General features: G+C 49.6%; 4 protein-coding genes across 5 annotated transcripts; all 4 read left to right on the top strand.

The window, feature by feature from the left end:
• Positions 1–12,911: 12,911 nt before the first annotated feature.
• LAG3 (lymphocyte activating 3) lies at positions 12,912–18,887 on the top strand. Its single transcript, XM_058860533.1, has 8 exons — positions 12,912–13,106; positions 13,334–13,505; positions 13,667–13,893; positions 14,143–14,400; positions 14,576–14,869; positions 15,192–15,482; positions 15,749–15,864; positions 18,288–18,887. Exons 1-8 carry the CDS (start codon positions 13,052–13,054, stop codon positions 18,393–18,395), a joined length of 1,521 nt encoding a protein of 506 aa, XP_058716516.1. The 5' UTR covers positions 12,912–13,051; the 3' UTR covers positions 18,396–18,887.
• Positions 18,888–27,519: 8,632 nt separating this feature from the next.
• On the top strand, positions 27,520–39,526 carry LOC131584823 (T-cell surface glycoprotein CD4-like). Its single transcript, XM_058850329.1, has 10 exons — positions 27,520–27,679; positions 33,641–33,769; positions 35,313–35,492; positions 35,577–35,720; positions 35,960–36,232; positions 36,670–37,032; positions 37,150–37,392; positions 37,483–37,601; positions 37,840–37,907; positions 39,118–39,526. The coding sequence occupies exons 2-10, from the start codon at positions 33,709–33,711 to the stop codon at positions 39,131–39,133; spliced, it is 1,467 nt and encodes a 488-aa protein (XP_058706312.1). The 5' UTR covers positions 27,520–27,679; positions 33,641–33,708; the 3' UTR covers positions 39,134–39,526.
• A 7,853-nt stretch (positions 39,527–47,379) lies between these two features.
• GPR162 (G protein-coupled receptor 162) lies at positions 47,380–53,758 on the top strand. The gene is made up of 5 exons (XM_058829215.1): positions 47,380–47,549; positions 49,227–51,001; positions 51,802–51,991; positions 52,552–52,703; positions 52,869–53,758. The coding sequence occupies exons 2-5, from the start codon at positions 50,162–50,164 to the stop codon at positions 53,394–53,396; spliced, it is 1,710 nt and encodes a 569-aa protein (XP_058685198.1). The 5' UTR covers positions 47,380–47,549; positions 49,227–50,161; the 3' UTR covers positions 53,397–53,758.
• Positions 53,759–54,728: 970 nt separating this feature from the next.
• P3H3 (prolyl 3-hydroxylase 3) lies at positions 54,729–65,661 on the top strand. Of its 2 annotated transcripts, none has more exons than XM_058829432.1 (15): positions 54,729–55,186; positions 55,783–55,935; positions 56,423–56,609; positions 56,735–56,866; positions 57,721–57,854; positions 58,139–58,228; positions 58,552–58,604; positions 58,785–58,843; positions 60,009–60,133; positions 60,265–60,360; positions 61,343–61,493; positions 61,662–61,779; positions 64,091–64,166; positions 64,588–64,728; positions 64,979–65,661. In XM_058829432.1, the coding sequence occupies exons 1-15, from the start codon at positions 54,776–54,778 to the stop codon at positions 65,189–65,191; spliced, it is 2,139 nt and encodes a 712-aa protein (XP_058685415.1). In that variant the 5' UTR covers positions 54,729–54,775; the 3' UTR covers positions 65,192–65,661. The 2 variants fall into 2 exon arrangements, with proteins under 2 accessions (XP_058685415.1, XP_058685416.1); XM_058829433.1 differs by having other exon boundaries at positions 54,764–54,871; positions 55,843–55,935.
• The last annotated feature ends 3,186 nt before the right edge of the window (positions 65,662–68,847 follow it).

The following is a 68,847-nucleotide window of genomic DNA, read 5'->3' as shown; positions in this document are numbered from 1 at the left end:
GGCCCAGCAGAGTGATGAGCAAGCCTCCTGAAGGCTGTGCTTGTGAGAGGGGTGCCAAACCTATCGGGACAGCTCTGGCTGCTGCAGGTGACCAACAACACTGCCTTGAGTGAATAAAACCTGATGATGCTTCTGGTTAAGCCGCCTGATGTAGCTCTGGAATCAGCTCTGATGTGACCAAGGGAGTTGGGCTATGGACTGAGATGTACCTTCCCACCTACCAATTTCTGTGATATATGAAGAAATAGAGGCCTGCCCTGGAAAATGTGAGCTGAGTCTGAAGATATTTTGAAGTGCTGAGCCCAGAAATGAATGCTCTTTGTATCGTATAGCTGTCACTTTCTTGTTTCCCCTTGGGCAAATGATCCCCTCTGCCCAGCTTTTTTTGTCTTTCACACCAGCTTTAACTCAATAGATGATACAAGACTGGAATAATCAAAACCATCACATGGGCAGAGTCGTGAACCCTCCTTCAGACCTGGAAAAAGTGAGCCCTCCAGCCACTACTGCTCTGGGAGGAAAACCCTTCTTGCTTCAGGAAAGTCCATAATCACCTTGTTGCATTAGGTTTAAAAACACAGTGAAGACAATTATTTCTCCTCTTCCCCACTGCTCCCCCTGGGATCAGGGGCTTCTTTAGTCCCTTTGGTTAGGAGACACATGGCTCTGCCACTTCCCATATGCCATATGGGAATCTGAAACAACTTGCCTTCCCAGATCCTTAAGAAGCCCGTGTACTCTTCCCTCCCACCTCTCTCCCTTATTTCAAACACAGAGTCAAAGACAGCAGTGCTCACGGCTGCTCCAGTCTGTTTTCTCAGGGAAGGAGTCTGTGTTTACATGTGTGGGCTCAGGCTCAGGACATATTGCAGATGGACAGGACGTCTCATCGGTGGGTGAATTTGGGGTTTGCTTCTATGGAGAGTTGACCCCAGCTGGACCCCAGAGATCCACCAAAGTCTCTCTAATACTCCTCCTCTCAACAGGATGGGGGACAGAAAATACAGTAAAGGCTCATGTCAAGAAAGATTCATGGGTCAAGATAAGGACAGGGGGAGATCATTTACCAATTACTGTCGCAGGCAAAACATATTTGATTTGGGGAAAATTTAATTTAATTTATTAATAATCAGATCAGAACAAGACAATGAGAAAACAAAACCAAATCTTAAAATACCTTCCTCTCACCCCTCCTTTCTTCCTGGGCTCAATTTCACTCCAAATTTTCTCCTCCCCTCCAGCAGTGCAGGGATTTGCAGCCAGTTCATCACAGGTAGCTTCTCACAGAAACCACCCCTGGAGCCTTTCCATGACTAAAACCTTGCCATGCAAACCCAGTACAATTTCCTGGTGAGCTTTTATGGTTTTAGCAAAGCCTGGACAGTCACAGGGATGAGGAGAGACCTAAGGTCTCTAAGTGAGGGTCCCAGCCACAAAACGTGGCTCACGGGCCCAGCATGGTGCCACCAAGCACAGCTTTGCTCTTGTGGGAGGCATTTCCTGTTAGACACAGAGGAAGATGCTGTTCAGGATGCCTGAGTCCCAGCTGGAAGTATCTGTGCACAACTGCAGTTCCTCAGCTGAGCTTCACAGAGCTGGGGCATCAGAGCAGAAGAGCTTCACCTTGTCAGGTGTCCCTGTGCAGGCAGGATATGGCAGCGGGCTCCGTGACTTGCTGCACATCACCCATGGAAGGGGGCAGAAGAGCACACGACTCGTGCTGTGGGTGACACCTGCCTGGTGCTGCTTGTCACCAGGGGGCTGTAGGAGCTGCACATTCTATAGACCTCCAGTGGTTTTTGAAATGACGTTTACTGCTCCCATTCTCTACCATGTATCTTAAAGACTGCATCTCAGAAAGTCCAGGTCAGCTTTTCCCGTGTCCTATCATGGTACAAGACGCTTTATTCTCAGTTCAGTCCCTTAAGTCGCGCAGTGGTGTCATGTCAGCAGGGTGCTTGGCTACATGTCCTGCAATGAAGGATCTTATCCCTAACTCCAAAATGTTACCAGGGCTCCCTACATCCAAGATAGAAGATCCTGCATCCAGTAAAGGATGTTAGATGTAGCAAAAATAGCCAGTTTCCAGAGCCCTGTGATTACCTGTGTCTGCCAATACCTCGCTGGCAGCTCAGGTAGAGTCATGGCTTAGACTTTCCCTAATCTTCCAACAATTCATGCATCATTTTAGGATGCATTCATTAGGCTGCACAATTTGTAATGAAAACTTTAAAAAGCCCCTGGCCTGAAGCATCCTTCGGTAGCTTTTCTGTTGCTGCATATCCAAATGACTTGACAAAAAGGTCTTTGCTGGACAGCACTTCCCAGCTTGAACCTAGGTAAGCTTGTTCATAAGCAAACCAGAAATCCCACTGGAAAACTTACAGCTGGTTGCTGTTTTCTTTTGGGAAGTTTCTTGGTACTTATATTTTTTTTTCCTCTGTCAGATCCAGTTTTGAAAAGAGCTGAAGCTATCCAATATGGCTCCAAAAAACCTCCTGAGCTTCCAGGACAGCAGCATGGTAAATATGGACCCAGATTTGAGCTGGGAATTTGATGTTTCTTCACAAGGTAAATTTCACAGAAGATTCAGTAGGGATGTTTGGAAAAGCCAGCCTTGTAATTCAAATGAGTCAAGAGGTTTTGCTCATAACTAAAGAAAATACAGACTGCTCCAGGGTCTGTGAATCCCTTTCCATAGCTGTGGAAATAAGCATTCTGGTACAGCATTGCTAATGGTGTGCCATGCTGACTCTAGTTTCTCACTGGGAGAATTGCTCACTGTTCTGCTTCAGTTTCTCTATGCTTTAAAGGGCCTTCAGACCAAATCTTGACTTCAGATCAAATCTCCCATCTGTGGCAGCATCCCTATAGGTGTTCCTGGTATCCCCCAGGGCTGATTTTGCTCTTACTTCCAGGTGTGAAAAGCCTACAGATGGGATTCCAGGCTGCAGATGGAAAGGAAGACAGGTGCCATGGAGCTGGGACAGAGTGGTGAGACCCGCAGTGTCCCAGCAGAATACCTTAGTGCTGTACATGTTCTTACCACTGAGGACTCTGGGGTGACCTCCAGCAGGACCAAGTCCTTCTGCCTTAACTCGGGGCACAAAGGCTGAGCCCTCATCTCGGTTTTCCAGACCTCTGCTTGTGCTGAAGAAGAGCAGCCCCCTGGCAGAACAAGCAGCACAGCCAGACATGGGTCAGGCCGGTACCTCTCGGCATGGAGTGTGCACCTTGTGCTGCTTTCCTCGATTCTCTGGGACAGATTTATCTCTGGGAGAGGAGAGGCATGGCTGGGTTCTGTAAGCTCGGCTTTCCAAGGGCCCCCTGGTGGCACCAAACCCGACGCATCCGTGAATACACGGCTGGAAAACCGCGAGCAGACTTCATCCCAGTGTCTCTGTACCCAAAATGCCGGGCACAGGGCAGGCTGTGAGCTGCCTCAGGAATGGCTCTGATCACACCAGCGGTGAACCCGGGGAACTGAGGAGTCCCTGTGTGGTCAGTCACGCTCGGATTGGTCTTGGCTGCGTGTCCAAAGGTTGATTTGAACGCACACAGGTGTCTCTCTGTCTTCCAGAAGACACAGTCCTTTGCCTAGAGAGTCCAAGGCAATCCCAAGGTACCTCTGCTCGAAAGGCATATATGGATTTTGGACCCTTTCCCAGTAGTGTTCCTTCCCTTACTGGATCCCTGAGTATAGCCTTGGAGTTTTACTGTCCCACCCTTAGGAAGTAGGGGCCTGTTTTTCTCACTGTCTACAGCTACAGTTCTACGTGGCAAAAATAGCATTTTAAAAGTTTTCTGTCCCTTCCATCCTCAGCATGGTTTATCATCCACTCAGTCTTGCTCAGGCAGCTATCTGTAGGAACCTGCCATAGAAGTAATTGTAGTTATTCCCTATTCTAATCACACACTCACATTTCCTTGTCCTTCTCCTTTTTAAACCAAAATTTTACTTTGGTCTGTCTTAGAACCCCATGAAGGACCACATTATCAGAAATTGTGCTGGAGACAGTGAATATGTAGCCAAGGGCTGTCATTCCCTGTGGCATTGAGACAGGAAGGCAAGCTTGGAAGAGCGTCTCTTGGATCAGTTTCCTCGTGAGAACAGCTGTGGAGTAAGGTGGAATCCCACCCTCGAGAACCTGGGAAGGTTTCCAGATCATCTTCTGACTCTTGAATGAGTATGCCACTTCACTTTGAGAACTTCTGCTTTTTATATTGACCCCAAACATTTGCTTTTCACAGACCAGGAACTGCTGTTACTCTGGCTTGGTTTATTTTTTTTTCCCTTTTGGATAACTACTCTTGTGCCAGTATGACTGTAGCCTCCTTTTCCATTATTAAGGCTTCTGAACTTTACCTTGGCTCATGACTGGACTATTTTTCCCATATTTCCTCCTCTGCACAAGCTGATCTGGTTTTACAGTTCAGAGAGGGGGCACACAGGGCCCTTGGGGTTACCACTCCTCCAGAGTGACTTTTATTTTGACTTAATAAGTAATACAGAGAAGAAAATTATAGTAATTAAAAAAATCATGAAAATATAGAAACTCCTGTATCTCCTTCAGGGCTGGAACAAATGAGCCTCTCAGCACCTGTAGCTAGGGAAAAAACAGGCAGTCCTTGCCAAACTCAGGGGAAAGTCCCCACACCCACATGCCACTGCCACCTCACTTCATTTGAGTCCAGGAGCTTTTTCCTTCTTTTTCCCTGTGGCTTATGTGCCTCAGCTCAGCAGTCATGCTCATCCACTGGTTCCCTCCACTGGAGTTTTCTTGCAGAGCAAGCCAAGCTGGCTTTTCCTTCTGAGTTGTATAAAGGGCACACATGAACTCTTAGGGAGGCCCTGCAGTCAGGGTTGTGAGTAAGAGAAAAGCCTGGAGAAATCTGAGTAGATGCTGTTTTATTCTTATGATGGTGATGGTCTGGCTCAATTTCCTTAATCCTGCAGAGTCCCATATCCTAGGGCTGAACAAGAGGCTGCCTTCGACCATTTTTCGTGTTAACACTCTGCAGGTGGTGAAGAGGCCACGACAAGAGCTCTTCCCATGTCAGTGTCTCTCTGTGAGAAACCTCCTTTCCAGACAGATTTTGGGGTTCAATTTCGAGCCTCTGGTCATCCCTGTGTTCCTCTGCTGGAGTGGAGAGCCTGCCTCTTGCTCACATCTTCTGCTCATGGGAAAAAGATACCAAAAATGGATTGTGCAAGAGTCAAGGACATCCTAAGCTGCCACTCATACCAGGCCAGCATATCTGAAAGCCAGAGAGGAACTGATCCTCCACAAATAACCCAATCTGTATTTGAACTCATTTATGCTCCTGGCCTCCACATCATCCTCTAACCAGAATTATACCGTCTTTGTGATACGTAAAATGAATTTCCTTTTGTTTGCAGTAAAGTTGCTGCCTGAGCTCACCGCTGTTTTCTTCAGATTAGGTAGAAGAAATCAAACACCTCAAGTTCATTCATTTCAAAGCAAGATCCCCAGGCTCTCAAGTGAGATTTTTTTTTTTTTGTACCACTCTTCTAAATCCTTTTCCATTTTTCCACATCCTTTTTTGAAATATGGACACATTCCAGTAACTTGTGCTGTAAACAGAGGTAACACAATCTGTTCACTCTTTGAGATCCCATTTTATACAGCATGTTATCATCTATCTCCCTCCCTGCAGTCTTGTCTTCCCAGGATACTGTATTCTGTTCTGGAAGTGTGATCCATGTACTTTGTTCCTCAACACAGAACCTTATGTTTGAATTCTAAGTGTGACTTTACCAGGGGTCTTAGGAGGCAGTGGCTTCCCATTAATCTTGCCAAATATATGCACCATGCCAGGAGAGACAGTCACACCTGCAGAGCTCTGAAGACCTCCTAACCATGTTTTGGCATTCCATGGGCATTTGGATGTTGAACAAATCCTGTGGCAGCCTAGCACTGGAAGCTCACATAGTCTGAATTTCTAGGACGCTTTCATCTCATCAGCAAAGGGTCTGAAGTATTTACACAGGACACAAAAGCATTAGCTGCTTTATCTTCTACTCCCTCACACACTGTGCAGCTAAAGAGAGTCCTTTGGTCTTTTGTGGCTTTCAGAGGAGAACCTGGCAGAGAAACCTGTTACAGTGGAGAGAGTGCTGCTCAGCGTGTACTCCTCCTGCAGAATGGGATCTGGTGTCTGCAAACAGAAACTTCTTAGAACCAGGAAAAATTATAAATGGCACCAAAAAAAAAAAAAAAATCAAATCAAGCTTAAACTCATGTTTACTCCATGTTGCCTTAACTGAACCCCAGCTTCTGGCAGAACTTCCTAACATTTAGTTGGCTCTCCATCTTGGGATCCCAGCCCTCATCGTGACACAGGAGACTCCACCCCTCCTTGGAAATTTTAAAGTCCGTTTATAGCTTCAACTCTGGTCCCAGCCTCCTTTGAGGGTGGATAAGGGTCAGCCCTTACACCAGGAAGGCCTGTGGCATGTGCCAGTCATTTTCCAGCATGGTGAGAATGGGGGTACCCCAGAGCCAGCAACGTCTCCTCACAGTGCTAAAGGCAAGAGCACAGCAAGCAGTGATTATCCACAGTTGGAGATGTTCAGGATTCTCCTGGGCCAGGCCCTGAGCAGCCCAGTCTAGTCTGAGAATCATCCTGCTGGGAGCAGAGGGACAGAGTGGAGACCCAGAGGTGCCTTCCCACCTGAATCTTCCCGTGATGCCGTGACAAGTGGTTTTATTTGGTTTTGTGGGGCTTTCTTGCTAGTGGGGCAGTAGAAGATACCTTACAGAAGTACACTGGGTGCTAGCTGCCATGAGGTGCCAAGTGGAGAGGAAATTGAAAAAACAGCTCAGCTGCCAGCACCCTCTGAATTGCAGTCTGGCACACGATCCTGTTAACCCAGCACAGATGCACAGTGTTGCAGAGAGGGGCAATCCCATCCTCCTTTTCATCTCTCCTGCTGCCTCTCTTTTGTCAACACTGATGAGCAGCAGAGAATTGATCCAGCTGAAAACTAAACTATAAAGGAATAAATCCATTTTGATTTACAATGAGCCCTTTCAGTTTAAAAATGCACCATCTCCTTCCCTAGCAATTTTTTGTTCAGAGTGAAGTGGCTGGGGATCACCAAATCAGAGACTTTATTCTCTTCAGGACAATTCTGGAGCACTGCTGTGCTCTTCCTTGCTGTGCCATCACCCACAGCAACCTTCCCTGTGGCTGTACTCTTCTGCAAATGATTTCTCATAGCATTACATGTTCCTTTAGTTACCCTACACTTTTTCATATCTAGCTTTTCCACTGAGAAAGAAACAACATATTTTCTATTTACCAAGTGTTTGCTTGCAGCTTCCAGAGATCCAGTGCACCATGAGACAGTGTCTGGATTTGAAAAGCGAGGTGTCTGCTAATGAAGGCAGGAAGCTCCCTTGAAATGGAAAAATGTTACCCCTTCCTCCTGAATTATTATAATCTTGAAATCAAGGGCCTCTCAGGCAAAGATAGGGGAATAGGAATAACAGCTCTTTACTAGGAAAATTAAAATAAAAATGCAGTAATACAAAAAAACCCCAAAGCACTGGCAGAGTCAGAATACAACCTGACACCCTGTTGCTCAGGGTGTTGGTAGCAGTCTGATTAAATGGTGACTCCCAGAGTGACAGATGTGTTTCTGTTGAAGCACTGATCCTGTAGAAGGGTGTAGTTCTCCTCTGAAGATCCAGTGGTGGTGATGTGGATGGGTCTGGTCTTCCTCTGGGAATCCAGTGAAGAAAGGCTGCCTGTGGTGTTCCCAGTCTCTGATTATATCCAGGTAGGAATGCTTGGCTCCTCCCCCTGGGTGGAGCGTCTCACACTGGGATGATGGAATTTTATCAGCCATGCAGTGAGACTCAATGGCTCATTAACAGAAGATGTCCCCCTGGAGGGAGATAGGTGTGGAAGAGATGAAGAACACTGCCACACTTGGTTTTAACAGATGGTAATAGAATACTTACTTTTGGTTACATCTTGCATTGCAACCCAAGACACACGGGCTCCTGTCCTCCTGCCACGATGCACCATGAACACACAGCACATGGATCAGATCTACTTTTCACAGCTCCTGAAGACACATGCAACTATGCCTAGAGCCAGACCCCTCCATGCCCTGAGCAACAGTATCTGAGACATGACCAAGGTGCTTCTTTTGTGTTGGAGAGACCCATGGTACTGCCCAGAGCAGGACACAGAAAGGATTTGAGCCCCAGGAGCAGACTGCACATCCTCTTGTGGTGATTTTTCTCTGAGGGGATTCTGTATCACCAGTTGAGAGAAATAGCAGCAATGGGGATATGAGCCTGAAATATGTGGATCAAACTTTCTCTCTTGGCATCAGGAGAAATATTATTGCTCCTCCAGATCTGCTGCTGGGTCTTAAGACCAGCAGACACAACCCACATCTGTTCTGGAGGTCCCACAGGCCAAAACATCTCCTGGAAAAGCACAGTCTCCCTGCAAAACTGTGAAGAGACTGCAAACCAAAGAGGCCACACCTAAGAAGGGTTTTTTTTGCAGTCTGCTGGGGGAGTCTGGGTGTCCTGGTTTCACTACATGTCCAGCATCAGCCTCGGAGCCTGTCCTGACACCACCTTGCCACCATGTGTTGAGCTCCTGGGTACCTCTTTGCTCTTGAGAAAACCCACTGCAGCCCTGGGACATTTGGGAGGCTATTGCAAATTTTCCCATTGGATTAAAAGCATGAATGCTGCAATGAGAGATGAGTCAAAGTGTAACCTAGCCTGCTGCATGGATTTTTGTAGTTAATCCACCTCACCCTCTGTGTTGCAAAACACAGGGGCTGTGGCTTCAAAGACATCACTTAACTAGATACTGGCCAAGGTACTGATAAGCCATCACCATCTCCACGGGTAGTTTTGGACGACCAAAGGGGATCCCACAGCCTCCCATCTTTCCTTGCAGGAAGGATCTTTTTAAAGATCTTTTTTAAAAGATCTTTTAAAGATCTTTTAAATAGAACAGTTAAACACTTCTCCACAGCCAATGCTGGCCAGATACAAGTTGCCAGCTGCCAGATATGCCCATGAATGCTGCAGATTCACTTCAGTAATTAAATAACTGGGTTTTTTTTTAGCAAAAATGCAGCCCACAGCTTCAATCAGCACCCCCCAGTGCTGTTCCTGACTTTCTAATTCAGGTTTCTCTGGGATATTTGGCTGTCTGCTGAGGATTGTCATACAAAGGGTGCTTGCCTTTTAGCACTGTAGAAAGAGGCTGCAGATTTGTCCAAAACCTCCCTAAAGCTATGCTTTCCTATAGGTAGGATTCTGGGAAGCAGGCCACCGCTAGACTCTCTTCAGCACCATATCAGAGACCTGTGGTGACTCAGGCATTGCCCATCCAGCAAACTCTCTAAAAAGAACCTTTTCAGAAAAGCCTCCCAGTCAGGCATCCAGTCACTCTTCCTACTCCAAGAACTTTTGCAGGGACACGTTTTGACTTCACCCAGATCTACAGAGTGATGTGGACTTTCTCCTTTCCAGTCCTCTTCTCCTAACTCCTTTATGTGACCCATCACCTCAGGTGAATGGGTCTCTCTGACATGTGGTATACTCTGCCCTTAGGGGGATAATTTGCTGCTTCCAGGCATCACGGAGGGACAGAAAGAAGACTGGAGCAGCCACTTCCTCCCTCAGAAAAGGAAGAACCCACCCTCAATTTCATACACAGAATGCAACTCGGATTGGTGCCTTGGTAGAAGCTACCATGGCCCTCTGTGTGGATAGAGTGGCTTGCATCCCTCTACCCCAGGGGTGCTATTTCAATGTATTTCCCCACTGTGCTTTTCACACAAAGCCTTCCAAGATGTGGGCAGTGCCTCTTTCTGCTTCAGTGTTCTGCTGCCTGACTCTGCTGCAGCAACGCGGTGCTGGCTTGGGAGCCACTACCTCTGCCCCAAGTGCCCAGAGAGGGGCAGCTCCACTCCTTCCCCTCTGCAGCTGACCTTAGATCTCTTTTAGCTCCCTAAGCTTCCCTGTCAGTGCCAGAAGTCTTGCAGTAATCCCAGTGTGATCCCTGGAAACCCTGCTGCCTGTGCAGGTGCCTGTTGAGTACCAACCTGCCCGGCAGCTCTTGCTCACACCACATCCCTGCCAGATTTTCCCTTCTGTTTCCCCAGGTGTGGCTGCTTTTTGTTTACAGTCCCTTGCCACGGAGTTATTAGTTATCTCATATTAGTAAGTAACTTGTTTTTGCTTGCTGTGTTTGCTTTTGTGCAGGGCAAACAGCAATCAGGATGTTTTACATGAGGTCCCTCTCAGGAGCACTCCATCTCAGGAACGCCCAGACCAGCTGATAAGCCAGGCTACAAGCCACGGCGTGGCTTCTTAGATCAACTAGAGTCTGCAAATAAATTCTGGAGCACCTCAGAAAGTCAGCATGAAGCAGAAGAGTGTGACCAGCTTCAGACTTGATGCTGGAAGGACCAAAACGTGGAAGTGGAACGTCTCAGAGAAAAACATGGTATCACAGCAATCTGGAAACACAACAAAAAAATTCCTTCAGCGACACTAACTCAATGACGCTGCAGAATAGTGTTTTCTATTCCTGTTTTTCTTGGTAAGGGTAGTTTGCACCTGTAAGACACTAGAAAAGCGATGTACTAAGGTTTGTGCACAAGGAGTCTGCCGTGGGTGCGCCTGGAACCTGGAAGAAGCTCCTAATGCCTGCCACACGCAAAGGAGCATCTGGTGAGCTGGGCTCCTGTCTCCCTGCCCCTGGCCACTGCCTGTCATTTCCCATGGCTCTGCCAGAGTCCCTGCCAGCCTCTCCACCCAGGGGACCCACACAGGCGCTTCTGAGAAGACGCTGCCGCGCTGATCTTCCTCCGGTCACTGTTATCTCCGCGCCGGGGTCCTGTTCTGGGAGGTGACGAAAATGCCATTCCAGGGAGTCAGCATTTAAAGTGGGTCGTTAGACAGAAACGTCACCGTGTCTTTGCTAAAGATAGCCTGGTGCTGAGTAAAACGGCGCCTCCAAAACCTTCATTTCACAACCTGCTCGCTCAGCATAATAAGCCCACGGCCCCAAATGCCCGGCAGTGCCTGTCATTTTCCCGGGCTGTCCATCAGTCCCTTGGGACCGCTGCTCGGGGGAGCGGCTGCAGGATGGAAGCACATCCTCTCCTTTGCTGGTCCCTACAAGAGACAAGCGTTTCCCAGAGTACACATCCCACTAAGGATGGTTTGGGGGGCGACAGGGGCACAGTGCCAGGGTGCCAAGGCTACGAGTGCAGGCAGGGTTGAAATGGAGGTGGAGAGCAGCGAGCTCGGTGTGTCCCCCAAAATAAGGCAGGAGAAGGGCAGCAGAGGGTGCTGGACTGTGGAGTTGTATGTGCCTCCCCACCACAGTTCCATCTCTCTCTCTCTCTGTCTCTCTCTCTCTGTCTCTCTGTCTCTGTCTCTGTCTCTGTCTCTTCTTCACCCACACACTCACACCATTCTTGTGCTGCTGATTCAAGGGAAAGAAAGGTTGATGTTTTCTGCTTGAGCTGGTCACCACAAACTGTTTTTCTTCAAAAGGAGGAAAAAACACCTCCTGACAACTGTCACAAGTTCTCCCCCATCTTCTCTTGTTTCTTCCTCTCTCATGCAATCCCCTGGGCTGTGTCACACAAGGGGGCACGAAGGGCCACTACAGAGCAGTCCCTCAGGGGCATGGAGGCACACACAAAGTTGCATCTGTACATCAGTCCCACTACCCAGGAAGCTCAAAAGCCACGTGGGATGAAAGACCTGAGAGCTGTCCCTACAACAGAGGTCTGCTGAAGGGAAGCATAGCACTGGCTTTCATCCTCCACCTTCACCACACAGCTGAGGAAGATTAGAGAGCAAGAAAGAATTCCTTCTACAGTCAAGAAGTGGCCACTATGAGTCACCTTCCTTCCCTCAGCCTCAGAAAAAGCCCAAGCCCTTGGTGGGTGAGCCACTGAGGGGCTTGGGTGTCTTCATGACACCTGTCACGAAGGGCTGATAAGTCCAAAGGAGTCAGAGCCAGTGGGTTGCTGGAAACTGTGAACCACAACAGTGGGGGTTCTCTGAGACAAGAAGGGGCCCCAGGATGAGGCACATGGATGGAAATGTATTGTCCTGTGCAAAGGTCAGCAGCTGCATGGGGGCTAGGACATGAGCTCGATTGTGTTCCCCCCAGAGCTGCTGGAGCAGGAGGGGTCTTTCCTCAGAGTGCCACAGAGTGCCACAGCATGCAGCCCCTCTTTGCAGTGCTTGTTTTTTCTCTCTGGATGCTCCCCTTGGTCTCCTTGGACCACCTCAGCTGTGTCCCATACCAGCCCTGGACTCTAGATTGATGAGTCACATGTGTCCTGGTTGGATCTTTGCATAGACCCTTTCCTCATGCTGCCTGTGAACTGACCAATGAGAAAAAGCCAAGAAATCAGCACATTTGAAAGACTAAAGAAGGAAAAAAAATATAATAATAATAATAATAAAAAAAAAAAAAGAACAGCAGAAAAAAAGACCAATGTGTTCTCAAAAGCCCTGAAAGAATTAGAGAGAATCTGTAAGAGACGGGAAGATCAAACCAAAAAAGGTAAGAGATGAAAGAAAAACATGAAGGGTACTTGCTGGGAAGTGTCTTCTACACTTTTTCCACTGGCTATATAGAAGCGATACTTGTGAGAAAAACAACAGCGACCCAAAGAATTTCCACTAAAAGATGCTTAGAGCAGTGTCTCTGGTCCCTCCCTCCTCTGCCCTCACGTGCCTCAGGCTTGTACTGGTTTCTTGGTCGTGACGCATCTTCTTAGTGATATGAGGAAATTTGCTGCCCACTTGCAATATAAAGGCATTTAGGGAAATGCTTTGATCAGAGAGAGAGAGAGAGAGAATGACAGCAAGCATATCCCACTGACCCCTCTGTGCTCACCCACCTCCTCTAACAAGATTCTTTGCCCATGCCTCATTTTTGCTGATCTCTTCAAGCTTTGGACCTCATTAAGCACAGACCTGAGTGAGAAGCAGCCCCTCTCCTGGATGCCACCATGAGACTGGTGTCCCTGGTGCTGTTCCTCACCTTCACTCTGATGCCTTTCACTGGTAAGAGGGGCTGAACGTATGGGGAGGGCAGAGTAGCTCAGCAATCTGAGTCTAGGTGTTACTTGATCCCTGGAAAGGCTGGAAGGGAGATTTTCTGTCCTTACAACTCCACAGAAGGTGGCCAGATATGCTGTATTCTAACCCACCCTGGCAAAGATGGCATCCCCACCTCAGAGTGGGATAACACTGAATCCCACTCTTTGCTCAACTCTCCATCCTTGTTACAGCTTGCCACATCCTACCGGGATTATCAGAGGGAAGAAGCAGGGAGCAGAAGGTGTGGGTCAGAGAGGGGAGTTCGGCCGTGCTGCCATGCCACTTGAGCCCCAGAAAGATGAGGGAGAGCTCCAAGCAGCTGCCTGACAAGATATCTGTGCTGTGGAAACGGCATGGGGGAAGGTATGCCAGGGCCAAAAGAGATATGAGTCCTTCTGGGGGAATTGCGGAGGTTGGAGGCCCTTTGAGCCCTTTTCCTCCTTCCCCATAGTCCCTCCTTCCTGCCCCCTCCCTCAATCTCACGTTTGCCTCTGGCATGAGCTGCTCACTTGTCCTGCTTCCAGTGTGCACCAGGAGCCGCACGTGGTGCTGGAAGTTGGCTACTCGGGCCTCCAGAAGACAGCACTGCTCATGAAGCCCCGGGTGTCCCTCCAGGACCCCGCCTTACGCAATGGCAATTTCTCCCTGCGGATCGTCCCCGTCCGGAGCGAGGATGTTGGGCTGTATGAGGCACAGGTGAAATATAAGACAGAAGTCCACAGCTGCCACGTGGAGCTGGGGGTGATCACAGGTAGGAGAGGATGGAAAACCTGCAGAATGTTGATTTTAGGAGCGGGGGGGGTTGTAAAGGTGGGATAGGGCGGGGATGCTGTGTTTGACAGGTGAGAGTACAGGCAGCGCCCTCTGGAAAGTGCATATTCCTGCTGTCTGCCCTCAGCTCTGAAGGGACAAGGTTAGGACAGTGCAGGCACAAAGGGCTGGTTTGGTAGCTCCCCTATGACCTTAGCTCACCCCCCAACCCAAAACCTTCTTTTTGCAGTAACCCTCATTCCACCCAGTCTTGTGATGGAAAATGAGCTGCTCTTGATGAGCTGCAACTCCAGCCACCAGGCCAGCCTTGTGGAGACTTGCTGGTTCCAAAGCGAGCACCCAGGCCGCACCTCCAGGACCTTCTGCTCCTTGCCCGGGACTCTCTCCATCCTCCATCCAGCCATGAGTGATGCGGGCTCCTGGCGCTGCCAGCTTCGGTACTCTGATAAGGAGATCGTTTCTGCCACATTCAACCTGCAAATTCTAGGTGAGCTCAACCTCTGATACCCCAGCACCCCCAGGCTGATCCCTTTGATGTGACTGACTAACCCCAGTGGCCCCAGCTTCCCAGTTTCCGCCTTGTCCTCTCTTCCCAGGTCTGTCACCTCTCTGAGGAGCTCTCTCCAGGCACCACCTCATGTTGTCTTCTTTCCCTGGCTCAGGTTTTGATGGCCCAGCCAGCCCTGTGGTCTACGCAGCAGCTGGCTCTGCAGCCAATCTACCGTGCAGCCTGAGCTACCTTCCCAGTGCCTTTGGGATGAGTGTGGTGGCAGCCCAGTGGAGCCACCTTGCAGGAGGACATCAGCAAGACTGGGGCATCTCCCAGAATCTGAGCAGCAGAAGCTTCCCCCTGCATCTCCCTGTGGTGGGGCCAGGCGATGCAGGGCAGTACCGCTGCACTGTCTCTGTGGGACACAGGACAATCAGCAGGGATGTCACCTTGGCCGTGGTTACAGGTGAGAGGAGAGCCTGGGAGGTGCTTCACCCCTCCAGGGTCCCTCAGTGCAGATAAACCTCCCTACCTGTCAGTGCAATGGTCATGGGCTCCCACCCCAAGGCAGGAAACAAGATCTCTGTTCGGGGCATTGCACTGCACCGGACTCTGCGGGAATCAGGGGTTTTCCTGGGTGACTTGATTATTCCTCTTAAGAATGAGAAAGACAAAAAAAAAAAAATTTAGAGGAAGTAGTAGAGGTGCAATAGAAGAAGGATGGATGAGGGAGAGATGTGGACATGCCTGTAGTCCTTCCTGAGGTTACTTTTTTCCCTTTGCCACAGTGACTCCAAGCATCCAAGGACCTGTTTCTGAGGGGAATCATTTGCTGCTCATCTGCCGCCTCACTCACTCCCAGGGACATGAACATTTCCAGTGGAAGCACCTTGACCCAGCCCCCACTAAGAGCAAGCTGGCTGTGGCTACTTCCCATAACTTGGAGGGCCACAGTTCCAGGATGGGACCTACCTTGGAAATACCCCAAGTGTCACAAAAGGACACAGGCACCTGGGAATGCAGTGTGTATGGCCCAGAAGGCAGACTGGGAGCAGTGGAGTATGACCTGCAGATCACAGGTACTGTCCCCCATGGGTCTGCAAACAACCTCTTCTTCTCACCCTACTTAGCTCTCTGGTGCCCTTCCCTCTCTCAGCCTCATCCTGTCCTTCTCCCCTTGGATCCCATCTTCTTCTCATCCTCTCTTAGCTTTCACCAGTTCCTCATGCTGCTCCTTCCAGTTCCCTGTACTATTTCCTATTTTGCCTGTTGTTGTGCAGTCCCACCTTTTCCCTGGTGCAAAATCAACCATCCCTTCCCTCCTAACTGTGGTTCCTCCTCACAGGTGCCCAGGTCTCCAGCGCTCCCTCTATCTTAAGTGGGCAGATTACTTTTGGGCTCACACTCACCATCTTCTTCCTGCTTGCCGTTTGTGTTGTGGCTCTGGCCCTGCAAAAAAGGGTAGGTGTCCATCACCCCATTCCTGTTATTTTTTCCTGCGTATCCACCCTAATTTGACCTTTATTTCTTTGACCTTATTGCTCCAGAGACAGCAGGGAAAGGTCCTGGGGACACAGTGGCCAGAGGAGGTATGGGGCTGGAGCAACCTGCTGACAGTGTCATGGACACACAGGGACAGCTGTACCCTGGGCATTGGCAGGTCTGGCTAACCATGGCATTCCTCTGGGGACAGGTCAGACACATCAGAGAAGGAAGAAAACCTCCTAAGGGACAATCACAGCCCGGCTTTGAAAAGCTTCATGTTTATTCCCACAGAGATCAAGCCATGCAGTAGCAGAGGAGGGCTAATTTCCAGGCTTTTGTAGATGTCCCCTCTCTCATTCCTTAGCTGGATGCTTTAATATAACCATCTCCTGTTCTGTATCAGTGCCTGCTGGTGCCCAGACACTGATATTGATGTGGGGCTGTTGTTTCTGGCTCAGCCCTCACACCTCAGTGCTCAGCTTCTGGCAACTTAATGCCCTTCGTTTGCTCAGCTTGTTCCAGTATCTTGTCCTCTGAAAACTCTACCTCGTACCTTGCCTTTTTGATTCCCAAGACCAGGCCAGGACTAATCCTTCCCCAGCACATCACTGGAGAAAACTGTGCAAACAAGTCAGACCGTTTCTCTGCAGTTCTCATATTATTGCTCTGCAAATTAATAACATGGCAAAATCATCCTTCAGGGTTTCCTTTTGCAGACAAGGGACACCTTTTGGGGGTAGCTGTGATAAAGCTGCCTCCTACTTAGCCTTACAGAAAGGGCCCACAACAACAATTCTAGTGGGGAACGGGCTGGGCAATCAGAGCAAGGTAAGTTTGGAAGAGCTTACCCTGGTGAAAGAGCTGGGAGCCTTGAAACTGCCTTGAGCTGAAGACGAGGGATGTGACAAAATTGATGAAAAGTCTTAGCAAGTCCCAGTGGCTGGAGACTGAAGGCTGGCAGCATCACAAAAGAAGCAAGGTGGAAATTTTTTAAAAAACCACTGTGGGTAGTGCAAGCGCAGCTCGTGACAGGTTCTTTGTCATCCATCCTTAATCAGCACTGATGGTAAAGGATAATATGAGGCAGAAATCTACAATTTCCGTGTGACTCTCTGAAGTGTGCAAGTCCAGGGCAAGGCGATCAGAACCAACCTTTCTGGCCCAAAACCTTGGACTGGAACCCCTTGAGTGCACCTGTAAAGCCTCAGCTAGCAGGAAATAGGACACCTGGATGTCCAGCTGTTTGCTTAAACAGCTCTCATCCCACCAGGATATTCACCGCCCCAAAGCATTTGCATGTGCCCCCATGGCCCTGCTGTGCTGAGCAAGCCAGGCTCCCGTGGTCCTCTATCCATGGGTGTTCCTCCACCGGCTCTGGATGGCCCTGCTTTAGCAGGAGGGTTGGACTGGATCATCTCCAAAGCTCCTTCCAACCCCAGCCACCCTCTGATTCTGTGATTCACACCCTTCTCTGCACAGACTCCCCGCTGGGCTCGTCCTCCGCCAGAGTGCAGATGAGGTGCCTCGGGCAGAGATATCAGCTCTTCTCTGGTTCTCTCCCTCTCTCTGCTGGCATCCTCTGAGATTGCATTTGCTGTTCCTGCACTGGTTGGGAACTGGATGCTCCCCGCGGTGTATCACGCACACCCGATGGGCTGTAGCCCACACATTAGGAATTCCTATTCCAACTCCCTGCTCCTATCAATGTCTGATCAGTAATGTTGCATTTCATTGATCCTGTCATTCAGGTTAATGCTCCCTTCTCCTAAAATAGCTGTGTCTTGCATGATATTCTCATCCTCTTTCTTCCAAATGAGGCTCCTCAACTTTATCAGCTGCCTAACTCATTAGCACTTTCACACTTTCTGTGCCAATAATGACTGGTCTTTGAAGACTTGTGCTTTTCATTTCCCTTCAGCCTGGCAGAAACCTGTCAGCAAGACCCCAGTCCCTTCCTCTTAGCCGAGATCACACCTACCATGCTATTCTCTAACTAATCTCATCCTTCTTGCTGTGCTGTCTGTGTGCAACCCTATACTGCTATCAGGAGCTCTGAGATCTGCCTCTTTTTCTCTCTCTAGAAAGTCACTTGTGATGGTGGTTCTGCCTTTAATCTGTTCTTACCTCATTTTGCACAAGCCTTCATGCTTTTATTACCTCTCTCCGAAGAGGTGGTGTAAAATCTGACATACCATCAAACCTGACATTGCCCAGATCAGAGATCTTTGCTCTCCCTTAGGCATGTCCTGTCTTTGCTATCCTTTATGCCCATGACACCACGGAGGGTCGTGTTGAGCCAGCCCTCCCCAGAAGAAGTTGCATGTTGGCAGGGAGAAGCCCAGGCTCGTGCCGTTCAGTCTCTCTCCCGTGTCTGATGTAGCCTCTTGTTTCCCTCGCAGGCACGGGCTCCTGCCTTCCCAGCACTGGAAGGGATGTTTGCAGTCAATGTGCCCTGGAAGCCCATGGAGGAAAACCAGAAAGGGAAGATGCAGCAAACGGAGTGCTGATGGAAGCAGGGATATTGGGGCCAGTCTGCGTGGGAGGATGAAACTCTGTGTGCCACGCAGAGAGAGATGGGCACCATGCAGACCTCTCAGGAGGGTCTAGGGATGGCATGAGCACTGCAGGGGACCTTGGGAGCTCTGTACCTGCAGAGGGGCTGGAAGCTGCAGCCAGGACAAGGCAAACTCACCACTGCAGTCGGGTGGCCAGCAGCAGAGATGGTTTGGAGCTACTGGGGGTATTTGAGCCAGTAGCTACTGCCTGCTTTGGTGCCACATCTCTGTCCCACTCTCTGCCCCTCCTTCATGGCCTCTCTCTTAGGCTTTCTCTGGTGGAACACTTGGATGCAGGACATGGCTGGAATCCATCTCCCCTGCAGTCTGACAGTGTTTCTTCCCCCATGCTCACTCTCTTCTCCTCTCTGTCTCCCTGCACTGCCCTGCTCACTGCCCTGTTGCACAATTTGAGCATTTTAACTTATTAGAAACTCATTTTAGGACTTAAAATAAATTCCTGTGACAAAAAAACCCCATTGACCTCTGTGTGTGCTTGTGGAGGATCATGCCTATTTGATGGAGCCAGGTGTACCTCTGCCTGTGTGAAGCCATTTCTAAGGCTTTTGCTGCCTTCTCTTTCTCTTTCAGTTCTGTTTTACTGAAGTTGCCTGTTCATTTCTGACATTTTCACAGCGGGGAAGGGGAAATTAAATGCCAGTAGAGAAGGAAGAATCACAGGCTCAGTCTCTCCTTTTTGCTGCATTTCAGAGCCTTCTTTTCTTTTTCTCTCCCATCTGACCGTCCTTGTTCATTCATTCATTTACTCCTTAAGTCCTCACATTTTCCTGAAAGATCTACAAGTGGTATTATGGCTCTTTGTCACTCTCTTCCTGCTAAGGATGTACTTAGCAATGTAAGCCTCACTCTGCCAGGCCCTACCTCTCAAGAATATGTTTAGGTTTCATGCAGTCAGAGAATGCTCTTCACGTCTCCTCTGAACAGCCATGGAGGACTGTGGTACTGCTCTTGAACAGCCATAGAATGCCATGCCAGAAGAAACACTTATTAGTAACAAGAGCCATATGTGTGATTTCTCCCATATTGGTCCCCAGGCTGTGGCTGCTCTGTGTTCAGGATAGAAGATTCTCTTGAGAGAAGGTCACCACAGCCAGGCCAGATTTTCTGCAGGCACATGAACAGACCTTCTTGCTGTGTGGCTCTCACCTTCCCTCCCCAAGAGGTTCAGGCACGCAGGCAGTGAATGCACTCGGGTATCCTTAGGCTGCAGGTAGCGCAGCGGCACCCCAAAGTCACAACTAGCCCACTCCAGGGAGTCTGGACTCCACAGCTCTTTAGCTACTCAGCTAAACTCATGTATTTTACTGGAAATGACACCCCTTTCTCCACTGAATGCTAGAGAAGTGCAGCAGAGCTGCGAGATAGACTTGTCTGCTTCAACCATCGCATGCAATTTCAGGCAGACCCTGGAGCAGAACCAACATAAAGCAAGACAGTCCAGCGTGGTACCAGCATATGCCTAGGCAAATGATAATGCTGCAATTCTTTCTTTCAGGTGGGACTGATCTGTCTAGCTCAATCACCTCTCTCTGCCAGATGTAGGTAGAGAAAAGGTTGGTTAACCCCCGTGGGGCTGAGGGGCAATCCAATATCCATCAGGATCACATCATATTTTCTCAGTGCCTGACAGTGGTTTGCTCTCTCTTCTCACACACAATGGGATGCTCTCTCCTCCTGTGGGTAACACTTTCAGTACTGCCTGTTACCAGCCTGGATGTTCTCACTGCTCAGATGTGTGCCTGGTCTGTCTTTAAACCTCCCTGTTTCCTTGTACTCTCTGACTTCCTCTGGCAATCAGTCCTCGGATCTGCTTATTCACTGCATGAAAATGGTTCCTCTCTCAGTTTTGAACTGAAAGCTTTTCATTTTCACCGTTTTCTTTTCTCCCATGACAAAGACTGGGAAAAGATAGACTCCCAAATCTATCATAACTTGGATGGCCATTATTTTACCATGTTTCATCCCATCCCCTTTTTTGTTATTTCCCCATCCCCTCCTGACTCATTGCCTTTCAGGTACAAATCCCAGGCTTTGGGACTTTCTCTCTGATATTTTACACAGGCACATCTCTATGAGTGGTCAGCACTGCTCGGGTCCTTTGCTCTGGAAGAGGAGGCAGCAGCCCAGCAGGGGAGCAGTGCTGGTTTACATGGGGACACAGAGCCTTTCTCTGCATTATTTCCATCCAGCCCTTCAGTGTTTTGTCTGCTCCTCTGAAAGAAGTTCAGCAATACTGAGTTTTTACCCAGCTGTTCACTGTGCCTGTCATGATAGGCAGATGCCTGACATGGTGCAAATACAGTAAGCAAAAGCCTGGAAGTATTTATGCAGTTTAGATTTTCCTTCCTAAAAACTATCCCTATATATAGGAAAGTATTTCCAAATCAAGGTGGCACAAGGCAAGTCGGTAGAGTTGAGGTGGAAGGACCAAGAGTTGCTACAATAAACCAAACAAATCTGGAAACCTGTTTCAAGTGGAGTCAATAAGTAGAAACTGGAAATAAAGCAAATGACATATGAATGAAAGAGACCTGACGCTTTTCCATAAGGATACAGCTACAGGTGCAAAACTCAGATAATATTTTCAACATATCAGAATGTGGTGGTTTAACTCTGGCTGGGTCAAACCACCAAAGCCACTCCATTACTCCTTTCTCTGACTGGATGGGAGACAGAAAGTATAACAAGGATCTTGTTGGTCCAGATAGGAACAGGGAGAGATCACTCACCAATTATCATCACACCAAAATAGACTCGCCACAGGGAAATTATTTTAATTTATTATCAATCAAATCAAATCAAAGCAGGATGTTGATAAAATAAACCCAAATCTTAGAAGACCTCCATCCCACCCTCCAGTCTCCCAAGGCTTAATTTTCTCTACCTTCTTCCCCACAGCAGCACAGGGGGACAGAGAATGGGGGTTGCAGTCAGTTCATGTATTATCCCTGCCACTCCTTCCTCCTCAGAGGAAGGACTCCTCACACTCTCCCCTGCTCCAACGTGGGGTCCCTCCATGAACTTCTCCAATTTGAGTCCATCCCATAGGCTGCAGTTTTTTACAAACTGCTCCAGCATGGGTCTCCTCTGGGGTCACCAGTCCCACCAGCACACCTGCTCCAGTGTGGGCTTCTCTCTCCATGGGGCCACAGGTCCTGCCAGGACTCTGCTCCAGTGTGGGCTTCCCATCAGGTCACAGACTCCATCAGGCATCCATGTGCTCTGAGGTCCTCCATGGGCTGCAGGTGGATCTCTGCTCCCCCATGGACCTCCTTGGGCTGCAGGAGGGTGTCCTGCCTCACCATGGTCTGCACCACGGGGCTGCAGGGGAATCTGTGCTCTGGCACCTGGAGCACCTCCTGCCCTTCCTTCTGCACTGGCCTTGGTGTCTGCAGGGCTGTTCCTACCACATATCCTCACTCCTCTCTTCTCTGGCTGCAGCTGTTCATGTTTTTTTCATCCCACTTAACCATGTTATTCCAGAGGCTCTACCACCATCACTGATGGCTCAGGCTTGCCCATCAGTGTCTTGGAGCCTGCTGGCATTGGCTCTATCAGACACAGGGGAAGCTTCTGGCAGATTCTTACAGAAACCAACTCTGTAGCTCCCCAGCTATCTAGACCTTGCCATGAAAACTCATTGCACAGTGGATGAAAACTTAGAAAAACCACAGGAAATCCAGTGAATTCCCTTTTAGCAGAGACAAGGGCTTAAGGAATGCAAATAAAGTGTTATGCATGCAAATTCCTTTGCCTAGGATTCCTCCAAAAGGAATAGGAAGACAATCTTTAATCCCAAACTAATCTTTTTTTTTCGGTAAGAAAGATCAGCATCATTAGAAAAAAATCATAACTAGGTCCAGATGTTCTGCAACCCAGACTTCTGAGGGATTTACAGTGAGGGGCTAAATGCTAGCAAATAGCATAATCTGACAAAAGAGCAACAAGAAAAATACATCTATTGTGGTCTTTGTGCATTCTGCACAGCTTTTTTAAAAAAATAAAATGTTAAAACCAGATCTCAAATTATGTAGGCTACTAAGGCACACTGAGTTTTATATTTGCTTGTCAAATTTATGGGAACAATATCAGCACCAATCCTGCAAAAAAAAAATAAAAATCCCATCACTTAGTACTCTGCTTCTATTTCTTCAACACTTTGATGAATAAATGCAAAATATGCAGGGTTTTACTTTTGCCTTCTAAAGGCAAAACCATCAAACCAAGCTCCCTACAGGAATGCTGTTGTTGTGGGCAGTGCATCTTGTGCCTCCCACTTCCAAAGTTCCAAAGCATCTGGGACAGTCTTTTCATGGCTGTGGATGCCATCATGCTCCAGAGTTTCTCTCCTAGGTTTCCATCCTGCTGGCCTGCCAGTTCAGTGGGGCTCCCTCCAAAAGCTGCCGCATGGTGTGCTCTGGAAAGGGCGTCACTCCCACCTGAACAGATGGGTCTCAGAGGGTCTCATGGCAGCACAGAGGACACTCCTGGTGCCCAGAAACACAGGAAGTCACACACAAGAGCAGATTTTGCAAGGATTTGGAAATTGTCATTCTTACTGAGGTTTCTCATGTTCCTCTTCTTTTACAAACACTGTGTGTCTTCTTTCTTGTCACCAGGTCAGCATTCCCCCTTTTCATGTCTAAAATGACACAGGTTTTGGACCAAGGAGGACACACCAACATACTCCCTAACAAGCTTTGGGGCCTGTCAGGAGCTCAGGTAGGATCCTCTGCTCAGGCACTCCCCAGCCCTTCAAAATCCTATATTAGATATTAGGAATAAATTCTTTACTGTAAGAGTGATGAGGCACTGGCACAGGTTGCCCAGATGATCCAGGTTGTGGATGCCCCTTTCCGGGCAGTGTTCAAGGCCAGGTTGGATCCTGGTCTATCGGAAGGTGTTCCTTCCCGTGGCAGGATGTTGGACTGGATGATCTTTCGAGGTCCTTCCAACACAAATCTCTCTGTGTTTCCATGCAGCCTCACTCCGGAGCTCTGCCGGGACACCCGGCGGGGCCGGCGGCTGCGGCAGCGGCTCCGCTGTCCCTCCCAGCTCCTTGTCCTGAGCCAATGCCGCCATCTAGTGCACTGTGCGACAGGATTCCGTGCTGATGAAACACCTCCAGCTGCACATCAAAACAATTACTGTCACCAGCTTCTCCCCCTTGCTTTTGCCAAGGTCAGTCATAGCGAGATCATAAGCACTGTGCATCCCATATAGGTCCCTAAAAAATCCTCCAGCCACCCCCCTCCTGCCTGTTGCATTTCTCACGTATCCTTAACGTGGTTTGGCTAGGCTTGCTTTAGCCTCTGCCACTTTTGGTGACACACTTCTGCAGGCAGTGGTTCTTGATTCCTCTGTCCAGTGCCCTCCAAGCAGTCCCTGATTTCCCAGCACACCTGGCTAGTCTTGCTCCATCAGGCTCCACCCCTCCTGACTAAATACAGGGAACCCCCTGCTCATGAAGAACCTCTCTGGAAGGTTCCTCATTTTCCACTGTGATCAGCAAGTGAACCTTTATGATATCTGCTTAGAGAGCCCCTTCTCCCCAATTCCAGCTCCCAAGTGCCTGCAGAGAGGCGTCTCTCCCCACTTTTCCCCCTTTCTGAGGAACACAGCTGGGGTGAATCACTGAGCCCCCTCAGCAGCCCAGCCTGCTGTTTCTAGCTCCCACATCTAGCACCAGAAATGCCCCTGGAGAGGCTCACCAGGTGTCAGCAATTCTGTTGCAAAGAGAACGCTCCTGGCCTTTGAAGCCGCTGATAGTCAGGTGCCTGAAGATCTGTTTGTTGTGCTGCGTCAAACACTTGTCCTTCCTTCTCTCCAATACCACTGGGCAATCACTGATTTTCCAACATGCCTGGGTGTCTTTCACCTATCAGACTACAGAGGCACACTCATAGCCCCTACTGATGCACAGGGAACTTGGTTTTCAGGAGATGCTCTGGAATCATCCTGGCTTTCCAGTGAAGCTGGTTAAAAGGTCCCTCTCAACATCTGACTCCTGAGCCTCTCTTCTCTCTTTATCTCTCACTTCCTTGGAGACACTCGGCATCTCTGCAGACTGTGACCATCACCCAGCACAGCCTGGAAACTTCTCTCCGCTGAGAGGATCTGCTTCTCTCCAACCCGAGCTTGCAAAAATATTGCTGGTGATGGGATTAGAGCAAAGAGAGACAGCACAGAATGTCTCTGCAGGGGATAAAGCAGGGAAACCTGCCAGCCACTGATCTGTGGGGGGAGAGCCATGTGTAGTGCCCCATGTGCTGTGGGGTCAGTGTCTGATGCTGGGTGAGCCCCCTTTCCCCAGGGGTGCAGTACAGCAACTTGTCCCAGAGAGGTGAGAACCAGACTTTCAAAGAACTTAAAATACAGTTAAATATTTATGAGGAATAATACATTCAGAAGAGAGACTGACTGGCTAATATTATTCATCCCTTCTGGATTCTGATGTTTAATTAATGCTTGCAAAGTGCTTTGAGATGCTTGGATGAAAGTGATACAAACACGTCACTGCACGCTGTGACCCTTGGTCCCAGAGGCACCTGTTCACCACACAACTGCAGCAGCTCCAAGAGGTGAATCCCCACCCTAGGGTGACAGTGGGTCCAGAAAAGGCATTCTCAAAACGTGACAAGCCTGCAGCTTCGTCACCTCAGACCCACAGCCCTGCTTCTCCTTGCAACTCTACAGCAAGTTCAAGTGCATTTTGCAAGCTTTATCCCTTCAGGGAGTGCTATTTCTGGTAGATATTTGCAGTGACATAAACCAACTGTTTAAAAACAAGCCAATGTTTCTGCATTACAGCATGCTGGGGAGACAAAATGCAAGCCAGAATCTGTACAAACTGAAGCATCAGCTCAGCACCTCAGATCCCCAAGCACTGAGGTGCCATGGCCTTACAATCCCAACCTGAGTTTTCTTAACTCTTTTTTTTCCCCAAGACATCATCTCTCCAGCAGCTGGGGACCAGAAAAGACATTTCTATTTGACACATGTGAGAGAGTTTTGAAGGTGCTGATGTGATATATCAGGTCCTTGCAGGAGAGCTGTGCCTCAGAAAAGGGTTTTCCCAAGTTCTGGACTGGGTGCCCATCCCATCCCATTGTTTGTATCCCACTCTGGAAGTTTCTGTCTCATGCAGGTGGCTTCCTCTCTGAAACAGAACATCATCTTTCTCCAAAGTCACAATCAATGGAGAAGCCCTTGCGCTGGAGGCTGGATCACGGCCGTTCCTGTCACAACTGCTGGCACATTGTGAACCTCGCTGCTGTGGCTGGCTGTCCCCGCTCCCCCCACAGCTTGGTTGCATCTCACACCCCCATCCTCCAGACAAAGAGGCAAGTCACTGCCAAAAGGAGGAGAGTGGGTGGCACGGAGATGAAATCTCAGCCGTGTCTGGGGCTTGGTGGGTTTCCGCCACCTTGGCTGAGGCTGGGATTCAGAGAGAGAGAGACCAAATGTGGGTGGGAAACCACAAAAGCCCCCTCCTCCACCCTACAGAGAAGGGAAACAGCTGAGATTCAGTAGTGGTACAGGCTGGTACAGGTTACTGACTGAAGAGTAACCTTACCCTGGGTTTATAGGACAAGGTTTTGGTACAGGAGGGGCTGCATCAGCAGCTTCTGTGAGACGTGAGAAGGAGCTGGCCCCATGTCAGTCACAGCCACCTCCAGCCAGCCCCAAAGCAGACCCACTGCAGACCAAGGCTGAGCTCATCAGTGATGCTGGTGGCACCTTTGTCACAGTGTGTTTAACAAACGGTAAAAAGCTGTGGGAGACAGGAAGGACAACACACGGGAGAAAGAAGCCCTGCAGACACCAAGATCAGGGGAGAAGGAGAGGCAAGAGGTGCTCCAGGTGCCAGAGCTGTGATCCCCCTGCAGCCCATGGAGAGCCTGCACTGGAGCAGGTTTTCTAGCAGGAGCTGTGGCCTATGGAGCACCCACACTGGATTCCTAGATGAGGTTGTCCAGCATCCTGCCCAACCACACCTTGAGAGCCTCCAGCAATGGCAACTCTGCCACATGCCTGGGGTGGTTGTTCTGGTGGCAGATTTTTTTCACTGTAGAAAATGTCTTTTCTAATGTCAAGATGAACTTGAAGAGCTGCAGTCCAAGGGAGGAACCCACATCAGAGCATTTCTTGAAGGGCCCCACAGTGGAGCAGAGGAACAGCATAAGCAGGAAGAAGCAGCAGAGATGAAGTGCTATGAACTGACCACAACTCCCATGACCTGTCCCCTGTGACACTTTGGGGGAGAGAGGAGTGGGAGAAGAGTCAGTTATGAAGTTCAGCCTGGGGAGAAAAGAGAGGTGGGAAAAGCATTTTAAAGTTGTTGTTTTTTTTCTAAATTTATCACTATTTAATAATTTTATTTGTTTTTAATTTGCCATAAATTAAATTAACCTTTCCCCAAGTTAAGTCAGTTTTGCCTGTGACAGTGGCTGGGGAGAGATCTCCTTGTCCTTATCTTGACCTGAGAAGGTTTTTCACATCTTCTCCCTCTGCCTTGCTGAGGAGGATGATGAGAGAGCAGCTGGGTGTGTGCTGGCAGACAGCCAAGGAAAAGCCACCACTGCTATCATGAAAATATTCTCTCATCTCACCCTAAATCTCAGACATACTCCACAGACAGGTGGGGCTGGGGTCAGCTGCTCAGAGGTGCCTCCTCTCAGTGGCGGTGCAGGGGACAGGCTGGGAAATGGAGCTCAGATCACTCTTACAGAACACAGGAGGTGTGGGCTGGGTCTGGATCTGCTCAGCTAACCAGTTTGTTTGAGAGCTTTCCTCCTCAGTGGAGCAGAACCAGCTCCCAACCATTCATGGCTAAGTTTCAGCCCCGTCACGGCCTCCATCAGCTGCCCTATGGCCAATAGGCTCTCTCTGCTTTGCACACTCATTCTCCCCACCGCTGCCCTACACCGCCTTCCGCTCAGGTCCATTTCTGTTCACACCCCAGAGTCGAAATCACGTGCCTTTGGAAAATCACCATCTGCCTAGAGAAGTCAGCGGATGTCAGCAGAACCTGGACTGGCAGCAAGACCTTGCTGTCGCTCCGGCTGGAGAGGAGGAGACATCAAGGCCAACCAAACATCTGCTTGCTGAACATCAACTTCGTTCCTCTTTTGTTCCAGCTGTAGTTGGGTGAGATCAATTACGGCAGGTGACGAACACAAGGAGACAGAAACAGAGAGGCTGAGACAGAAGAGGTAAGGAAACTCTTTCTTTTGCTAAGAGGCCAACCTGTTTTCGGGTTTTTTAATGCTACGAACTTTCTTACTCCACTCAAGTTGCTGTTTTGGCATGGATGGATTGGTTTTGCCCTGCTTAAAGGTCTGTTGTAAAACCATCTTAAACCTTTGACTTGGTAATACTTCTGGCTGTGCAATTCTCTGAGGCCTTTTAATTTTAGCTAAAAACTGTTTTTCTCCCTGGATTTTTAAAGGTCTGTTGTAAAATCATTTTAAACCTTTGACTTGATAATACTTCTGGCTGTGTAATTCTCCGAGGCCTTTTAATTTTAACTAAAAACTGTTTGTATCCCTGGATTTTTCTCTGAAAGTGGCAGACAAAAAGGGAGTTATGAAAAGCTCAACTTGCCCCAGAGCCTGGGGATCTCATGGATCTTTTAAACCCATATGTAGGGAAATATGTCCTATATGAGGGCCTGTCACTGGTGACTGCATAACCCCAAGGACTGCAAATGCATTGGGGAGCAGCCCTCTACCAGCTGCCACTTGCTATCACCTTCTCCACATGGCCTGCAGGAAGGGGAACATTATTCTAAAAAAAGCCTGCAAAAATGAGAAGATGCCAGTCTCTAGCTAAGTAAGGATGTCTACTTACATCTGTACGTGCTGAGACCGGAGGGGTCTGTTCTGCTAATCCAGGCTGACTGGCTCACTGCCTGACACTAGCTGCCAATGCAGCCTGATCCATTAGCTCAGGGCTGAGTGAGCAGGATTTCTTGGAAAAAGAGGGATCCTTGCAATTTTAGGGCAACAGAAAAGAGATTTGCTTTCCCCTTCCATGGGCTGCTACGCTGTTGAAAGCTGGAGTTTCATTTCTGGTTGAATTTTTCAACTTTCATGTGGCGTATCCTACTCAGCCTCCATCAGCCACCTCAGATATTCCTCCACGCGTTGCATGAAGGCTGAGTTTGGGTTACAACCCAGTATTCCCCACTATGAACTCAACACTCCCTGGTCCAGGTTAGAATTATAGGATCTCAGAATGGTTTGGGTTGGAAGGGACATTTAGAAAATATATCATTCCAACACCCCTGCCACAGGCAGGGACACCTTCCACTAGACCAGGTCACTCAAAGCCCCATCCAACCTTGCCTTGAGCCCTTCCAGGGATGGAGCAGCCAAAGCTTCTCTGGGCAACCTGTTCCAGTGCCTCAGCAGTCTCTGAGTAAAAGATTTCTTCCTAGCATTTTATCTAAACCCACCCTTTTTTCGTTTAAAGCCATTCCTCCTTCTCCTCCACTATCTGACCACGTACAAAGTTGCTCTTCATTTTTTTAATAAGATCCCTTTAAGTACTGAAAGGCTGTGACGAGGTCTCCCAGACTTTTCCCTTGTCCTCCCCAGCGTCTCACAAACATGTCTGCCAAAGCTGCCTGCAGCACAGCTCGGCTCATCCAAAACAAGCATCCCTCTCATCCCCACCAGCAAGTCTTGAGCACCCAGGGGTTGTGCCCACCTGATCTGTCACAGCCTTGTGTATCCACCAGAGCAAAATTAAGGAGGGATAATACCCAAATGTCATCCCAAGCACATTCAGGGCTTGGAAGGTTGATGAAGGAGCTGATTTCAGAGTGTGTCACAGTGCCTTGATTAGTCACAGCCTCTGGTGGTTTTAGAAAGGCAGCTCTTGGCTTCCCCTTAGGCCAGAAGGGAGCAGCCTGGGCTGTGGAGACAAGAATGTTTCTGTGGCCACAAACATTCCTGTGGCCTCCATGTGGTCCCAGGTGTGTGACTGGGCATGGGGTACTTCATGGCTGAGGGGAGCTCAGCTGGTGCTGACAGTGACACCACCACCCTGCCTTGTGCTGATGATGGCACCTCTCCCGGGGAGGATCGGCTGCTTTCACCTGTGTCACCTCACAGATCCTGCTCCAGCACTTCCCTCTCCCAGGAGCTCCAACAGGAGGGTGGCATCTGCTCTCAGATGAGCAGAGATTCTCAGGAGGAAATGGAGGCAGGGTCAAACAGCCCAAGGGGACAGCAGGGACCATAAAATGACCTTCCCTGCTGTCATAACTTTGCTCTGTGCTGGCTATTTTCATTGCACTTGGCCTCTCACCCCGCCTGCTGCTCACCTGACTTTTGCTTTAACGCTAAGAAGTAAATTCAGAGAAACCACTATTTGGTAAGAGAGCCAAGTCAGCTTTGTTTCAGATTTTTAAACTGAGGAGAAGAGAGCTGAACCCCTTTAGCCCAGAGCCCCACAGCCTAGCCTAACTCTCGAGGAGGGCAAGACGCAGCTGCACCCCCGAGCCCTCGCCCGGCAGGCACCGCAAGGGGAAATGCCGCAGCGGAAGATGAGGTGTGGAGCCCTGGTGGGGAGGGAGAGCTGGGGGCCCCCCCACCCTGACAGAACGAGCTGCTGCCAGATCAAAAGCACAGCCACAAACAAGAGCGAGAGGAGAAAACAAAACCACACTGCAAGAAAGAGGCGCAGGAACACACCGAGAAAAGGAGATGGCCTGCTCTGCATCAGGAGCGGTTGCCGAGTTTTTTATTTGTTGGGGTTTTTTTAAATTTAAGTTTCCTCTTGTGTCATGCCAGTGCCAGCCTGTGGAGAGGTCTCTGTAGCTATCACCCACTGGGGTTTGGTGCTGGAGGGACTGAGGGCTGCCAGCCCTGCTCTCAAGCAGATGTTCTCCAGGCATGACTTGGTCCTGCAGGCATTCTCTGGAGCAAGCCCACTCACTGCCTCAGCTCTCCTTTTCCTCTCCCTCAGAGAGGCAGGGATCATTAAAATAAGTCAAGAAGGAAATTAAACCAGTTTAATAAGAGGGGGAAGTTAAAATGAAAAGGAAATCAATGTTCACTTGGGAGGGAGCCCTGCTCCTCCGTTGCTAGACGTGCTAATAAATCAAGTATGCCTGGACTGTTTCTAGCACAGAGGCCAGCTGGCATGAGATGGTCTGGGCTATTAAACTCACTTAACCTCCAAAATGAACTGGCCACATGCCAGCCACCTAATGGGAGAGGTCCCTGGCCCATGCTAACACCTAAATGCATCCCAAGAGTTGCTCGGGAGAGCGAGAGCTGTCCCCAGCCAAAAATGTGTCAGGAAATGTACTAGCAATTTAACAGGACTGATGAGTATGTTCCAGTGCCTGGGGACATTCTGTGACACTGCTTAATTTATGAGTAGCACGGTAAGATACAGCTGGGCTGCCTGTAAGGAGGCTGTGGGTCTGCTACAAGCATCGGCTAATGAGAGCAGCTTGCTTGGTTAACACGGCGGTGGAGCCTCGCTCGCTGAAATCTGTAAACTCCAGAGCAGCATCGCCTGTGATCTGGCCTGGAGGGGGATGCAGAAGGAGAGAGAAAGGCGGGGGGGAATAGGAAGTGGCATGAATGAGAAGTAGAAATAAACAGGGAGAGAGGGAATAGGTGTAAAAGAAAGCCTAGCTGAAGGCAACCCATTTTCCCCACTGATTTGTAACTTGTAGGTGGTAACATCGCACTGTGGAGATCTGCCACAGAAATACAAAGATTAGTGTGAACAAAGTGGGAATGCACAAGTTGTGAAACCAAGAGAAGAAACAGAAGAACAAAGATGCATCAGTCTGCATCTACCAAGAGCCAAAAGGTCAGCAGTTCACCAGTCCCACAGTGCTCTGGTTGTGTGGTTTTGCTCAATAACCAGGAAGCAAGAAGGCAAAGAACAAACTGAAGCCATATGACAGGAGAATAGAGATTCCCAGTCAAAACAAAATTATGAGGTGTGACTCAGCGATTTCATTAATTTTTACTTGTTCCATTACCTTCAGGTTTTATATAAAGTTTAATGACTTTAAAAATTTGAAACCCATCACTGAACTGTTAATTCACAGATATTACTTTTGAGTGGGGGCTGACTTTTTCATCCCACAGGAGCAGGTGATGCGAGATTTCACAGCAGGGATGAGGTTTCTTCTGTCACCTCAGGAATGGATCTTACTCAGGGCCCTGTGCCAGTTCTCAGTTATCGATGTTCCTTCAGAGTGAGATGCATACAGATGCCTTGTTAGTGCCCCTTTCTTTATTCTGTAGCTTAACCCACCAAACTGCTTCATCACTGCCTCTGCATCTTGTTAGGAGTGATCTCCAATCATCTGCACTTGCTCCTTTGTTTTACAACTTTCGCAGAAAGCAGCTCATGCAAATATTTCCTGGCCTGGGGTGAGTTTTTTTGTTTTGCACGAGGCAAGCCACAAGTCTCCTCTGACTGTGTCTTTGCCACCTGTTTTTCTTCTGATGGTGCATATGGCTGCTGTCTTGCTCTTGCACACATACTTTTCATCTGTGCATTTGAGTACATTGGTCTGGATGTCAGATGTTGTGCTGACCTGATCTCCATCTAAATGTAGTGCTGGTGTTTTCATCTACTCTTTGATAGCTTCACATGCTCTGATCATTAAATTAATTTCGGTATTAAATTATCCTCTAATAGAATATATTACACTTAAAATTGCACATCATACATATGAATATTGTAGAAAATTATTCATGCATTTCTTTTGAGTTTAATCCCATTAAGACTCCAGCCTTCAGTCTGTCACACGCCTGACATGGAGACTGCCTGCTTTCAGAGAAGAGAGGACACCTCACCGGCTTGCTCACTCCCCAGAGCATTTCAGCTTCTTGGCTTCCCTTCTGTGATATATGCCTTGGTTTAAGGATGGAGAGCTCAGTAGTGTCCCCTTCACTTTGTCAGCCCACCCAGATGCAGCTGTTACCATCAGATGGTATTTGCTACAGTCAGAAACCGCATCTAATTTGATAATTCACCTTAACATGATCATCAGCTTCCAGTTCCCACTTTAGGTTTTGCTACCATTAATGCAACTTCTTCTTTTGGACCTCATTCCTCCCTTCTCCCCATACTTTTCATTGAATATCAGGTCTTTCCAACATCAGACTTGCTGGTTTTTGAGATTTTTAAGGTAAGAAGTTAAAGAAAAACCAAAAAACCAAACCCAAATCTGAAGAAAAATATTAATAACAGCTTAAGATTGTTTTAATCATAGAATCACAAAATTACACAGAAATATTTAGATGGCAAGGGACGTTGGGAGGTCTCCAGTTAATTCTCCTACTCAGAGCTGAGTTGGCTCTAAAATTACAACGTGATGCTCAGGGCTTGACAAGGCAACTTCTGAGCGTCTCCAACGATGGAGATTGCCTGGCATCTCTTGGCATCTATTCCATTGCTGAACCACCTTCAGTGGGAAGAAAGTTTTCCTTATATCTAGTCAACATTTCCCTGTTCAACATATGGCTGCTCCCTCCTGTTCCTCCCCTGTGCACATCTGAGAAGAATGTGGCTTATACCTCTAGGTAATATCCATTAGATAATGGGAAACTGAAATTAGATCACACTTTGGCTCCTTTCTCCCTATCAAGCCCAGTTTTCTGCCTCTCCCTGTATGTCAGGTGCTCCAACTTCCTCACCATCTCACTAGCCCTCCACTGAACTCTGTACAGTTTGTTGGCATTCTTCTTGTACTGGGGGCCCAAAACTGTACCCTGTATCCTAGATGAGAACTCAGGTGTGCCAAATAGAAAGAAATAATTACTTCACTCCACTTCCAGCAGAGCTGGCTGTGCTCTTGCTAATGCAGCCCTGTATGTGTTTAGCTTTAATCTCTGCAAGAGTGATGATAACCCACTATAGAGAAGTAAAAAAGCACAGAACTCTTGGCAGTATAAACAGCTGCTGCCTGATGAATGCCAGAAACCTAGGGATGAGTAAAATGAAATGTTTATTACCAAACTCCAGGGCATGCTGCGGATGGATTCTTTGCTGAAACAAAGGGCTCTGGTGACTTTCCCAAAAAGCTTCCATTTTGCTGTGCTGAAGGATGGTGGGAGCTGACTGGAAACACAAGTCCCATCCATTGAGGTCTGAAAATCAAACATTATTAACAGAGCATTTGGGTCTTCCAGGATAAGATCCCTTGGCAGTGACAGCATTTCCAGCCCTGCTCTCCACGGACAGGAGTGTTCCCAGAGCGATGGAGTCGTGCGGCACAGCCGTGAGCTGCACGCCTGCTGCCTTCTTGCTTCTGCATCTGGGTGAGTCCTGGCCTCAGAAAACCCTCATGGTTGTCACAGCCTTTTCACAGGCCTCACAATGCTCAGTGTATTTCTAGGCTCTTTCTGATGTGTCGTGTAAGATTCCTCACACAGCTTGGCTTTGGGATGCAGGTTGTTCCCAGCCTGCTTGCTGAGCCTGCCAGCCAAAACCAGGATGCATCGCCAGTTTTGGGAAGTTCTCCCATAGAGATGCAGGAGTAGGGGTCCTGTGAGAACCAGGATACACACCAAGAAGAGTGGAAAATACTGCCCCCCACACTGCCTCCAGCTGTCCTGGCAAAAACATATCTGTGATGCGTAACCATATCTATGATGTGACCTTCAAAATCTCATCACAGATTTGCCCTTGCAAATGGGATGCTACTGGCTTGCTTAGCTTGACCTCTAATGTTACAGGCTTTAGTGGACTTTTTAGTGCTCATTTTCCAAGAAAGGAGAGAGAGTGAATAAAGCCAAGCCTGCGTTTCTCAGATACTCAGCTTTGATTCCTCTGGTCACAGAGGAAAGATTGGAAATCTCTTGTGCACCCTAGAACCAAATGAAAAGCAAAAGATACCAGCTTTTATTAATAACATTTATAATTTCACAGTTTAAGACAAAATCATAAACTTCTGTAGACCAACGTGCAATTATTGAAAATCTGTATTGGTACTGTTGCAGGGTACCTCTTAGAGAGATATAACTTCTGGCAAACCCTACATTAAAGTCATGTAAACTTTTCATTTTACACTTCTACAGCTCTTCACTACTCAGGTCACCTGGAGGATTTGCAGGTTAGGCATCTCTGAGAGTTTACCAGCACTAAGGCAGGAGACCACAACCCTGGTATTCCCAATCTTACCTCTGGCAACTCCATCTCCTTCTTAAGGTCTCCTGCAGAAACCTTCTTTACAGTGAAGGAAAGGAAATGATTCTCCGAAGAAACCACTGCTAAGGTTTCTTCAACCTTATACATCCTATTTATTTTACTGTCACATAGCCCTCCTCCCAAGAACATGAACCTGACATTAGGTCAGCCTTTTTCTTTCTTTTTTACTTTATTTCTTCATTTTTCCATGTTTTCAGTCTTCATCCATGCAAAAACTGGAAGAAGGTGTGAGCAAATTTGTCAATGCCGCATCAAGTGTTGACTGGGGAGTGAAAGAGAGATGACATATGCTGTCCTTCATTTGCTACCAGTAGAATAACTAAGTTTTATCCAGTGGAAAAAGGTTGTTTCAGTAAAATTGTTGACATTTCAAAATTATGAATGATGATCAGTCCACAAAAAAAACTGGTTTTTTTACTTTTCTCCAAATGTGTGTGAAAGACAATAACCATTAACCAGGCAATGAAAGAGATTGATTGATTGATTGATTGATTGGTTATATAAATTAATGACAAATTCAGAAATTGAGGATAATTTCAGTGTCTGGGAAAGGGAGGATAAATATCAACATCTTTTTGGAGGGCTGGGAAGTGTTTACTGAGCCACCTTTCAGCAAGTAAACTTACGACTTTTTTGGTGGGTATTGACTTTCAGGTCTGATCTCCAGTATGGCTCACCAAAATGAATTCCAGACTGGGCTCGCAGGAGGGGAGGTGACCCTGAACTGCACAGGCATACTTCCTGACTCAAAATTATCTCGGCACACAGTCATCAGCTGGGTGTACCATGATACTCTTCTATGGCGTATGGAAAAGAGTAACAAATATTGGAAAAGTAAGGCTTCAAATTCATTATCCCCTCTCCCTTTATACATCTGAGAAACCTCTTCCCTCCTAACCAAGCCTATTTTGTCAAAAGAACCAACTTTCCTTACTGGTCGAGCTGACATCAAGATGCAATATAAACAGCTGCGGGTGTGGGATTTGAAGCTCTCTGATGCTGGCATCTACACCTGTGAATATGGACCTCAAAAAGTCCGCACCTCGCTGCATATCCTTAAATGTGAGTGAGAGCAGGGCTTTTAGTCATCAGGAGGTGAGGGGAGCATAGAGCTTGGGGAGACATCTCTGCTGGGATTCTTTATCCAGCTACATCCTTCTGTCCTGGGCTATCAGAGTTCATTTCTCCTCCATCTCCAGGGCACGATGTCTCCATGTTCTATTTGCTGTAACACTCGTCTCTCTCTCTCTCTCACAGGAAGAGAAACTGACTTACCGGCTGTGCTTTTTTTCTTTTTACAGTGACAATCTCTTCAGATGGGCATTTTCTGCAAAATGAAGTCCCTGAGCTGATTTTAATGCAAAATTCATCCAGTCCTCTACCCGATCTCAGCATCACATTGTTTGACAGTAACAACAACAGAGTAACACCAGAATTACAAAACAAGAGCCGTCAAAAATACATAGTGAACTTAAAGAAACTGGAGGCTATGGACAGCGGGACCTGGGTGTGTCAGGTCCATTCAGACTCTCCACTGATTAATCAGAACATCTCCTTTGCTGTGAAGGTATTAGGTATGTGACAACAAAAAAGGAACTCAAATGGAACTGCTTGGGAGCCCGTATTCCCTTCAGCTCATGAGTTTAACTTTTAATCTCCACATCCCAAGCACTGGTGCTCCAGGGTTGACTTCCCAGGGCTTCCAACAATGCAGCTTGGGGATTGTTCTGCTGTCTGAGCTCTGTTCCACTCTTGCACTCATTTTCCTCTCCAGGCTTGGTGAAGAGAAGATCCTTGGGGTCTGTTCTCAGCTCTGCTGTGCTTGGGAGCTTTGGATCTTTCTGCTGCCTTATTCTCAGATAGTGTTTAACCTTCCTGGAGGATGTCGTGGCTTTTCTCCAAGTCCTTTTTAAACTGAGTGCAGCGTGTCTCACTCTGGATCAAGGGTAGACATGGGAAGCGTAACCATGGCTTTTCCTGCCTCTGTATTCCTTGTCTCTTCTAAATTCAGGTTTTCAGAATCCAGATTTGGAAAGAAAGTATGCAACTGTTGATAGCACTGTCATCTTCTCGTGGCGTCTGAACTCCCAGATAATAAAATGGAAAGAAGGTTTCACAGGCCAGCTGAATTGGAAACAACAGGAAAGTGCAAGCACTCATGAGCTGCTTGATTTCAATGTCACAGCTCAAGGACAGCTGCATGAGACCAAAAAAAGCAGCAACTTTCTGTTTGAGATACCTGAAAGAAAACCTGAAAGTACCATAGAAGTGAAGCTCCCCAAAGTCCATTTCAACCATTCTGGCCAGTACCAGTGCCAGCTGGAGTACCAAGGAAGACACGTACAGAGCGAGATAGAGCTGGTGGTGATGAAAGGTGAGAGGAAGAGAAGTGGGTCGTGAAGAAGAGCTGCAGAAAGCTGCAAGCCACAAGGGCATGGATGGATCCATCTTTCCATCCCCTCACCCACATGTCCTTTTCTTGCCTTCACAGTCTCCGCTAACCCTGTTGGGCCGCTCTCCAGAGGAGCCAATATGACCCTGACCTGCCAGGTCTCTGGTCCACTCCCACCCAATGCCTACTTGCGCTGGGAGCGTGTGAATGGGACTAAGATGGACAGTAAGAACTCAAAGCAGCATGAAGTGAAGTTGGAGGTGAATATCAATGCTGCAGGGCTGTGGAGCTGTCACCTCATAGAAGACAGCAACATAAAGATCAGCTTTCATTACCACGTGGGTATGGAAATTAGCATCATGTCCCTGCTCCAACCCTAAAGCTACAAAATTCTATTTGTTTCTGTGTCTAAATACTTTTATCCTCCCACAGAGGAAGCTCCTGTCTGGATTAACTATGTGATAATTGGAACAAGCGTTGGAGGCAGCTTATTGGCGTTGGTCCTTGGGTGCCTGTGCATCATCAGTGGTATAAGCTGGCAGAGGAGAAGGGTGAGTGCCACGGTCCCTGTGAAAGGTGCAGAGATTACTGACTCTCCAAACCACAGGAGGAGTCAGATTTCCTGTCTGGGAGCAGGGCAGAACAGACAAAGGGTCAATCCTTAGACTCAAAGCAAGTTTTTGAGATGGGCAGTCTGCAGATGTCAGACAGCACTTTACTACCACTTCAGAGGAATGTGTTTGCAACATAAAAATACCCAATTGTTCTTTGTCCCTTCTCTCCTGGCAGCAACGGGCAAAAAGGATGGCACAAGCAAGACAATACTTGCTGGAAAACAAGACATGTCAGTGTCAACAGTAAGTGGCAATGAGGGCATCCAGAATGGGAAAATACTGTTTTCAAGAGAGAGAAGCTGGATGATTGGGTGGGGAGAAATTGAACTTGAGCATTTTTGGTGAAACAGTACAGCTGCTTTTCAGCATTTTCAGCTCTTACTCATGTTAAATCCTGCTTAAGAGTTATGAGCTATGCTAAATCCCAAACCCATGGTAGCACTGTGCTGGGAAGCTTTTGAGCAGAGTGGTTTCACTCAAATTATCTTAATGCTGAGAGATGTTAGCCCAACCCAAGCAGGAGCTCCAAAGTCCTTTGGTAGGGTCTACAGGGAATCTGAGATCTGGATATCAAGGTTGTGGAGGTGGAAGACACACAAACAAGCAAAAGGATGAAACCCGAATTTTAAAAATCCATGATGTCCTCAATTTAAATCCGTCTCTGCTAGAGCATTGCTGGACTGCATTTGGTGAAAACTGCCAATAACCTCCCAGGAGTAACAAGAAAGGAGAAAAAAATCGCAGAACACTCTGATTTGTACCCTTTCCTAAAGGCCTTGGGTGATGTGAAATACACTGCTGTGTTGTGACCCTTTTCATGGGAGCAAGGATTTCTCAGCAGAGAAGCTGCCCTTTTCCATGTCTTTAGGCTTATATGGTATCAGGCATCAGAAGCAGCTGTTGGAAACACTGACAGCCATTCTGTCACTGGAAGTGGAGCGCGAAGGGAAGTATAAATGATTGCATGAACAAGTTCAATGAATGTCCAGGTGCAGAACTGGACTTCTGCTTCATTTTCATCAGTGACATTGGCAAGCTGTGATAGTTTCACCTAATTTTTTTTTCACTGTCAGCAAGAATTCAGTGAGAATGTTTATTGGCAAATACTGCATCACAGCTGGGATGTATATGTGGTGAAGAGCATAAAATGTGTTGAAGAATTCACCTTGTTTTCACCTACATTTTATCAAGGTTAAAAAATAAACCCCATAAAGAGAGGACAAAGCCTGTACAGATACATCAAAATCTAGATAAATCTGTGCAGTACAAGTGCTGATACAGTTGTTCTTTAGCTCTCTTTGCCAAGTAAGCAGCTCAGTGTAACTGAAACCTAAACTGCAGCCATGTGTTTGCTCAAGTAACTGTTTGCATCCTCAGCTACAGAGGCAGGCAGTCATTCTCTGTGCAAAAGTAAAGTGGGGGGTGGTACTCATGTAGTACTTTTCTCTTGCAGCTGGCTGAAAAAGTAATACTGCAGCACTGGCATCACAAGGATTGATGAAGTCTCTGCCTGTACCTAAACACCTGGCAGCCCATAGTGCTCTGTGACTCCATCTCCCTCTCTTTCTCCTGTTTTAATGTAATTCTTTATTCCTTCATCATTCCCCTAGTCCAATGCTGTGGAGGGAGGCTGTCTGGCTAGGAGCCAATGGACAAGACAAGAAACCCTGAGGGGTTATGATTGATCTCCAGTTCTATAATGAGAGATGCTGAACAAAAGATATGTGTGTATATATATATATATATATACACACACAGATACATATATATAATAAGCTTGTATTTTGTTCATGCACTTAATTTGACCTTCTTGTGGAACCAATTTTATGCACTTCTTTCATCTGCCTGAGCGACAATAAATTACTTTGGGGTTGGGAGTTATTTTTTGCAAGCTGGACTACTTTTTTTCTGAGGCACTCTTGTCTGGTTCAAATTCACATTTCTTTCTTTCCAGATAGGATGTGAAATGCTAATTCTCACTATCTTCAACCTCCCTGGCTGCCATGAGCCTTCCTTAATGCACCAGCTATTTGTTCTCTGTGAAATCTGTCTGTCCATGCTCATTTGCCTTTCCTGGGCAATCTGTGCCCTACATATTTGCCCTCAGACCTACATATCTGATCCCCCATATCTATCCCTCAGCCTGTAGTTTCATCACTCCATAACAAGCCAAGAAACAAGTGAAAACAACGAGTGGGATTATGCAGACCTAATTTTTTCGGGAGGGCAGTTCAGGATGCCAATAGGTTCTGGAAGTCAGAGCCTGAAGAAGTTCTGAATGTTGATCTAGAAGGTAAGTTTGGGAATAGGGTGAGAGTAATTTCCTAGGAGAACAAACCAGCCTTGAACTGCCTAATCCCACACAGTGCAGAGAGCAGATGCTTCTGAGAAAGCCACTGAAAATGTTTCTCACCAAAATGACCCTTTTTATTTGGCTCAAGGAGATGAGAAGAGGGAGTGAAAAGCCCAGGAAATTTCAGATGGAACTAAAAGCATGCTGCAGAGATGACAGAACGTCCTGAAAGAAAAATGCTGTTAAAATATGTACACAGAAGTCTTGTGTTTATAGCAGTTACTCTACTGTCTGCTAGTGGCAGGTCAAAAAGGCCTTGAGGTCCTACAGCTGTCACTGGCTGCAGTCCCAGTTTGTTTGTCTGCGCTGGCCTTGCTGGGGACAGGCACAGAGAGGCACAGAGAGGCACGGGGCTGTGGGAAGGGCTCCCTGTGGTGAAGACCCTCGGTGGGATGCCAGGTGCTGGAGGAGGGGATTTTCTGTGTGGCAGTCAGCCAGCATCACTGACAGACAACAGACAGGCAGCAACAACGGCACAGGCAGCACCTGTGAGCCAGGGGAAATCCTCCACCCCACAACCTCTGGAGTGGGGACACAGCCCCAGGCAGCTGTGACAGCAGGTGTGGGCCCCCACTGGTGTCAGACGTGTTCCTCCACCATCATCTTCACTCAGACAAGAGTGACAAAGGCCCACACTAACATCCCTTCCCTTCTCATAGCTTGTGCTTGCAGGCACATGACTACATTAATTTTGGAAAAGCCTTGGTCCATATCCTGGTGCACGCAGTAGCTCCTCCTGCTCCTGTCCTGTCCCTGAACTGCCAGCATACCTTAGGAGCCAGTTGTGGCCCATCAATCTGACAAATAAGGCATCATCATGGTTTAAGGACAGGTCCATCATAGGAGCTGTATGAGGGAAAATGAGCGCAAAGTCAGTGGTGCGTAATGGTCATGCCAAACTGCTTGGCAACAAAAAACTACCCCTGTTTCTGCAGTCCAGACTTTTCACCTTAAATAACTGCTTGAGTACCTAAATCAGCTCCTTTTTTCACTCACATGAGTATCTGGAGCAGAGGGATTATCCTGAACCAGCTGATATCTGGATGGGACAAAATATCAGGCTGGGTGAGCATCTTTTGGGAGCTCCTTTAGCACTGCAGCCATCTCCAGCAGTTCAGATGCTCACCTGAGGTTCTGACAGCTGAACCAACCACCTCTTTACCAAAAAACACCAGCCTTGATTTTTTTCAGCAAGAGAATCAGCCTGACAATAAAAAACTAAGCTAATAGGGCTTAATAAAAACCTTGTCCCAGTTTCAGCCAGCACAGAGTTAATTTTTTCTCAGCACAGGGTCCATCAAACCTGCCCTGTCCAGGATAAAATGCATGGGTAGCAGACAGTGCCAGCACGGGTGGCTCAGAGAACACGGAGGTGCCTGAGCTGCCTGACAGCTGTCAAAGCCAGGATGCAGCTCTCCTCTCTTCCACGGGCTGGAAGGGGCACACTGAGTCCTCACAAGTGACCAAGGGCTCTGTGGCCATGCACAGCTGGGACCCACCTGCAAAGAGCACTCAGGCTCACAGCCCTGCCATCGATGCAGAAGGTCCCCCCGTCTGTTTCCAGGTGGCCTGGTTACACGGCAGCAGATGTGACGGTGCCACCGGGACGCCTGTAAGTGCACAGCCGCACCCACAGATGCACAGCTTCCAGTTCTCCTGTCTGCATGAGTGAAACAAAAATGACAGGCGTTCCTCAGCACTGCACGATTTCTCAGTGGGTATCCTGATCTCAAAAGTTGTGACCCTGCCCTACTCTACTTGAAGCTCACCTGCAAGCACAAACCACTGTAGGCTCTAATCTTATAAATCTCTTTTTTTTTGGCAGCTCTCCTGTCTCTGTCTTTTCATATGATGACCTCCTTTGTTCCCTAGATACATGGACTGCCCTGATTGAGAGAAAAGTCATCCACAGAGTCAGGCCTAGTTGGGCTTTGCTTTCCACCTGAGTGCAATACGGAAAGCTTCAGTGTGGGCTTCAAGGCAGCACAGAGGTAGAGATTCAAACCAGGTAAGAGCAAGCTTGCACAAAACGTTTCAAGGTAGATGAGTCCCCAGCTGGAATGGAGTGCAGTTACATCTTGCCCAAGCCAGGACTTTACAGGCTGTCTTCCATGTATCCTGGTCCTTCTTCTCAGGAAGTGTTGAGGAATTCTCCCTTTGCTAGGGGTTACAAGGGTGCATCTACACTATGCAATGGAATTAATGCCTCTGCATGACACAAACCACAGCAATAAACAACTCTGCAAAGCAGCAAACACAATGACAGACTTATCATGTGGTGACAGCTCATCAGAGTAGCCCTGAGATGATGGCATACATGGCGATACAAAATGACAATGTCAGCAAGAGCTCTGTGTAGTGATGTGGAAATACCACAGAAAGCATGAGTTTGGAAAAATATGTGGAGTGCCGATTTTTCCTATTACATCAATCTTTCTGGTACTCCTGTTCCCCGTGTTTCTGGGCTGCAGAAGGGAAAAAGCACATGCTTCCGTCCTGTGGACCCACCTCCAATGTATGGTCCTCAGTCAGGATCCACAGACCTGCCTCCCTGCTCCAGCGGAGGGAGGAGGTTGGACACAGCTGAGGATATACTGCCCTGCCCAGTTCTGCTGAGCTAGAAACACAGGGGCTGAAATAACCCCGTCCCACAGCGCTACCTCCCCAAGCCCCTCCTGCTTCCCAGTTTATTTCTGCCCTTTGAGTGCAGCGTGAGGCGGTGATTTGGTGGATGCTGTCAGCCCGGATCTGCCGAGGCGATCCATGTGACTCATGCTCCCCGCAGGCTCTGCAGCAAAGCACTCGCATCCCTCAGCCTTCAGAGCCAAATGACCCTGTGTGTTTCTTTGCATGCTCCCAAGATCTAGAAGGGGAAAAGCTGTGCACTTCAGCCTCTTCTAATTTCCTTTTATCTTGGGATTGGGAAGGTGTGGGGGGAGTGGAGAGGAAGGGCAGTATTCAGTGTCCATTTGAATGGCTCATCACTCAGCCTAACACAGTTGCAGGGAAAGAGTAGCTTCTATCCACCCTCCTCAAAGGTGAGGGTAGAGTTGGAGTACCAGACTCTTCCAAGATGCTCAACCCTGAACTGGTTTCCTTTCTGAGAGCATTCCCAAGTGTGTGTTTCCTAGGAGGAAGCCCAGGGTTTGTAAGTGCACTCACCTCTGAGCAACACCTCCAAACCCCAGCCTTTGCCTCATGCATGTCAGCGTCCTTACTTGGCATCCCTCCTGAAGAAGCCTTTGGCTCTCCTTCTGTTCATTTCCAGCCAGCTTGGCCAAGTCTTAGAGGTACTTCCAGATTTGGAGAATCAAAGAACAGCAGAATAAGAGGTGGTGGCAGAGACTGCCTCATTGGCAAGGCATCAAAAAGGAAGAAAGGAGAAACCCCAGCTCCTCAATGTTTCAGCACCAGCTGGCTCGTGTCAAGGTGCCTGTTTTGGGCTCCAGTGCTGGGAAGTCCCTCCTCCGAGCTTGTCCGTGTGCTGTGTGGAGATGGGGCTCTGGGGAGGAGCAGCAGTAACAGTGATGCTGGCTGCATGAGCACTGTGGCTCTAGGGAGGCCAGCACACCACCTGAAACAACGAGGGGAGCCAGAGAGCTTCCCTGGCAGGGACCAGCTGCACCCAGCGTGTCAGCAGTGCTCCTGAAAGCCCAGGCTATTTTTGAATTAAGTGATTGTTCTGGCCTTGGGAAACCTCAAACATACCTAGAGAAGCTGGAGGTAAAATGAAAATTGCAATTCAGTGTTACAAATTTAAAGCAAAGAAGTAATTTCAGCTCCTTCCAGATATTGTGGTTTCCCAGACTAATGATTCAAGAGCTCCTAATTATCTTTTCTGTGTATGAGAACAAACAAGTAAGTGTTCGGTAATTTTGGAAAGCAGCATAATTAAATTCTGAAATGACAGTTTTACATCTTCTACAGACTGGAATGCACTGAGCTGGGACATCAGTGATGCCACAAGAGCAAGAGGGATGAAAAAGGGGTCCCTAACACTCAGAAGAGAAGAACACACAAAGCATTACACTGGATGGGAAGGGGGATGGGGGGAAGCAGGAGGACATACACACCTCTGCAAAACAGCATGCAGCATCACAACATCATATATTTAACAAGGCTACCCTGGCAATTCCTTTTCTCATGGTAAATATAATATACAAATATTTATGTACGTGACAGAGGAAAAAAAATTTTTTGAGAGTGCCCAGCTGTGTAAATAAAAACATTCAGTGGTAAACAGGCACCCACAAGTCTAAAACCTAGTTTAAACATTGTGAACCCTAAATATTTCTGTGAAGCTCATAACCAGCACTAGTCATCTGTCCCCTGATGAGAGCTATTATCAATTGCCCATTTTGCAGATGAAATATCTGAGAAATCTCACTACATCTTGCTGTACAGTGCTAGAAATAGAACCTAAGGTTTGGATATGACAAATCTACATTGCAGTCGCTGTCATTGGAGAGAGATGCTTGGCTGGATTCTTGTTAGCCATTAACCACACCCTGCTCACAGAGCCAGGAAAGATGCCAGGAAACCTGCTTGCAAGCACACCAATGCAGCCTCACAGGAGGCTGTATAGGCCGTGTTGGGGCTCTGAGGGTGGATTTAATTGCATCCATGATCTGTGAGAAACATATGAAACCTCCCATGGTCCCTATCAAAGTCCTGAGTAAGAGCTGCAAACCATCAAAACCCTGTGAAGTGCATCTGGCTGTCGTGTAAATGCTTCTGCTTTTAGGACTCTGCTGTTTGCTCCTTGGTTAACGAGCTCTGTTCCTTTAAGGATCCAAGGTACCTCTGGGAAGTGCATTTCCCTGGACCTGCAGAGCTGCTGTCCAGAAATAACTGATCTTTATGCAGTGAACTTTTCCAGAAACCATTTCATACCCCGACATTGTAACAGTACTGTTTCTTCAGGCCTGGATGCCTTAGACTATTTTAGTGAGCTGAGACTTTAGACAGCAGGTTACTGGAGAGAGTACAGCCTGACTATGTAGGAAATAAAAATTGCTCCCAGCTGTGTGAGCCCTCCTCAGAGATGAGTCTTGTTGGGGGGTGGGGGGGGTCACACTTCTAGCCTGGACTTCCTAGATACCCAGGGAACTCTGCACTGCAAGGCTTCAGGATTTCCAGGTCTGAGTATTGGTGCTCCTTTGCTTGTACATTGTCAATATGCGGCATATACACAGTTGCAACGTGCGTCTTATAAAAAACAGTGAAACCAGATGTCTGGAAATCTTTAAAATACATTTAGATGAGATGGATGGACAAGCATCTGCTTGGGAGTGTGACAGCCCTAGGGTAAGAGCTCTTCTTCCAACAGAGTTTGTTCTGCTTCACAGTAAATCTTCCATTTTTTGCTTTCATTCAAATAATTACTAATTTGAATAGACTAATTTGCAAACACAAGAAGCTTCCTTGAGACTGGAGGACTATTCCCATCTAGCTCTGCTCACCAATCTCTGTCAGGTGTAGCCTAAGCCATGAAGAGATGCTGGGCTGCAGCTTGTCCCTTCCTGTGTGGAAAGGAAGCAGGCAGACAGTACAGAAAATGCTGGAAGCTTGGTTTGCTGTTTCCCTGAGAGAACACGAGGATTTATTCACCCACACAACAACTAACAACTAACACTAAGGAGACTCAACTACTGATTCAGAAGAGGATAGTGATATGGAAGTTATCACATTAAGCAATTCATACAAATGACATGATTGAAGCTGCACAAATGTTTACATTTGTGGATACAGACCTTCTCACTTCAAGGCATAAACCTCCTGCAAGTGATACAGGTTGAAAAGTGACAGAGAGGGGGGCATTTCTGTCCTTTCTCACATCTTTGGCTCCTGCTGTGGCTGCACTGGTCACTGAGCTGAACCACCTCAAGAGTGTTCCTCTGTGGGAGTTCCTCACATCAAAGAATAGCCAGATCATGGCAGCATTGTCACCACCTGTCTTCCTCAAAAATATCTCTTACCACCTACCTGACACAAAACTTGATCTATTCTAGTGGTTCCTCATTCTACTTGCTGTCTCCAAAAGAGCCCCCACTCACAACAGCCACTGCAACGCAAGTCTCTTTTTTACCCCTGGAGCAGCCTTCGCTGCTGCCCCTGGGCCCAAGGACCAGCAGTTCTATCAGCTTTCCTCCTCAGGAGTCTCCCCCTCTCCTGATCTGACAAATCTCAGATGAAATTCCCTGGTATCTAAGACACATGGAGCCACCTCAGCCAACACTGAGAATGATAAATGAAATCTGTCCTGTCAGCAGGGTGATAAAACTGAGCAGATCCTGGATCCGCAGGTCTACTTTAGCAAACAGGGTGATGAAGCAGGAGCAGATCGGTAGAGGGAAACAGCTGATGATGAAGACTTTTTGGCCACACTGTAAATGTCTGGGGATTTATTCAGACTAGCCCTAGCCCAAAGCAAAGCTGAATTCTCATAGTTGTCAGAGCACATTTGTTGCACATCTTGCAGGTCCTTTCACCTAAATTGTTCATGTTCTCCTGATGCAAACTGAGGTGCTAATACAGCTGCACCCTAGCTGTCCCCCAACATGGACTCCTATCCCAGTTCTGATGGAGGAAAGGAGCACAGAGATACTGGCAGACAATAGGCCCTAGAATTAGTAAAGACAGGGAAGGTACTGGTGCCTTCACTTCAGTAGCAACACGGGTAACAGGAAAATTAGATGTTTATTGTCTTGTGAAGACTTTCTAGCCAGGATTGTCCTGGCTGAGGTGACACAGCTGGAAGGGGAGCTTTACCCCTCCGACATAACCAAACCACTGCTCTGAGCACTACTCCGACTCTCACTCCGGTCCCCTTTCCCCTTTTCCACTGTCTGTAGGACCACGCTGTTGGCTGGTGATGGAAGAGGCCACCACAGCAGCTGTGCAAACTGAGGCACCGTGGGCATCCGATGCCGTGGGCACCTTGCCCTCCAAGCATCCTTTGCAGCACCAGCTCTTTGCCTTTCCCGTCCCTTCGCACCCATCCTCCCCACATCTCGTTCGGCCTGGGTGCCTCCTCATACCCCTCTGTGGGAAAGGCAGCCGGCGCCTCCTTGTCCTGCCAGTGGCCCTGTGGGGGCGGCCCGCGTCGCCCCGCGGGGCGGGAGGGCTGCACACGACGGGGAGCCGCCGTGCCCGGGCCATGTCCAAGCCCGGTTCCGGGAGCACGGCCGGCCGCAGCCCGCCCCGTCGCCGCGGCCCGTCGGGATCAGCGGAGGGGCCGGTGCCGGGGCGGGGGCCGGTGCCGGGGCGGCGGCTCCCGCGCCCGTCCGCCCGTCCCGCCCCCTGGCTGCTCGGCCCGGCGGTGCTCCCGCCGCCGTCCCCCGCCGGCGCTCCCCGCCCCTCGCCCCTCGCCGAGCCCCGCCCGGCGGTGGCCGGAGCGCGGGGCCGGGGCGGCTGCCTGCGGCGGCCGGAGCTGCGGCGGCGGCCGGGGCCGGGGGCCGGCACAGCCGGGCAGAGGCGCGCACAGCCGCGCGGGGCGCCCGTCGCCATGGCAGCGCTTGCTCCGGCGAGAGGTAAGATGGGTCCCCCCGGCCCCCGCCGCCGCCGCCGCGATCGGCCCCCGCTCCGCCGCCGCCGGCCCCCGCTCCGCCGGGCGCGGGGCGGCGCCGCCGCCGCCGGGCACGGCCGCGCCCCGGGGCGCCCCGCGGGCTCCGCGGCCCCCGCCCAGCCCAGCCCAGCCCAGCCCCGGCCGAGCCGCTGCGCTCCGCCGCCGCCGGGCGAGGCTCGGGGCGGCCGGACCCCCGCCGTGCCCGGGCTGCCGAGCGGGGGGTGAAGGGAGGGGGCGGCGGGGCAGCGGCGCGCCTCGGCCCGGCCGGCCGCGTCTCCCTTCACCCCGGCTTTCTCCGCGCTTCTTTGCAATCATTCTGGGTCACCTTCCCCTCCGAGCCCCCTCCCTCGCCTCCCCCTGCACCAGCAGCCCCGCGAGCTTCTCCTGTGTTCTCCCCCGCTGATGGGATGGGCGGTGGGGCGCACACAGGGAGCGGGGACAGGTGAGGACGGGTGTCCCCGACCTGGGCATCCTGCGTTAGCTCCGGGGCACTCCGCGAGCGGGAGGACCACAGCTTGAAGCAGAATTGGGCCCCAAAGCCAGCAGAAGCGGGAGGATTCCAGCCTCGTTGAGGGATCAGTGTGGGCCACCAGAACAAGCTGGGTGGGAAGGGCGGCAGAAGGAGATGCTGCAAGGAAATTCGTTCTCCTGGGATTATCAGAGACGGGTAGTTCCGTAACTGTCTCCAGAGGCCACAGGCCTAACTGCAAGAGTGGTGGTACTGGGGGGAAAAAGATGAAAGAGAGTAGAATGGGGGCATCACCAATCCAGTCCTGGCAAACTGCTCCGAGCAGGGAGGAGAGGCAAAGCCTCAGGTGGTCACAGAGAGGTGAGAAAATAGGGAGAAGCGGAAAGAAGGGGGGGTGGGAACTGAGCCACTAGCACAGGCTTGGGTCCTGAGCCATCCACTAGAGACTAAGTTTACATCTGCTCTGGTCAAAGCATAAAGCTGGCCTGTACTTTCCTGGAATATACTGCTTGGGTGTCCCCTATGGATAAAGACAGAGAAGGGGGTCTGAGCTGGTAGTACCAGGGAAGGCAAGTAGTCTCAGGGATAGGTTTGTAGTCTTCTTCCCTGGGTTTGTGACCATGGGGGTCTCTGGAGACCAGAACTGCTTCAGCAGAAACATATGGCTGAAAGACTTGTGTGTCAAGAATGTGGAATGGCAGGGTAATGTTGGAATGGCGGAATGCACCCATGGATGGGACAGGATGGGAGCAGCAGGTTAAAAACCAGATCATTGGCAGAGAGAAGCTGAGGTCCAAAGACTTTTGGAGCTGTGGGACCTGTAGAGCTTTAAACAAGGGATGTAGCAGGGCTGGATTTGCAAGGGATGATGCAGATCAGACCTTCTGTGCCAGAATGGCATTAGTAATACTTTGGGTAGGGAGTCTAGGACTGAAAGGGCAGGGAGCATGGTGTGTTTCAGCAGCACTGGATTGAGTTGGTGGGGACCAGAGTCCAGCCTGAGCTGTGCAGGAACTGGTGCAAATTTGGCTCTTCTGTTCCCTGAAAGACACAGGGAATGCTCCACACTGTCTAAATCATGACAAGGTGTTAGTGTGGGCAAGGAGAGAGAGGGAGAGATCTGGGAAGATAGAATGATCTTAAATTACTTTTTCTCTTTTCTCTCTTCTACAGTGAAACTCATGCCCTGAATCTCCAAGGGAACATTTGAAAAGGATCTTCCCCTCCCTGCCATCTCCTTATTGTTTGCCAGCTGTGCCCTGCGCGGGAAAGCTTTAAAGACCAGCAAAAAGAGAACAGCAAAAAGGACAATGTAGTGAGAGTGCAGTGAGGTCTTGGGTAGGGAGCCCTTTGAATCTTGTTTCTCACCCTTCCCTCTTCGTTGATAGCTCTGTGACAGCGTTGGCAGGAACCTCTACCTGACCACAAGCACGGTGGCATTTGGTGAGAGGGGAATTACACACAGTGTATGCACCACCCTCACTTTTTCATCTTTTTACTCTTTTTCCTGTCATCTCTGTAACTCTTGCCTGGCTCCTCATTCCCTAGGACACTAGGAAGCAGGCACTTGCTTCTGCCAAACTGTTTGGAGTCCCTAGAAGTCCCTGTTTGTGTGTGGACTTCACCAGTCCCAGCAGAAGGTGGTCTCTGAGTCAGAAGGTGTCTGGTGGGCCCATGAAGTAAGGAGAGCTTTTTATTTGGGAGAAGAGTGGAGGAGAGTGATGTAATAGATGGGGAGGAAAAAAAAAAAGGGAGCCCAAGCGAGTGAGGGAAGAAGCACTGGCAAGTGTTCATGAGAGAGAAAAAAGCTGTAAGAAAGAAAAAGAAAGAGAACGAGGGGGAAAAAAACAAACAGATGAAAAAGTTAGAACAAGGGGAAGAAATATAATCAAATAGGAGGGAAAGGGAAGACTGGAAGCGAGACAGAGTTGACGGCTGTTCTGCCTGGCACCTGGTGGCAATGCCTTGAGAAACCCTTCCAGCGTGCAAACAACTCACATTGCAGCAGCAGATGAGGAGAGACGTGGCTCCCTCAGTGCAGCGTCCCACTCAGCCTCTTACAAAATCCCAGCAGCAGAGGCAGGGTGCAGTCTAGCAGGGGTGGCAGCATGGGGGACTCTGAATCAGAGTCCACCTTGCACAACAACTCACTGTGGTGGCTGGCATGTGGGATGTTAGCTCTGTTGGCCAACTCTTGGATTATCCTCAGCATCACAGCCAAACAACAGAAACACAAGCCTCTGGAGCTGCTGCTATGCTTCCTTGCTGGCACACACATCCTTATGGCAGCTGTACCCCTCACCACCTATGCCGTGGTGCAGCTGCGGCGCGAGTCCTCCGACTACGACTGGAACGAAAGCATCTGCAAGGTCTTCGTCTCCACGTACTACACCCTGGCACTGGCCACCTGCTTCACAGTGGCCTCCCTTTCCTACCACCGCATGTGGATGGTGAGGTGGCCAGTCAACTACCGCCTGAGCAACGCCAAGAAGCAGGCTCTGCACGCAGTCATGGGGATCTGGATGGTGTCATTCATCCTCTCCACCCTGCCCTCCATCGGCTGGCACAACAACGGCGAGCGCTACTATGCCCGTGGCTGCCAGTTCATTGTCAGCAAAATAGGGCTGGGCTTCGGTGTCTGCTTTAGCCTCCTGCTGCTCGGAGGAATCGTCATGGGCTTGGTGTGCGTGGGTATCACCTTCTACCAAACCCTGTGGGCGCACAGAAGACGCCGGCGGTGCCGCCATCAGAGAGCAGAAGAAGCGTCATCCTGCTCTTCATCAGCACACACCACTTTCAACGTGCCAGCCATTGTGGTGGAGGATGTACGAGGCAAAAGGAGGTCTTCACTGGACGGCTCCGAGTCAGCCAAGACCTCCTTGCAGATGACCAACCTCATAAGCGCCATTGTCTTCCTGTATGACACGCTCACTGGGGTGCCGATCTTGGTAAGCATCCAGCTCTCCCTTTCCCAACAGAGTCTGCAGTTAAGCCAGATTTGCTTTCCTCTCAAGTTTTAGAGAAGCATCTCTCCTGTCCCACCAGCCGCAGAACTGCCGCATCTGAATCTGTGTTATTCTGAGCGGTGGTTTTAAAAAGATTGCAGTAATTCTCTCATCCTTCCGCAGCAGCATTTTCTTAAGTCTAAGCCTGGGGAATACACACCACACAGCTAAAACCACTATGCAAGTTTTAAGTGGCTAAGAGGAGAGGAAATTATTCTGCAAAGTTACTTGTAAAAACAATGAGATTTATATTTCTCTGGTTTGCTTCTGGAGAACTGATACACAAGATTTAACAGCTGATGCATCCAGTTGTCTTTTTCCTTCTGCTCGTATGGCTGTAGGCAGCATTCAGGTTTTGGCTAGCCGGTCGATTCTGTGCAAAATTGGAGAGCTAGAGAAGTTCTCGAAAAGAACCCTTTAAAGAGGAGAGGCTGAGTCACAGATTATTTTTTTTCCCAGTGGCTGTGTCCTTTGTTAGCACCTATTTAGCTCCAGCTGGTAATGAGCACAGGAAGAAGGGATGCTAGCACCAGGTCTCATGTTAGAGATATGACAGCTTGGAATGTGGTCCAGCAAACCTGGGGCAAGACCCCAGGAGCAGTTTTTCAAAGGGACACAGGGTAATTGCTTGATGAATCCTTTAGAGACAGATTATGTTCTGCTACAGAATTGATTTGTGTTACCTTTCTCCCTTGATCCCTGCTTCTGTCTCCTTGGCATTGTTGCTTTTTCTTACCTTAAAGGTCGTGAGCTTTTTCAGCCTGCGCTATGATACGGCCCCCACCTGGATGGTTCTGGCTGTGCTCTGGTGTTCCATGGTGCAGACCTTGTTGCTCCCCTCTTTCATCTGGTCCTGCGAGCGCTACCGAGCAGATCTCCGCACCGTGTGGGAGCAGTGCGTGGCTATCATGTCTGAGGAAGACACAGAGGATGGTAAGCTCCTCACCAACCCACAGTCACCTTTCTTCACTAACCACCTCCCCAAAAGGCTACAGAGGAAAGAGGGGATCTTCGGGAAAAGGATCTTGTGGTGTTGCGGGTGGCTCAGTGACATTCATGTTACAGCTTGGAGTCAGCAACCACAAGAAAATTTATTCTGCAGAATGCTCTGCCACTCACTTGCAGCCTTAGGACTAGCATCCAGGAAGCATTAGTGCAGCATCCTCCTCACTAGTTGAAAGCGTGGATACATTGTGTGTGGTTGCCAAACCACAACCACAGTGATATGCTGGGTCTCAGCCCAACTCGCTGATCCAAAGGTCCAAGACCTGACAGTGAGCAATGCAAAAGTGAGACAGAAGAAATAGGGCATTGTCTGGGTGCTTTAGTGCTGCTGCAAGCAGAATGACAAGGTCCTTGTCCAGAGGTGAGCCCTCAGGGCTGCAAGTAGGGCAGCACCAGTCAGATAAGCATTAGGATGATGTTCAAGCTCCCTGATAATGCTCCTCTTCTGACCAAAAAGTGTTGACTGCCGTTCTTGTCTTTGCCAACAGATGGTGCGTGTGATGATTATGGTGATGGCAGGATCTGCAAAGTGAGATTCGATGCGAACGGCGCTGCAGCTGCGAAGCGGGACTCCCGGGACATCAAGCTGCTGCCCATGCACCACATGTTGTTGCCCCAGGAGAAGGTGCACTACCTGCAGGTGAGCCAAGAGCTAGTGGGGCAGCCCCACAACCCACTTCCTTCTCTGTCAGTTTCCCACGCCTCTGTGTCCTCTTGACTCTCTTCTCTGAGAAAACCTCAGCTACTCCCTTCCTGTTCTGACTCTTCAAGTCTTCCATCACCTGCCCCCTTCTCTGTTTTCCAGGTCCCTATCTCACGGAGAATGTCACATGATGAGACTAACATCTTCTCCGCCCACCGCTCTGCTCCATCCTTCCTACACAAGTGGTCTTCATCTGACGACATCCGCATTTCCACCCCCCGCAAGCCTGGGGGCCCCGGTTTCTTGCCTCCCCAGCTGCATGACTATCAGCACCGCCGGCGGCCCCCAGAAGATGAGCTGACGACCCTACGGCAATTTTTGGAGGGGGGGCTGTTGCCCCGGGGCTCCAGCTCCAGCGCCTGCTTCTTCCGAGATGAGATCACCACGTTCATCGACGAGACGCCGCAACCCACCCCAGCCTGCAGCCCACGGCACTCCCGTCTCCTGCTCGCATCACGCCGCGACCGCCGCCTCTCCCTCGGCAGCAGGGAGGAGGAGAATTCCGACCGGCCACGGCGCTGCTCCGTGCTTGGCAATGAAGTCTGGCGTCTGCAGGACGGAGAGCAGGCGCCATGTGAAAGGACCCTAGAGGCCTGCGAGCCACAGACCTTCCAGGACCCCAAACTATGAGAGACAGCATCAAAAACATTCAGTGCCATCACAGTTTTTAAATAAAACTTCAAGCGTTCCCTTTGTCCCAGGACCCAATCACTAATTTGCATTCTCATCTTTCTCGCCAGCAGGCAGAAAACACGGCACCCCGTGCTGGTGGGGGAAAAAGAAGTGGGACAGATCCGCAGAAGGGAGCACAACGGACGGACGGACAGACAGCCTGTGCCTGCTCTCAGGTTACAAACACATCCACCGCTGCCACCGCCACTTGGCACCCTTGCCAGTCCCGTCCCTTTGTGAACTCCACCCTCGCATCCGCTCTGCCCTAAGAGACAAGACAGGCGCAGAATGGTATTAAAATTCTATATTTGGAGTGTCAATCGTGTGTCTGTTTTTAAAATACTATATTAGTAATAATTTTGTTTCCATAGAAACAAAATGATTGGCCCGATGTTTAATGAAGCTTCACAGGCTTCTGGAAGGGAAATGCAGAATGTGCGAGGCTCCTTTCCTCCCTCTTCATCCTTTCTTGTCAGTTCCTCTGAAAGGCAGCAGATGCTTAGCAGCCCAGGAAAGGGAATGATGCCCTTAGAGGAGTTGTCATGGGAGATTGGGTGAAAGGTCTTCTGTCCATTTCAGACGTGGTGCTAAGCAGGAAAGGCCTCGGGTTTCTAACATTGCTCAGCAAAAGGTTTTGCTTTGAGGCAACTCCAGGCTTGGAAATAATTAAATTCTCTCCAAGACCCTGACCCTTAACATTTTACTTTACCAGTGCAAATTGTTGATTCCAATGCAAACTTTGTGTGAAGCTTCAGATGGTCCGAACTTCTCAGCCAAACAGGAAAGCTGACAGAGGCTTCTGGGGGAAGGCCCCCCTCAACTGCCCACACCACCAAAGCTGGGAGTGGTGAGGTCTGGAGCAGGCTCCTGCCCCAGACACAACTCTTGGCAGGAAGGTGCAAGGGCAGTGTGTGGGAGATGGACCTTCTGGCTAGTGCTGGCTGTAGTTCCAGCCATGGGCAAAGGTTTGGCAGCGTCAGAGGGCAATCCCTTCACCTCCAAAGCAGTTCTCCATGTGATGGGAGCACGAAGTGTCCAAGCGTGACTCCAAGGAGAGGTCCCGTTGGAGGCGTTTGGCTGACCCACCCTAAAGGGAGGCTTCGCGCTGGGGCGGCCGCCCGGACCAGGGGTCACTTCAGACGGAGCGGCAGCAGCACCGGGAGTCCCCGGGGCAGCGGCGGCTCCCGGCCGGCGCAGCGGGACCCGGACCGAGCCCTCCCGCCCACCGCGGCCCCGGACCGGCACCGCCCCCGGGGCGGGCCGAGCCCGGGGCCCGCCAGGACGCCCGCCCGCCCCGGACCCCTTCTCCTCTTCCTCCGCCTTCTCCTCCCGGAGCCATGGCCTCGCTGCTGTGCCTCAGCCTCCTCGCCGCCGCCGCGGCCGCCACGTCGCCGGGCCGGCTGGTGCCGTTCGACCTGCTCTACGCGGACGGGGTGCGGGCGTACCTGGCGCGGGACTGGGCGCGGGCGGCCGAGCTGCTGCAGCGAGCCCTGCACAGCTACGCGGGGCTGCGGGCGGCCCGCCGCGCCTGCCGCGCCGCCTGCGCCCGCGAGGAGCCCTGGGGCGGCGGGCCCGGGCGCTGGGAGGCCGCGCTGCTCGGGCCGGTGCTGCAGCGAGCCGGCTGCCTGCAGCGCTGCCTGGGGCGGCGGCTGCGGCCCGCGCCCTCCGCGCACCGCGCCAGCCGCGCCGTGCGCCGCGACTTCGAGCGCAGGGAGCCCTACAACTACCTGCAGGTGGCCTTCTTCCAGGTGGGCACCGGGCCCCGGCCGCGGGGCGCCCCGGCGGGGAGGGAGCTGCCACCTCCGGGCGTGCTGTCGTGCACGGCGGGGACCCGGCGTGGCGCGGCTCTCCGGGCAGCCGAGAGCGTGGACGCCTTTCCCTCAGCCTCGAGAAGAGACAAGCGAGAGGGAACCTTATTGATGCGCATCTACAAGGGGGTGGTTGCCAAGGGAATGGAGCCAGGCTCTTCTCACTGGTGCCAGCCGCTACAAGAGGCAACAGGCAGAAACTGATGCGCAGGAGGTTCCACCTTTAGGTGGAATATTAGGAAGAACTTTACTATGCGGGTGACCGTGCACTGGAACAGATTGCCCAAAGCAGTTGTGGAATCTCCCTCACCGGAGACATTCCAAAACCATCTGGCTGCAATCTGGTGCCATGTGCTGTAGGACGACCCTGCTTGTGCAGGGAGGTTGGAGCAGATGACCCGCTGTGGTCTCTTCCAATCTGACCCGTTCTGTAATTATGTGATTCTGTGAACGCGGGAAGCGGCTGAGGTGAGGGGTGGGTGTGAACAGCAGAGACCTGCAGGAACATGACAGACACTGATGCCTTTTCTCCACAGCTGAAGAAGCTGGATCAGGCCGTGTCTGCCGCTCACACCTTCTTTGTCGCTAATCCCCAGCACCTCCAAATGCGGGAGGACATCGAGAAGTACCGGCGTATGTCAGGGGTGAAGTCAGACAGCTTCCAGGACCTGGAGGCCATTCCACACTGGGTGAGGGCTCAGTGCAGAGCCACGTATGAACAGCTCTTATTCCACCCTGGGGACCGGTCTGGGGCCCTGATCTATTCCCACACAAAGGCCACGGCTTGAGACAGGGCCCCCATACACAGATTGATAGAGAGATTTAGCCTGGAAGGGACCTTTAATGATCACCTAATCCAAGTCCCCTGCCAAAGGCAGGGACGCCTTCCACTAGACCAGGTTGCTCAAAGCCCTATCCCACCTGGCCTTGGAACACTTTGTGGGATGGGACATCCACGGCTTCTCTGGGCAGCCTGCTTCAGTGTCTCACTACAATCATAAAAGTTGATGACAGTTATTTGGCTTAAGTCTAGTCTTTGCTGTCACTGTGTGGTTGACTGTGCATGAGCAGGTGGGCCCCTGTATGTCAGTACCACCCTGTGAGCGACTCAGAAGTGTCGGGGCATCCTTTGGTGTCACCCACACTGATGAAGGGAGGTGGTTCTGTCTTTCACAGGAAGCATATGAGACTGGTGTGCAGCACTATGATGCAGATGAGTACCTGCAGGCCGTGGCCAGGCTGGAGGAGTCACTCTCAGAGGCACTGTCAGCACTGGAAGATTGTCGTGCCCTGTGTGAAGGGCCTTGGGAGGATGAGGATGAGGAGGAGAAAATGCAACCTGGCCTGTATGAAGCCATTGCAGGTAGTGTTAGAGGCACAGAGGACTGGGTAGGAAGGCTGTGCTCCCCACCCTGGGCACATCCCATATCCCAGCACTCCTGTCTGGAAGAGTTGTGGGCTACTGCCTTTCTAACTCCTGTCTTGCAGCCCATTACATTCAGGTTTTGAAGTGCAGGCAGCAGTGCGTCCTGGAAATTGCCACAAAGCCGGGGAGAATTTCTGCCACAGAAGATTTCATACCCTCTCATCTTGATTTACTGCAGTTTGCCTACAGCCAAGGTGAGCAGAAGCACAAACCAGCAGGTTATGCTGTGGCACCCCTACACTTGTTCTTTGCCTCTGATGCTGGAGGGCAGCTTGTTGTGGGAAAAGTAGCACACTGACCTGAGCTCTACTTCTATTTTCCCCCTAACTCTTCCCAGAGCCTCTATTCAAGTCTGTGGTCACCTTGGGAGATGTCCCTTGTGGTCTTCTTCAGTCTCATTGCCCAGGTTCTATCATGGGAGGCTGTTCCCATGTCTTTCCTCCAGCACACTTTTTCAGGACTATTTTTTTCCAACTGTTTGCTGAGTGTTTTATCCCCTCCTTTTCAGTACATGGCTCCAGAGAAGGCTCCCACTTCCTGCCTAGAGGCTGCCCATGCATCTCACCTTAGCAGTGGTGTTCTTTCTGAGGCAGCCATACCTTCCCTCACTCAACTGATGGCCTGTCATGACACTGGTCATCCTGTCACTCTGTCGTTTTCACACATTCCTCAGCCCTTTTTGTATACCCCTGCTCCTCCCCACAGTGACCCAGCTGTTTCTTATGTCCCCTGTCAGAGCACTGGTAAAACTTTTATCTCAAGGAAGCTGCTAGACCCCTCATCTTGTCTGTTGCATGAGGGAAGTGGGACCATCTCTGTTTCAAAATATACTTACTTTTAATCTGTTCCTTCTAAACCAGCTCCCAATAAGTATTAAAGGCATGCCTGTTCTGCACCAGGTTCATTCCTATCATTGGGTGGAGGCCCTGCTGGGCAGGGGCTGATGTGTGCTTGGTGTAAGGGACACTGCGTGCTGCTGCTCTGTCCACATTTGCTGCTCAAGTCTTTCAGAAACGTGTGTGTTTGTTCTCTTCTGTCCCTGCCCAAGTTGGGAACCACACACTAGCTGCTGAATGTGCTGCTTCCTACTTGCTCTTCTATCCCTCGGATGAGCCCATGTTGGAGAAAATGAAACAGTATCGCACAGAACTGGGAGAGGATGCAGCTGTCACAGCCAGACAGGTAGTTACAACTCCAGCTCTGTCCTTTTTGGTCCTCCCCTGTCCCACAAGACAGGATCACAGTCCAAGAAACAAAAAGGGGAAGGTGCTTCACTGCAGACATGTGCCAAGGCCAGGACTGAAGAAACTGGAGTTTTCTTCTAGTCTGTCACAGTCAGTGTCCTTTCAGGACAAAAACAGGCTTTAATTGTGCACGGCAGTGTGGTGGGGCAGGCTTCTGCTCTGGGCAAGGGGTGGGGTTGTCTTTTGTGAGGTGGTTGTTTTACAGTCTCTTTGCTTCCATAGAGTATTCAGCATTATGTGCAGAGATCTTTGATGGAGAAGAAGTTAATTTATTATGCAGTGGAGCATCTGGGAGAAACTTTTAATGACCCTGTAAGTAACAGTATCGTCTTAATCTTCCTGCCATGGTTTCACCGCTTGTTCACAGTCGCAGTTGTCAGAATTCACCTTAGTAGGCCATGATCCAGAAAGGATCAGATGCTGATGAGAAGGACCCCCAGGTCCTTATGAGGTGGATCTTTAAGTCCTTTCTGCTGCTCCAGGACTGAAGTTAATTTAAAGTTACTGCTGTAACCATATGCATTGGCTCAGTTTGTCTGTCCTGAGAAGTGGGCCACAGTGGTTGGTCTGATACTCACTGGAGAAGCAGTGCAAGGTTTGTTGTGTACTGAACCACCTGTGTTTGTTTCCTACAGGATCTTTGGACTCCAGATGAGCTGATTCCTGAAAACTTAAAGGAGAAATACAGGTAAGATTGGGCACCTCAGCTGGGACTGCAGTATAAGTAGGGGTGGTATAAAGAGCAGTAATACATAGAGAAATGGGCACAAAAGGAATTGGAAGGATGTGAAATGCTGCTACAGAGGAGGGTTGAGCATAGCTCTGTGTACTGACAGCCCTGGTCTCTGTTTTTTCCCTTGCTCCTGAGAGAGGATCAGGAGAAGCAAAAGCACGAAACTCTGGATGGGGAAGAGAGGGAGAAGAGGGGTGAGTAAAAGAGCTTGAAGGAGGTCATGGATGCATGCAGCCAGGCTTACTCAGGCTAAGTGCTGTCTTCCATCCTCAGATATTTGAATGCTAGCATAGATGTAGACTGACTTGAATGGCTCAGCAAGTCTTCTCACTGTTCTTTTCTTCCTCTTTGATGCATGTGTAACCTTGCAAAATCTCAGTGCGTACATCTCTGGCACGCAAACTCAAAGGGCTCTGTGGCTGGAGAAGTTGAGAACAGCCTGAATGTGTGACAAGCCTGTGGACGTGCAGATCCCTGTTCAGTGTGCCAGGAGCCTCTACACCCAACCTGGTTCAGCTCCACCAGCCCAACTTCAATCAACATTTTTCTGAAAGGGACATGAAGGGAGGGGCCGGGAAATGGGAACTGGAAGCAGACAATGTAGCTTGGGAAGTTTTTCCCTGAAAAACAGAAGTCCAAAGGGTTTGTGGCTGAATGATACATACTGCAGAGTGTAGAGTCTCATGATTTTGCTGGTCCTCTATTCTTATGTGTGGATACAGAGCCTCTTAAAAGGTTCTGTTGTGGATTCTTTGCTTAAAATGACCCCAAATGGTTCTCTGCTGTGGCACATGTGAGAGCAGAGCCTTCTAAGGGGCTGAGTGCCTTGGCATTCCTCATCATCCAGAGGTCACAGGGGGTGGGGGAAAAAAGGCTGAAGATCAAAAAGCTAAATTATCAGCTAATATCCAGTGCTTCTCTTTGGGGATGAAAAAGCAGAAGGGTTCACCAGAGATAATTCTGGGATAAGATGCTGATGAAAGATGATTGAAAGGAGGGTTGATGGAGATGTTTACCTGCTTCTTTTCTCCAGAGCCTCACTCCAGTAGGCTGGACCTGTTCTGCTGCTACAATCCACAGTGCACTCAACTTCCCCCAGCTCCCTGCTGCTCTCCCAGCAAGTCTCAAGTCTCTGCTGGCTCCTGAAGCACGCACTGTAGGCCAGCTTCCCCAGCTGGTGCTCTGGTTCCCCTGAAGCATGCGAGGGGTCTGTGAGGAGCGGGCACTTCTGGGGAACTGTCCTGTCTTCTCAGAGAATGTATAGTGTCTCTCCACTTCCTTATGCAGGCTGGGGGTTGGGTATCTGAGGGATTCTTGTCCAAAGCTTGCTCATGTCTATCTGTGCTTGCTTCTCATCAGGTCCTCTGCCTTTTGAGGGTATTGTTGTCACTATGGATTCCCAGCAGATGAATAGAACCCAGAGGGTTGTGTTCGACAGAGTGCTGACAGAGTCTGAGTGTAAGGACCTTCTCCGACTGACAAAGGTGAGGCCAGGATCCTGTAAGAACTCCTGTTGTGTGTGCTTTCCTCCTCAGCAGACAGAGCAGTAAGGTTTCCATGAAGGAGAGGTGGCACCCTAATGCATGTCACCTTCATCTGTATCCTTGTATTCCAGGCAGCAGGGGAAGCAGGAGATGGATACCGGGCAAGACGGTCACCTCACACCCCACATGAGAGATTCGAAGGGTTAACTGTTTTGAAGGCCATGCAGGTAAAATGCATCTGTGAGCCTGCTGCCTTCTTAATTGTCCAGAAAGAGAGTTTGCCACCTGAGTGTTTTCTTCTGTGAGTTGCACTCTGGGTGGTATCATGAGTGCACTGTCTCCCCCACAACACTTGTGGTCTCCTCTGTCCTGCTTCCTCCTCAATCTCATTCAGGGATGTTGTACATGGAGGGCTTGACAAGTGCTTTCTCTTCTGTGAGGCAGGGTTTTGGGACTGCTTGTCCCTGTGAGGTAGCCTTACAGACATGCTTAGTTTAGAGTTGGAGAATAAATTAAGGTAAAAGGAGCCTCTTGAGATCTCTAAGCTGACCTCCAGCTTGCAGCACATCTAATTCCAAAGATAGATGAAATCCCTCAATTCTTTGCATAGGCAAGTTCTGAACATTTCCAAGGGTAGAGATTCTCCAGCCTCTCTGGGCACCTTTTTTGGTGCTGTACCAGTCTTGTGAGGGTGAAATATTTCTTCATATCTAGCCAAAATTTCCCTAGCTGCAGCTTTTGTGTGCTGCCTCTTATCAGCGTGTCTCTGAGGAGACAGTGTCTCCATCTCCTCTGTCACCCCCTTTTAGGTGACAGGAGTCTGTACTTAGATGTTCCTTTGGCCTTCTCTTCTCTAGACTGAAGAAAGCCAAATCTTTTTGCCTCAGTTTTTCTAAGTCATGTGTTCCAACATTCCTGTCATCTTCAGACTCTTCGTTCAAGATTCACTTCAGCCTCCTAATCTCTTGTGTAGTGGGAGACCCACAATGATGCAGCTTTCCAGATGTGGCTTCATGGGCCAAGGAGAAGGAAATAATTGCTGTGCTGTGCAGTTGTACTCCTGAGATGTATTTAAATGAGAAAATGTGTTCTTTTCTTGCCTGAGTGACCACAGGACTTTACAATGGTCTCTTCTTCTGTGCTGTGTACGTGTATCATTTCTTGGAGTGTCTTTGTAAGTATTGTAACAGACTTGTTTTTCACTTGTAGCTGGCCCAAAATGGGGACGTGGAATGGAGAGACGCCAAATTGCTTCTGCAGGCTAGTGAGAAATCTCGGAAAATCATAGAGTCCTATTTTACTTCTGGAAAGAAACTCCATTTTTCATTCACACACCTTGTGTGTCGCACAGCTATAGACGGTAAAGAACCTTTCATCCTGTTAGTCCTTGTCTCCCAGAGAGTCTGCTTACTCCCAGCCATGTGCTCTCAGGAGACTATTCTCTCTTTGTTCTCACTGTATCCCTTTCTCTCTGCTTTATTCTTTCTTGAAACTGAAAATGCACGTATTCCTCTTTGTATATTTTCAGGGGAACAGGAAGGTCGCATGGATCTCAGCCATCCTGTCCATGCTGATAATTGTCTCTTGGATCCTGAGGGGCAAGAGTGCTGGAAAGAACCTCCTGCCTATGTGTACAGGGACTACAGGTAAGAGCAACTGCATTAGATCATGTGAAGATATCCCTGGCCCCAGCAGAGGATGAACTTAGCTTATAGAAACCAGGTGATGGTTGGCTCAGAGCCATCCAGGACTGTAGCACCAGGCAGAAGGCTGCATCAGCAGCTTCAGAAGGAGGTGTGAAACACCTTCCTTAGGGTGGGAAGACCTTTTTCCCTCCTTGCTTTGCACAGCCAGCTTTAACAGAGAACAGAACGAGGCTGGGAGATTGCACAGATTAGAACCATGATATCAAACTGCTATCCTGTGGGTCTGTTGCAGTACTACAGCCCTTTTGACAGGCTGTTTCTTGTAGTTGAGTTCAATCTTTTATAGAACTCTGTGAATTACAGGAAAGGGATAGTCAAGCTCCTTGGATTCCTTTTGTTTGAGCAGTCCGTGTACTTCAGTGACTATTCTCTCAAGATTCACTGCAAATACTTTGGGTTGGATTTTTCCATCCACATGAGAGTTTATGTTTTTTCCAGCCTGTGGCAGGTTTTGTTACTTCTCTGTGAAAGAATCTGAAATACAGTTTAATGGTGATGCCAGTTGTTGCACACTGCAGCCAGAGGAGGTCAGTTCACTACAGCTCATTCCTCCTACTTGCCATCTCATCCCTGAGCATCCAGAAATTTTACTTGTCTTTTCTTTGAATGGTAACTGTATCCAGAGCAGAAATCCCTAAGCAGCTATGATGAGGATATGAGGGAATTCCATTATCATTGAGTTGTTTCCCTTTGGATACTGGTGTTTACTTGGGATAACCAGATCGTACAGTTACCAGACTTTGTTGTGTAGCTGGTTAGATCTCTGTCTCTCCTGTGAGAAAGCCATCCTTCCCTTCATTGCTCACTGGGTTCTCTGAGTTCCACTTGAATGGATGGTAAAATAGCTTCCCAGAATCTATCCCACTGAGCTATTTTTGGGAGTATCCCTGTCCTCTTGGAGCTCAAGTTGTGACTGCCCAACCAGCACAAGGGCTGAGCTCTTACAGTGTCCTTTTGAATGAAGTCCCTGTGTTCCAAACTTCCTGGGTATTTTCTGTGGATCTGTGCTATGGGCATTAATGATAATATTGAACAGGATTGGGCCCAGGAGCCCATGAGTTCCAGTGATGCTGCTCTGGGTGCACAGTGCTCCTTTGGGTGCCAGCAGTGCACTGATCCCTGTGTGCTGTTCATGCTCACCTTCACCTTCTCTTTTTCTTAGAAATTCCCCTCTTGGCACCATTCTGAGTCCTTTTACCAGAGTCCAAACTGCTGAGATTGAGCACATTTTTTCAAACACTATGTGGGTAGCCCAATCTACTTTTAGTACCCTCTTGTTACGTTTTAAGACCATTTTCCATTTACTTCTTGTCCTCCAATTACCCTTCTCAGGAATGGAGTCTAAAGCAGACTATTGAGGTCAGGATAACACTTTATACTACAACCATTATCCCTACCTTCCTGTCCCTTTGGATGTGTGAGAGCTGTCCTTGCTTTTCTCCACTCGTGTCACCACCCTGGATTCACAGCCTTATTAAAACCCTGTGGCAGAAGAGCTATAACCTCCTGTGTTTCAGGGCTGCTAATCCTCTCACTGCCCTTATGTCCTTAACATTGCTTCAGCAACCACACTGTTGATTTGTATTTCTTCCTCTCAGTCTCATTAATTACGAGCCTCTGTTGTTCCTCTGATGTTTTCTATCAGTTTAATTGAATACCAGGAGGAACCTGGGTAGTTTGGGGTCCATTCTTTCACCTACTTGACTGTGGTCTCACCTGGGCTGTACAGTGGCCTCACTACTTCTTTTTTTGTATAACTTCAGTAAAGAAGTTTCTTGGTTTAATTTTCTTTTCTATACTCACCAGGCCTCTTTTTCATCATTCTAATTCTAATGTTACCCTGAAATCCCTTGGCTGTTAAGACATGGTTTTCTTTGCTGATCAGTTTCCTCTTCCAGGAGCTGGATTATTCCCAACCTTGAAACATAAACAACAGGTTAGAAACAAGGTCTTTCAAGCCCAGGGCATTGTCACAACAGTGCCATGGATGCATGCTGCAGGGGATTAAGAGCAAACCAAAATAAAACGGGACAAGTGTGTAGAGCTAATTCCCTGGCATACTCTCCCAGCCTCCTGTGGCTTGCAGCTCAGGGACTCCCCTGGGCTAGGCACTGCTGTACTTAACACCCTCAGATGGATTCTCCTGCTAACTGGTCTACTTGCTTTTGAGCTTGTGACAAGGAATGTGGGGAAGCCCCTGGGAGGAATACGCTTCACCATCCATATGTATTCTTTTTTTTTATGTCCACAGTGGCATTCTCTACCTCAATGATGACTTCCAAGGTGGGGGCCTTTTCTTCACTGAAATGGACACTGTGACTGTCACAGTAAGTCTGGGACTGGCCAAAAGAGGGAGAGAGGACCGAGGGCGAGACTTAGTCTGGGCAGGAGGAAATAGGTTGGTTATTGGATCCCACCACTCCAAAACAAATCCAGTGCTGGTGCAGTGGCAGATTCAAATAGGGGCAGCTGAAGGCAAATTGAGGCAAATCTCAGACAGGGGAGAGTTCGTCTCTTTCCTACCTTAAATTTTCCAAGCTCTTCCAGTCTGTGGGTGTCTGTGACCTTTGTTGTCCCACTGATCCTCTCTGTCCCTCTCCAAGGCCTGCCTTGCTCACAGACTGGCTGTAGATGCCTAGCAACTCTGCTCTTCCACGTTCCCAGAGGCAGTGTCACCTCTGTAGAAGGACTGTGTACTCCAGAGCAGGGGTCTGCTGGCTTCACAGTCTCTTGTCTCTCTCCTGGCAGGCCGAGGTGCATCCCAAGTGTGGGAGGCTGGTAGCCTTCAGCTCTGGCAAGGAGAACCCCCATGGCGTGTGGGCCGTGAGCCGCGGACGGCGCTGCGCCATTGCCCTCTGGTACACGCACTCCCAGGAGCACGCTGAGCAGGTGAAGGGCAAATAAATACAAGTACCTCCCAGTGAGATATAATGCCACTGAAGAGCAGCTTTTGGGCTTTCCCTTGCGGCAGGGCCTAGTGCAGCAGCTGGGGGTTGCCCTCTGACAAGGTGTCTGGTGGAGGGGCCAGCCTGTGATGGGCCCTGCAAAGGGGGATTGGGCTCTGGAGTGGTTGGGTGGATGTGTTTTGCCGAGACCCCAGCAGGGAGGATTCACATCATTTCTGTCCCCATGGCTGCAGGAGCGGGTGAAGGCAGAGGAGCTGATGGAGCAGAGGGCTGTGGAGAAGGACCAGCCCGATGGAGATAAACATCAGGGAACTGATGGCAGCAGCAGATCCTCCTCAGAATCTCATGCTCCCAGCCGCGCAACCAAGCCTGCAGATCAGAGACAGAAGCCTGGCTTGGACAGGAAGCAGCACCCCAAGGTGCTACGGGCCAGAGACGAGTTCTGAGTGCACGGGGCCCTGTGGACTGTCACACACCATGGCCTGGCAGGTCACGGGAGGACCGGGACCACGGAGGCCTGGAGCAGTGTATTAGTGTGGTAGAGCTGTAGTGACGGGGAGGGGTGCAGCTTTCTTCTCTGTGGTGTCCCAGCAGCTGAAAAACGGGAGAAGAGCACAGTGTGGAAGTCAGTGACACCAGGAGCTTTCTTCACTGCCTCACCGTGTTTGTCTCACTCAGAAGTAAGAAGACAAGGTTTTCTCACCCCACTCCTCTCAGTGCCAACTTCTTGGCCATCCAGGGCTAAATCTGAGAGGGGAAGGAGGAGCCTGGAATCTTTTGGCAAGGGCTGTCTCACATTCAAGAACTCATAACTAAAGTCTTTGAATTTCCTAAGCGCCTGCAAGCTCCAGAACCTCACAAAGTGACCTGAGACAGGAAAGGTGAGAGACTGTGAATATATGAAATAAAAGCCAAATGCTGGACACAGATGTTGATGAGAGCTTGAGTCTGTATACCAGCGAGAGGTGCACACTTGTTTCTGATAGAAATTTAATTAACAAATGATGGGAGGGGATTGAGCCCTCAGTGAAAGATAACAGAGTATTCGCCCAGATGTCAGCTACTTTCAGTAAGGGAGAGCAAGAGAGAAAGTCAGCTGTGACGTGGCTAACATGGAAAGGGTGAGGAGTTCCTTTAAGAGAATGCACCGTACGCTCACGTTTCCCTGTAGCAAGACCTCTCTTTTGTTTTGTTTTCATTTTTTTTCCCCCTCTCCATGCACTAAATTGTCCCTGAAAGCAGAAAAGAGATTTTATCATTTTCTACCCTGATAGAAAGACAATCTGCTGTCACTGCCCAGGGGATTAGTGTCCCGAGATGGGATTATATTGTAGCCAAATAGGAATTGAATGGGGTGGATATGGAGTATCTAAAAGAGCAGTGACCCTTTTCCTGGGAAGCATTAGTGCAAGAGATCAATCTGTGGTCATGACATACTCAAGCCTTGATGAGTTGTGCATGGAGACCCCAAGTGCAGTCCAAGTGGAAGGAATCTGTAGAGCCAGGGCCAGTGGTGTAAGAGGTGGGTGGGTGATCCCCTTGTCACTGTTGGCACAGGGCCCCTGCTCCATGGAAAGGGAAGTCCTCCCTCAATCTGAATCCTGGCACTTCTTACCACGTAGGCTTGGGAAACCTGTGTTGGCAACCCTTTTTTGCTTCCCATCCACCCCAGGCTCACAGGGAAGAGTTTGATGGTGTGTGTTTCAAATTCCCCGTCTCCGGCGAGGGACCTGTCACATCCCAGCGCCCACACGTCCATCCCGATGATCTGTGAGGGGTGCTGGGTGGTTCCTCTTTGATGAGGACATGTTGGGGGGTGAGGGGCCCATGTCCACATCTCTGGCTTGCTCTGCCCAAAGGTGGCCTGGGTGATTAGACTGATGGCCTCCTGACGTCAGATGAGATCCGTTAAAAGGTATTTATCTCGGGCTTGGGCCAAAGCCGCGGGAGAGATTAAAAGAGATTGAGGCCAAGATAATCCCCTCGCAGCATCCCACTAAAGTGGCTGCCAAAAGGCATGCCACCAAATCTTTTGCCACCCCTGGCCCCTGTGCTCAGTTCTGTTTTCGCCGTCCAGAGCCCCGTTTGCGGCCGAGAGAGGGTGCGGTGGCCCTGCCATTGGTTTTCCCTTTGCAGGCCCTCTCTTGGTGGCATCATCCCTCTTTCCACCCTGCCCAGGACACAAGTGGCCTGCTGTCCCTGGGAAAACAGGAATTCCTGTGACTGTGAGGTACAGCAAGCCCTGCCCTGGTGGCTGATAATCCTAGGCTGTTCTGGCTAATCTTCACTTTATTAGTTTGTTGCTGATATAAACAGAGGGAGTCAAATCCGCCTGGGATTGTTTCTTTCCCTTCAGGAGCAGTGTGCTACTCTCTCTTTTCACCCCTCCCCATCCACCTGCTTTGCATTACGTCCCAATCCGATTTCCCCAAGTCTCTGGTGTCTGATTTAATTTGCCTGACGCTGCTCCTGGAATCAGCCCTCCCCCAACCCCTCCCGTCCACAGCCTTCCTGCTCCCCATGGGGAGATCAGTCCTGGGAGAGGCTGAGGAGCAGAGAGGGAGCAAGGGACTCGCTGGGTGGACCAACGGGACTGACTGGAGGCTGCAGAGGTACGAGGGGCTTCTGGGCAGCGAGGAGCCATTCTCAGCAAGGGAGGCAGGCTGTGAGGGTCCCATCCAGAGGGGACTGCAACACACCTTACTCTACAGATCCCGGTAAGCTGGCCGCCTTGCGGTGCCTGAGGTCACCTTGGTGAATCTGGCGTTTGGGACCCTGAGTTTCCTGGAGTGATTCTGTGGGGAGCCTTTGAGCAAGGGCTCATCCCATCAGAGGATGAGGGAGAGTAAGGTCATGGAAAGGAGTTTGGGTTAGCGTTGAGGTGTCTTTACAGTGATGAAGGGGCTTTGCACTGGGATGGGGTTGCTTGTTCTCCATTTGGCAGGTAAATCTCACCAGTTCCCAGTGGAACGGGAGGGTAACGCCTTTCCTGAGTGATCTGGCACTCACTGACTGTATACAGCCCTGCACCCCCAGTGCACCCTGTGCACACCTCTTTGCAGCTGGCTGCTGTTCTGGGTGGACAAGGAGCCCTCAGAAAGCAAGGAGCAGAGCAGGGTAATTTTACCCTGACCTTTGATCTCCATCACAGGAGAGAGGGATCATCTCTGTATCCGGCTCTGCAAGGAGCCCAGGGTCACCAGGGCGAGCCTGCGAAGCTAGTCAGGGATTAGAGACCCAGGGACACTGCCTATTCAAACTGAGTCCTTCTTGCACCTTTCCCATTCACAGCCCTCCCAACATTTCACAGAGCAACCACTCCTGCAGTGTGGGGGAACCCAGGAACAGATAATAAGAGGGCTCACTTTGCTGGTTTTTCCTATCCAATACTTGCACCCTTATCCCTGCCAGGGAGTGATGCAGGTGACTTGCAGGGACAGCCCCCAGGGAGCAAGCTGGGCCACCTCCATGGCATCGTGCAAGGGTTATGGCCACTGCTCTGAAAATCAGGGTGTGGCAGCAAAAGGCAGAAGATGGATGATTCCAGATCGCCCTCCGTCTTGCACCACAGCAGAGGCATTTGATCTGCTATGAGCAGACACCGAAGGACTCAGGGTGGGTTTGGTTTCCCACAGACAGGAGTGCTGCAGCAAGAAATTTGTTAGAAAAGGCAGGAGGGGAAAGAACTGTCATGTTGGAGAGCAGAAGAAGTGAAATGTGATTTCAAAAGCCAAGAGCTGTGAACTGGATGGGCATAGCTAAGGCAGAGCTCAGAACAGGGCTGGCATGAACCGACCAAGCCCAGGCTCTGTTTGGCTGCTCCATGCTTGCTCCTCAGGGGTGCTTGCAGGAGGCAAAACTCTGGAACTGGTGCCAACTGGTGCCAAGGTCCTCCTGTCAGTAGCTCTGCTGAGAGTGATGAATTTTTTCAAGGGTACCTTAGGACTTGGTTTCCTTTATTGCTTAGCATTCACATGGAAGAGCCCTTACTTCCAGGAAGCACCAAGTGTGCAGCATTTAGAAGCCTTTCCCACTAAAACTAGCCTGGGCCACCGCCATGAGGAGCTGTGAGCTGATCCTTATATCCACAAGAAATGTGTAT

This window comes from Poecile atricapillus, chromosome 1, assembly GCF_030490865.1.
Source record: "Poecile atricapillus isolate bPoeAtr1 chromosome 1, bPoeAtr1.hap1, whole genome shotgun sequence".
Classification (NCBI taxonomy): Eukaryota; Metazoa; Chordata; class Aves; order Passeriformes; family Paridae; genus Poecile; species Poecile atricapillus.
This window is presented reverse-complemented; position numbering and strand designations above follow the sequence as displayed.

Bases quoted from the DNA above. Each gene is read 5' to 3' on its own strand.
- LAG3 (XM_058860533.1), top strand. From the start codon at position 13,052: ATGAGACTGGTGTCCCTGGTGCTGTTCCTCACCTTCACTCTGATGCCT. The intron at 13,506-13,666 runs GTATGCCAGGGC...TCCTGCTTCCAG, and splicing joins TGGAAACGGCATGGGGGAAG to TGTGCACCAGGAGCCGCACG. The intron at 13,894-14,142 runs GTAGGAGAGGAT...TTCTTTTTGCAG, and splicing joins GGAGCTGGGGGTGATCACAG to TAACCCTCATTCCACCCAGT.
- LOC131584823 (XM_058850329.1), top strand. From the start codon at position 33,709: ATGGAGTCGTGCGGCACAGCCGTGAGCTGCACGCCTGCTGCCTTCTTG. The intron at 33,770-35,312 runs GTGAGTCCTGGC...ATTGACTTTCAG, and splicing joins CTTCTTGCTTCTGCATCTGG to GTCTGATCTCCAGTATGGCT. The intron at 37,602-37,839 runs GTGAGTGCCACG...CTCTCCTGGCAG, and splicing joins TAAGCTGGCAGAGGAGAAGG to CAACGGGCAAAAAGGATGGC.
- GPR162 (XM_058829215.1), top strand. From the start codon at position 50,162: ATGGGGGACTCTGAATCAGAGTCCACCTTGCACAACAACTCACTGTGG. The intron at 51,002-51,801 runs GTAAGCATCCAG...CTTACCTTAAAG, and splicing joins TCACTGGGGTGCCGATCTTG to GTCGTGAGCTTTTTCAGCCT. The intron at 51,992-52,551 runs GTAAGCTCCTCA...CTTTGCCAACAG, and splicing joins TGAGGAAGACACAGAGGATG to ATGGTGCGTGTGATGATTAT.
- P3H3 (XM_058829432.1), top strand. From the start codon at position 54,776: ATGGCCTCGCTGCTGTGCCTCAGCCTCCTCGCCGCCGCCGCGGCCGCC. The intron at 60,134-60,264 runs GTGAGGCCAGGA...CTTGTATTCCAG, and splicing joins ACCTTCTCCGACTGACAAAG to GCAGCAGGGGAAGCAGGAGA. The intron at 61,780-64,090 runs GTAAGAGCAACT...TTATGTCCACAG, and splicing joins TATGTGTACAGGGACTACAG to TGGCATTCTCTACCTCAATG.